This window comes from Spinacia oleracea, chromosome 6, assembly GCF_020520425.1.
Source record: "Spinacia oleracea cultivar Varoflay chromosome 6, BTI_SOV_V1, whole genome shotgun sequence".
Classification (NCBI taxonomy): domain Eukaryota; kingdom Viridiplantae; phylum Streptophyta; class Magnoliopsida; order Caryophyllales; family Amaranthaceae; genus Spinacia; species Spinacia oleracea.
In genome coordinates, this window is record NC_079492.1 from 104506898 (window position 1) to 104578986 (window position 72089).

The following is a 72089-nucleotide window of genomic DNA, read 5'->3' on the forward strand; positions in this document are numbered from 1 at the left end:
AGTGCCCAGTATTAGCTCACGCGGCGGTCCTTACTAGTTCAATGCGACAAAGAAAGGGACATGCATTAGACTACATTACTAATGGATTGATTTTAATGCACAAGTAATTAACTAACAACGTCAAAATAATGATTTAGATTAATTTAATGAGCTTACCAGAAACAGATTTTTCCAGAATTATCTTATTAGGCGTGATTAATATAACATATTTATATGAACATATTTATAGGGTGATGAAAGTGATAAAAAAAATATTATGCACGTTACAATATAGCTTACTCTATATTGCATTTTTCAGGAAAACTTACCACTCGCCTTAGCAGAGCCTCCTTTAGCTTTAGAACAACCTTTGTACTTACTTTTAGATCCTTATTCCTGGTACGATTCCTCCAAAATTTCCCCTTATGTTCTTCAGTTTAGGTTAAATTGTTGGCTATAACTTCGGCAATAATTGGGATGGTTTGAGTGCTTATACGGACAAACTTCTTCTTAACAAGAGTTAATACGACAGAACTACTACAAATATGAGACGGGACTTGAACATAGATTTAGAATACTAGAGAGGGAAGAGAGAATTTAGAATATCAGAAGAGTAAGACTGAATTAATCATAATTTGGGGTGCAGCAGGGCTGTATTTATAGTGTAAATTGGGGGAATTTGGGAAGAATTAGGATTACTAACTTAGATAGAATTGGTTGAATCGTATTGGAAACCGACATAAACTATAAAAGATCCGCTAAAATTGTGCTCGTAAACATATTTGATAAGGAACGAAACTGCGCAAGCGCTAGAAAAAACTAGCGCAGGCATAACTAGCTGTAACGCCCCGACCTCTAATTCAATTATTAAAGCATAATTAGCAGCAGAATTAACCTAATTCGGTCGGGTCATTACACGCCGTAACTCCCTCTTGGGAATTACAAGGCAACCATCAATCATAAGCTATCAAATCCCAAAACTTAATATAATAATCCTTTATATTACCAAAATAAAAGTACATAACTTACTAAAAGTTCTTAGTTAAACTATTATAACTTTAAGCATAAACTAGGTGAATATTATAATGGTGAAATTCCTCGCCACTAATCGTTTCCATCGTTCCCCGCAGTACCTAAAACAGAAAACAAAACGGTGAGCCGAAGACTCAGTAACGACTATCCTAGCAGCGTAAATTCATGTCAATTCATTTTATTTAATAACACAGGGAGAATAGAATATAGTAAAACATTTTATAAAGTCCTTTATTTAATTCATTTATAGATTTAGGGTGCACATGCTAGCCGTGGCAAGTATGACATGGTGGAACGTCTTCCACGATGGACCGCTGTCCATAGACATGGGGCCTTGGCCCGAGAATAAACATGAGAGCCTTGGCTCAATGGGCGGATGCCCCATGGGTACATGCATGACCGAGAATCGTAACCTGTGAACATATACTGCCAAACGGACTAGGTATTTCACTTTCATTTATCATGTTTCGTTTAATTTTACATTTTAGCCTTTTTACTTTAATTGAAATAACATAATTTCTTTAGATCATGAGATCCTGATAAAACATCATTTAGATCCTGAGATCAAAACTATATTAATTCTTTCATGGCATCGCATAAACATCATTTCATTCATGGTTTCCTATAAAGATCGTTTTATAAGAATTTTAATCAATCATATTATAATAAATAATTCAATAAAATCATATTTCATTTCCCGCAATTCATAAAACATGTCAAAACATTCAGTTCATAAATCAATCATAACGTTGTAATTTCATAAACGTCTTTATAAGGGAATTGCGGGTACTACCTATAGCCGTTACCTCAGTTTTGCGATCTTGCTAAGGATTTTCCTTGGTTCGTTCGTCCTGAGCTCCGAGTCCAATTTCTTTCAAAATAGTAAATCATTAAATTAGTATTAAATCGGTACATAATTTTAAAATTAATATTTTATAAATTATAAATTTTATATATATGAAGTTTAATAAAATATAATTTCGAATTTTAAAGAAAATATTTTAATTAATCGAATTTTTAATCAAAATACATATATATATATATATTTTATAACTCGATTTTTCATGTAGATAATATATAAATTTCATTTTGATACTAAAATCTTATTCTTGTAAAATTGATAATAAAACCTAAAAAATAATACACAATTCTATTAGTAAATATGCATTTTGTAAAAATTATTAAATCATAAGTATTGATAAATTAGAATCTGAAAATTGAAAATCAGGCTCAACTCACCCAATAAGCCCAAATTGTAAAATGGTCCAATTACTTTGTGGGTTTTAAGGAAAGTAAATCAAAACCAAAAATTAGTTTTGGTTTTCTGGGAGCAGGGCACGAACGAAACAGGGGAGGGGGAGAAGGGACGCACGAGGAGGAGGAAAGGGAGGAGGGAGGAGGGAAAGGTGGCGGCTGGGCTCGGTGGTTGGCGACGGGGAAACCCCGGCGCGGCTGGGCGGTGCCAGCTGCGGCTCGCGGATAAGAGGAAGAAAAAGAGGAGTGTGCGAACGGGGAGAGGGAAGCAGGGGAGTTTTGAGAACGGTGTTTCGATCGGTGGTCGTGTAGCTCACCGGGAAGTGTGGGGGAAATGGGTTGACCAGGCGAGGGGAGTGGGCTGGTGTGGTGGCTGCGACGCTGGTGGCGCGCCGAAGGAGGGGAAAGAGGAAGCAGGGGAGAGGGCAGGGGGTGCGTGTGGTGGAAGGGAGAGGGTGAGGGAGGTGTGGTGGTCGAAGGTGGTTATCGATGGTGGTCACGGTGGTGGTTCGAATCAGAAAAGAGGAGGGGAGTGGAATTGGAGGTTTTTTTTTATTTTGGTTTTTGGTTGAGGAAATTAATCTCTGATTGTTGAATTTGTAAAGGGAAGGAGTAAGAATCCAATTTGAACTTGGCAATGAATGTGTATCAGATTGAGGGAAAATGAGAAGGAAGGAAGAAAATGGTTTCTTCCTCTGGTTCACGTGAATAGCAGGAAAAAGGAGAAAACAAATGGAATTTTATTCTTGAGGGCACTATGGTCATTTCACAAGATTAGGCCAAAATTCTGAAATTTGTTGTTATTTTTGGAAACTACTAAAAATAGAAATGTTTAGTTAAAATAATTCTTAATAAAAATATCGTTAACGAAAAATAAATAAATTTTCGTTTATAAATTTATCGTTTAAAATAAATCGTAAAAACGTTTAAATTAACGGAATTCGATTATTTGTAATTATTTAAAACGAAATCAAGTTAATAAATATTTTTGATTTTTAATAAATCAAGTTTAAAATTTCGGGGTATTACATCCTTACCCCCTTAGAAAAAGTTTCGTCCTCGAAACTGGAGCTCAGTCGAACTAGCCATCCATAGAAATCATACAATTCACATTTAACCATTCTATTCGTTACACAAACATGATAAAATAACATTACAAAATAATCATTTAAATAACATATTAAAATTCATACATCTTATCGTTTCTAAACGAATAACTGGGGGTATTTCGATCTCATTTGCGCTTCGACTTCCCAGGTGGCTTCAGACGTCAAGTGATTGGCCCACAAGACTTTAACCATTGGAATTACTTTGTTTCTAAGGCGTTTCTCTCTTCGTTCAAGAATTTCGATTGGTTTCTCCTCGTAAGTCAGATCGTTTCGCAACATCAAGGGTTCGTGAACAATTACATGGCTAGGATCAGGAACATATTTCCTTAACATGGATACGTGGAACACATTATGCACCTTTTCCAAGTCGGTCGGTAAGGCAAGTCGGTATGCTACTTCTCCTATTCTTTCTAATATCTCATATGGCCCGATGTATCTTGGGCTCAACTTTCCAGCCTGATCAAACCTCATTATTCCTTTTGTGGGTGAAATTTTCAAGAACACGTGATCACCAACTTCAAATTCTAACGGTCTTCTTCGTTGGTCTGCATAACTCTTTTGCCTACTTTGCGCTGCTTTCATTCTTGATTGGATTAAACGAATCTTGTCGGTAGTTTCTTGAATCAATTCTGGTCCTATAACACGTGCTTCATCGATATCACTCCAACATAATGGTGTTCGACATTTTCTTCCATAAAGAGCTTCGTACGGTGCCATACCAATGGTGGCCTGATAACTGTTATTGTACGAAAATTCAACCATAGGTAGAAACTTCTCCCAGGTTCCTTGAAAATCCAAAATACATGCTCTCAACATATCCTCGACAATTTGATTGGTACGTTCCGTTTGTCCATCAGTCGTTGGGTGAAATGCAGTACTGAAGTTAAGTTTCGTTCCAAGAGCTTTCTGCAATTCTTTCCAATAGGTTGATTGATACCTCGTATCACGATCAGAAACAATCGAACTAGGTACTCCATGCAATCTCACAATAGTATTCACATATAGTTCCGCAAGTTGATCCAAACTTGAATTGTTCTTCATTGCTAAGAAATGCGCTGACTTTGTTAATCGATCAACAATGACCCAAATAGCATTCATCCCCTTGGTTGACCTTGGCAACCCTACGATAAAATCCATTGAAACTGAGTCCCATTTCCACTCCGGCACATCCAGAGGTTGCAGCAACCCTGCTGGTCTTTGATGCTCTATCTTAATTCTTTGACACGTCAAACATTTAGCCACATATTCTGCCACTTCTTGCTTCATGTTGCTCCACCAATACACTTGTCTCAAATCCTTATACATCTTATTTCCTCCAGGGTGGATCGAGTATGGCGAACTGTGAGCTTCCTCTAAGATTCTCTTTTTCAACTTTTCGTCGTTTGGTACGCATAATCTCCCTTGAAATCTCAACGTGCCATCTTCTTGCACTACAAAACCAGGTGACTTCCCATTTTGCACTTCGTTTCTTATTCTTTCTAATTGCAAGTCCTGACATTGTGCTTCCTTAATCTCATCAATCAAAGTTGGCTTCATTACCAACATATACAAACATGCACTTCCTTTCTTAATGAACTCAATTTCCATCTTTTGCAGATCATCTTGGTTGGCTCGAGAAAAAGTTAGGATTGAGCTTAGGTGAGATTTTCGACTTAATGCATCGGCAACCACGTTAGCCTTTCCGGGATGGTATTGAATATCAAGATCATAATCTTTAAGGAGTTCTAACCACCTACGTTGTCTCATGTTGAGTTCTTTTTGGGTGAAAATATACTTAAGGCTTTTATGGTCAGTGAAAATTTGACATGAAACTCCATACAAATAATGTCTCCAAATCTTAAGGGCGAAAACAACAGCTGCAAGTTCAAGGTCATGGGTAGGGTAGTTCTGTTCATGGACTTTGAGTTGGCGTGAAGCATAAGCTATGACTTTTCCATTTTGCATTAAGACACATCCTAACCCATTCTTAGAAGCATCACTATAAATCACAAATCCCTCAGTTCCAGATGGAAGGGTAAGAACAGGGGCAGTGGTAAGTCGTTTCTTAAGTTCTTGAAATGCACGTTCACAATCATCATTCCACACAAATTTGGTATTCTTCCTAACTAGTCGGGTTATGGGTAAGGCAACCTTAGAAAAGTCTTGAACGAACCTTGTATAATATCCAGCTAAACCCATAAAACTCCTTACTTCAGGGACATTAGTTGGTCTAGGCCATTCCACAATTGCTTTTATTTTCTTAGGGTCAACAGATATACCTTTCTCAGAGATAATATGACCTAAAAATGAGATTTCCTTAAGCAGAACTCACACTTTGACAACTTGGCATACAATTGATTTTCAATTAATGTTTCTAACACTTTTCTCAAATGAACCTCATGTTCCTCATTGCTCTCAGAATATACCAAAATATCATCAATAAAAACAACCACAAACTTATCAAGGTATGGTTTAAAAATACGGTTCATTAAATCCATAAATACAGCTGGTGCATTGGTCAACCCAAAAGGCATGACAACAAACTCATAGTGACCATATCTAGTTCTAAAGGCTGTCTTTGGAATATCCTCAGGTTTAATTCAGAGTTGATGGTACCCAGACCTCAAATCAATTTTAGAAAATACTTTTGCACCTCGAAGCTAGTCAAACAAATCATCGATACGTGGTAAGGGATACTTATTCTTAATGGTGATCTTGTTTAACTCTCTATAGTCTATGCATAACCTCATAGTTCCATCCTTTTTCTTCACAAATAAAACAGGGGCTCCCCAAGGCGAAACACTAGGTCGAATATATCCTTTTTCAAGTAACTCATCTAATTGTTTCTTTAATTCTTGTAACTCGGCTGGTGCCATTCTATATGGTGCCTTAGAGATGGGGGTGGATCCTGGAATTAACTCAATGCTAAAGTCTAATTCTCTTGGTGGGGGCATACTAGGTATTTCTTCTGGAAAAACATGTGGGTACTCACAAACAACGGGTATGTCGGTAATGGAAGATCCAGGGGTATTTAGGTCAATAATACTACAAAGATAACCAGAAAAACTACTCTCAATCGTTTTACGGGCTCTCAAAGCATGGACAATCTGGATTGTTGGTTTTCTTACTAACTTATGGAATGAAATTCTATCTCCATTTGGCGTTCTAAGGGTCACACTCTGGCTTGAACAATTAAGGTTAGCTTCATACTTAGTCAACCAATTCATTCCCAAGATTACATCAAATTCAGATAGGTCAAAAGCTATTAAGTCTGCTAGAAACTCAACTTCCTCTATTACAATAGGACAATCCTTATACATGGTTCTACATTTCACGATTTCTCCGCTAGGAAGGGAAACATTCATAGCATGAAAGTCACCACATGGTTTCAAATTTAAACATTTAGCAAACAATGGCGAAATAAAAGAATGTGAAGCACCGGAATCGAAAAGAACATGGGCAGGTGAAGAATGGATAGAAAAGGTACCAGTGATAACATTATCATCCTCATCTGCTTCATCTTGTCTCATCACAAACACTCTCCCAGTTGGCGGGGGTCGTGGTGGATTGCGGTTCGAACCTCCTGCATTGTTGTTCCGACCACGATCGTTGTTAGTTGGAACTGGTCCTCTCATGGTTGGCGTCACTTGATTTGAGAAATCTTTGACGTAATGATCATGGCTTCCACATCGATAGCAAGCATTCTTGCCAACACGACATTCACTCTCAACATGACTCCTTTTTCCACATTTGGCACACCCTTGCGACCGATTGTTCTTTCCTTGGATTCCTTGTCCCCTATTATTTCCTTGACTACCATCATTTCTCCTTTGATTTCCTTGGTATCCTTGGTTAGGCTTCTTTGCTCCTCCTGGACCTTGGTTATCGTTTCTCCTCTTATACCCAACATTCTTCGCTTCCCGAAGTAGTACCACTCGCTCTACATTAGCTGCAATATCAACCATATCTTGATAGGAAGTAAACCTTTGAGTGGACAACCTATCTTGGTACTTAAGGTGTAGACCTCGCTCGAAACGGTTCATCCTGGACTGCTCTGTCGACACCAGGTCTGGTGCGAACCTTGACAACTCCATGAACTTATTTGCGTATTCTAGAACACTCATTGTTCCTTGCTGCAAGTGCAGAAATTCATCTTCCTTTTGCTTCCTTAATGATGGTGGATAAAACTTATCTCTCATTAACTTCTGGAGTTGGTTCCAACCAAATCCCGGCATATTCTTTCGTTCCTTGTTTACTTTCCACCATAATCCTGCTTGGCCCGTTAAATAGAACACGGCAAAGTCAACTCTCCATTTCTCCGGGCATTGCAGGGTTTCAAACAACTGATCGATACGACTTATCCAATCCTCGAATTCAACTGGATCGGGCTTGCCATCGTAGGATGGTGGGTTGAGCGATGAAAAGTTCTTGAACATCGTTGCGCTCTCATCCCCACTAACATCTTTCTTTTTCCGAGAATCATGGACTAATTCGGCCAACATTGCACTCACATTTTCCAATCGTTCCATCCTTTCCTCGTGGCCGTTAACATGGACATACTCTTCATGAGTGATGTCATTATCATCGTGAACATGTACTCGTTACGAGCTCCGTTGGTAACATCGTTGATAGCATCGATGGTCGACATTCTGCATATCTTATCAGGTTGAAGCGAAATAATAATATAAAATAAACCCTTTGATCCCGTTCCTACACTCACACTCATATTCATTTTAACTTAGCAAGATTTTAGAACATTCTTTTTAACTCATTCCTTAAAATTCTTTACTTAAAGCCTAATGAATTCTATTCGTGCGAAAACCCGTAAGGTTTAGCACTTATGGTCCAGAACCTTTGCTCTTGATACCAAACTGTAACGCCCCGACCTCTAATTCAATTATTAAAGCATAATTAGCAGCGGAATTAACCTAATTCGGTCGGGTCATTACACGCCGTAACTCCCTCTTGGGAATTACAAGGCAACCATCAATCATAAGCTATCAAATCCCAAAACTTAATATAATAATCCTTTATATTACCAAAATAAAAGTACATAACTTACTAAAAGTTCTTAGTTAAACTATTATAACTTTAAGCATAAACTAGGTGAATATTATAATGGTGAAATTCCTCGCCACTAATCGTTTCCATCGTTCCCCGCAGTACCTAAAACAGAAAACAAAACGGTGAGCCGAAGACTCAGTAACAACTATCCTAGCAGCGTAAATTCATGTCAATTCATTTTATTTAATAACACAGGGAGAATAGAATATAGTAAAACATTTTATAAAGTCCTTTATTTAATTCATTTATAGATTTAGGGTGCACATGCTAGCCGTGGAAGGTATGACATGGTGGAACGTCTTTCACGATGGACCGCTGTCCATAGACATGGGGCCTTGGCCCGAGAATAAACATGAGAGCCCTGGCTCAATGGGCGGATGCCCCATGGGTACATGCATGACCGAGAATCGTAACCTGTGAACATATACTGCCAAACGGACTAGGTATTTCACTTTCATTTATCATGTTTCGTTTAATTTTACATTTTAGCCTTTTTACTTTAATTGAAATAACATAATTTCTTTAGATCATGAGATCCTGATAAAACATCATTTAGATCCTGAGATCAAAACTATATTAATTCTTTCATGGCATCGCATAAACATCATTTCATTCATGGTTTTCTATAAAGATCGTTTTATAAGAATTTCAATCAATCATATTATAATAAATAATTCAATAAAATCATATTTCATTTCCCGCAATTCATAAAACATGTCAAAACATTCAGTTCATAAATCAATCATAACGTTGTAATTTCATAAACGTCTTTATAAGGGAATTGCGGGTACTAGCTATAGCCGTTACCTCAGTTTTGCGATCTTGCTAAGGATTTTCCTTGGTTCGTTCGTCCTGAGCTCCGAGTCCCATTTCTTTCAAAATAGTAAATCATTAAATTAGTATTAAATCGGTACATAATTTTAAAATCAATATTTTATAAATTATAAATTTTATATATATGAAGTTTAATAAAATATAATTTCGAATTTTAAAGAAAATATTTTAATTAATCGAAATTTTAACCAAAATACATATATATATATATATATATATATATATATATATATATATATATATATATATATATATATATATATATATATATATATATATATATATATATATATATATATATATATATATATATATATATTATAACTCGATTTTTCATGTAGATAATATATAAATTTCATTTTGATACTAAAATCTTATTCTCGTAAATTTGATAATAAAACCTGAAAAATAATACACAATTTTATTAGTAAATATGCATTTTATAAAAATTATTAAATCATAAGTATTGATAAATTAGAATCTGAAAATTGGAAATCAGGCTCAACTCACCCAATAAGCCCAAATTGTAAAATGGCCCAATTACTTTGTGGGTTTTAAGGAAAGTAAATCAAAACCAAAAATTAGTTTTGGTTTTCTGGGAGCAGGGCACGAACGAAACAGGGGAGGGGGAGAAGGGACGCACGAGGAGGAGGAAAGGGAGGAGGGAGGAGGGAAAGGTGGCGGCTGGGCTCGGTGGTTGGCGACGGGGAAACGCCGGCGCGGCTGGGCGGTGCCAGTTGCGGCTCGCGGATAAGAGGAAGAAAAAGAGGAGTGTGCGAACGGGGAGAGGGAAGCAAGGGAGTTTTGAGAAGGGTGTTTCGATCGGTGGTCGGGTAGCTCGCCGGAAAGTGTGGGGGAAATGGGTTGACCAGGCGAGGGGAGTGGGCTGGTGTGGTGGCTGCGACGCTGGTGGCGCGCCGAAGGAGGGGAAAGAGGAAGCAGGGGAGAGGGCAGGGGGTGCGTGTGGTGGAAGGGAGAGGGTGAGGGAGGTGTGGTGGTCGAAGGTGGTTATCGATGGTGGTCACGGTGGTGGTTCGAATCAGAGAAGAGGAGGGGAGTGGAATTAGAGGTTTTTTTTTTATTTTGGTTTTTGGTTGAGGAAATTGATCTCTGATTGTTGAATTTGTAAAGGGAAGGAGTAAGAATCCAATTTGAACTTGGCAATGAATGTGTATCAGATTGAGGGAAAAGGAGAAGGAAGGAAGAAAATGGTTTCTTCCTCTGGTTCACGTGAATAGCAGGAAAAAGGAGAAAACAAATGGAATTTTATTCTTGAGGGCACTATGGTCATTTCACAAGATTAGGCCAAAATTCTGAAATTTGTTGCTATTTTTGGAAACTACTAAAAATAGAAATGTTTAGTTAAAATAATTCTTAATAAAAATATCGTTAACGAAAAATAAATAAATTTTCGTTTATAAATTTATCGTTTAAAATAAATCGTAAAAACGTTTAAATTAACGGAATTCGATTATTCGTAATTATTTAAAACGAAATCAAGTTAATAAATATTTTTGATTTTTAATAAATCAAGTTTAAAATTTCGGGGTATTACACTAGCGCTAGAAATAAATGGCGCTGACGTGTCAGCGGTAGAAAGTTCCAGCGCCGACTGATATGTTACGCGGATTCCAGAAACTTAGACCTTTAATAGATCAAAATCCTTCATACTAACTCGTATTTTAGCAAAAAATATCTTATTGGAAAGCTACGAAATCCATCTTTCCAATGTCGTCGGTCTCGTACCAATGGGCTTCGTAAATCTCGTGGTATAGCCCAAAGAGTGGAGGCCGGTCCGTTTTTCCAAAGCCCAAGTAAAAACCATATAACTTATTCTTTTTAAATCGGATTTGGGCTTATGATAAGTCTATGGAAAGCTTATTCCAAGGCCTATACATCCATGTGATGTGCATGATCTAAATAATAATTAATAAGACCAACTTTGACTCTGTAAGGACGTATCATTTGCTAAATGAGCTAACGAGCGTATTCTATGCACTCGTAAGCATGTTTAAGTAACTTGCGTTAACATTTACATGTGTTGTGCCCAATAAATATGAGTTTGGGAAGTTTTATCATTCGAGCTACATTATTTTAGAGCTTGAAGGCAAACCGTATAATGTTATGGCACGTACATGTGTGCTGTAACGCGGACAACTATATTCAATCTTTCTATCGATGTGCAACCACGTATTAAGCCGTATCGGGATGCAAATGCGACTAAGTACGTGTCCAGTCTATTTTAGGATGCTTTCTATTTATAGAAGTTACTATATTCAACAGATTATGCACTGGATGGTCTCTTCAGTCATTCGATGGTCGTTCTTCAGCTAATCAGAGTGCATTGTTAACGAGTGGGTTATGGTTTCATCATTGAACCTCCCGATACGGGACAAGGGGTTAAATGTAGGCGTCTACAGTTAGCCCCCACTTTAATTGAATCTGATTAAGACGATGATCAATGTATGGTAGACGAAGTGCGTCTGGGAATTTAGTTTGGAATGGACCAAATTTGTGCGAGGGTCTCACGAGCCCCCGAATGATAACATTTGGCTTAAGGATCATCACTAGGAATGTCAATAGTTTCCCTCACGAGTCATTGGGAATTTTTTGGCTTGAACTTAGCCTTCTCACTGAGTCATTGAAGGCGTTCAGATGAGAATAGATATTTTCGAAAACTGGGATAGAAATTTTGACTGAAGGAAACTACCAAAACTCCTAACTTAAACTTTGGTGAGAATCTTGACTGAAGGGAGAATTACCAAACTCCTAAACTTAAACTTGGGGAAGAGGGATGTATAACCTCTAAAACGAATATTTTTTTAACGAGGATCGAATAACCTCAATACGGATATTTTTTTAATGAGGATCGAATAACCTCAAAACAAATATGTTTTTTAACGAGGATGGAATAACCGCAAAACGTATAGTTTTTTTTAACGAGGACCGAATAACCTCAAAACGAATAATGTTTTTAACGAGGATAGAATAACCTCAAAACGAATATTTTTTCCAAAAAATATTTCCAATCGACGACTTTTAGAAATAAAAAGATTACTTTTGATTTTTTTTTTTTTTTAGCAAAATAAACAAGAAAATAATATTTTCTGAAAAAAGGTTACCCTCCCTCTAGGTTGGGATAGATGGGTTACTTTGGCTACTTTTTCTGAAAAGCCATTACCTGCCCGTTATGGTGACGCTGATGGGTAACTGGATTTTTTATATTTTAACATTAAAGAAATTATAGAAAGGTATTTTATTATTTGAAAATCCATAACCTTAATGGATCATGGTCTTTTTTCCCTAAAGGTTGTTGCTTGTAAGTGGGCCAACGAAATAAATTATTATTTTTTGATATAAAAAATAATTTTGAGAAGACGTTACTTTTTTCCTGGGGGAAAGGGAATTGAGTAAGAATTAACGGTTATTTGCATAATACGAAGGGTGAGGTGGCCCGACGGTTTTGTCAGCGAGCCTGACAGCGCTAGAAAAGTGTAACGCTAACTACGCTAGCGCTAGAAAGAACTAGCGTTGGGCAAGCAGGCGCTTGACTTTTTTGGCGCCTGTTGTCTATGTATTTGAATTCTTGGCGGATATGTTCGCCATTTCTGCTGCAGTTTTCTTTCGAGTTTCTTCATTTTCTCTCGACTCTTGTTGCTTGTTTTTGCTCGAATTTTGCCAATTTCTTAACCAAATTCGTCCACAAGTCATCCTAGATCACTATCATGTAAGTAATTTTGGATTTTGGTTGAGTTTTGGTTTCATTTTGAGTAAAATTCGTATGGAAGTTTATGCTCAAATTGATTTAGGGATTTTTGATTTTGTCCCAATTTCTTGCAATTGATGGCTTACATGTGATGTTTGTAACATGTAAAAGTGTTCTAGCATGTTAATTTTTGCATGTATGTTAATTTTAAGCTTACTCAAAATTAGCCCCCAAGTGTGCCTACGAATTGGTGTTGAGATGCAATGTAGGTGATCTTGGCTTGATGTTTGCGGTATACATGGTCTATGAGTGATAGAAAATGCATGAATTTTTGCTTTTGAGCTTTTTTGCTCAATTTTGCATGTACGGGCTTACTACCAATTTGAACTTAGTAGCATGTTCATACTTAAGGAACAAAATTGTTTGACTACACCAAGTAAGACAGACTTGTTATGAATTTGAATGCTTGGAACTTAGAAATAGAATGTGTTATTTTCTAGATTAAGGTATGATACCTTATAATTTTTGTGTTTTGCTTTTTCTACCTTTTTTTCGACGTTCTTGCTTATTTTGTTCAACATTGCATATATGAAGAGTGTTTGTAAGGTGCAGCGTCACGAGGGGTATGCCTCAGGGGCACTTGGGGTTTGCGGAAAAGGACTTGCCGCAGGTCCCCCATTTTTGTAGAAAGAACCTGGGGTTTCAACCCCCGAGCATTTACTTTTGCTTTTCTTCTTCTGGCGTTAGAGATTTTCTTAATTCTTTTCATATTCCTTTGAAGCAATAGTCGAAATATAGGAACATATATATGCAGAGTGATTGTCATGCATGTTCGTTGCAGTAGGATGATCGAAGTTTTCCTGAACGAGTGTTTTATTGCCCTGTTAGTTTGGAGCAACTTTCAAGTTCTAAGAATTGAACCTTGCTCAGAATGGATATGGGGTTTAGCAAATTACGGTTTGTTTTAAACACTAGGATTTGCTCCCTATGACATATGTATAGCATTAGCATCGAGAATTTGCAATAAAATCGACAATTGGAGCAGTTTTGAAGTGCTTTTCTCAAGCCCCCAAGCATAGCTACGGGATTGGGTTTCTACTACAATGTTTGCCATGTATTTTGTATATTCATGATGTCTAGGACGAACATAAGTCATCTGGCTACGAATAGTTCATGAATAGTTTGAAGCATACTTGTTTAGTGCAAGGTATGTTTGAGTAGTAATTGCTACTTGTCGTTTTTTTTTTTGCGTTATAGGTGTCGTATTAGGTGACAATGATATGGTCAAGGTGATCAACAAGTTGATGTATTCCTTAACCAAGCCTCGGATGATTCTAGTTGGTCAGAGTGAGGCTCTCCAGCTAGCACTCAAAGAAATAGGCATAAGACAAAAGTATGCACATTTCATGTTCAGGGCCAGTAATGTCCTTTTTGCAGATTTAGCAGATGTAAGTTTGTATACAGATATCAGTTAAAACTTGCAGATTTAGTTCCAAAATACTCGCAATGGAAACGTCTGGTATGTCCAATCAGTTGTTAAGGAGAAGAATGGTCGTTTTGGCTAAGCAAGCCCCCGGTATAAAGCATAGAAAAACTTTTTCCTCGTTTGAATTAGACATGGGAAGGTGCATCCAACTTGATTTCTTAACAAGGAAATGAAAAAACTAACTAAGATAGAGGACATATACAACTATGTTTTTGAAAATATTTTTGAAAAGGGAAAGGGAGAAGTAGGAACCTTATTTAGAAGTGCATTCGAGAATATTTGAGGAGGTCGCTTGACAATGAGGTTACATGGTTCGATAATGTCTAAGTTAAAATCGTCTCTTTTTTTTTTATTACGACACTTGGGTTGTTGGCTGTAGTACTTTTTGCAGATTTCTTATAAGAAGTATTGTTTGCTCGATTTAGGATGAAGTTTAGATGTTCAAAGTTCAAGAAGGTGAAAGACATTTTTGCATGAAGAGTTGTCAAGGGACGCTAAGGATAAGGATAGTAATTACGTGTGCCCTTTGTTGTTTATAAAGAATGCTTTATTGTATCACTTAGTTTTTTTAGCAATGTTTAAGAAGACGTTTTACTTTTTAGTAAATGCGTATTTTATTTAAGGAAATTATTTATGTATCCGAATGGCGGGAAACAAGTTACTTAACCAAGTTATTTTATTCGAGTTTTTGTGTTCCGTCAGGTGTGAATAAAATGAATCCAAGATCCTTAAATCATTGAAGAATTAAACACATTATGTATTTTGACTCAATTCTAAAATATTTTAGGTAAGCAAATCCTTTCCTAATAGTCTAGAAACTACTCTTGGTTGATAGGTCCGTCTAACACTAGTAGAAAAAACCCCTGTTGCAGCCCCCTTGTTGCAGCGTACATGTATAAATACGCTTCAACAACCAGTCGGTCAACGCGGGTCAAACCCTTTAAAGGGTTATCGCAGCGTACATTTTAGTTGTTCGCAGCAAATGTGTTTGTTGCAGCGTACAAAATAAAAGCCCGCAGCAACAACCCGACTTTGTTGCAGCGTACATGTTATTGCCCGCTGCAACAAGTCCGCGTTTCAAAAAAATTTACTTTCCTATGCAACAAACCGCGCTCAAACGAGCGGGCTCAAACGTACGTTGTTCTTTCTCTGCTCCAAGATTTTTCCCTTAAACAAATATCCAAACAAACCGTCGAACTCAGCCGTCGAACTCAGCCCTGCGTCGCCGTCGAACTCAGCCCTACGTCGCCGTCGAACCCAAGCGTTGCTCAGCCCTGCGTCGCTGTCTTCGCCGGTGTGTGGTGTTCTAGCCTCATCTCCCCCATCCCGTTCAATTCTCGCGCGGCCTGTCACTGAAAGGTTATATTCTTGGTCGGCCGGGGGTTCAGCATTTCCCCGTCGCGTCGTGGTTCCGGTGGTTGCTCGGCGTCGTGGTTCCGGTGGTTTTGCTATGGTGTGTTCAATTTTTATTTTCGTTTTTTATTTTCGTTTTCAGATTAGGGTTCAATTTTAGTTTTTGATTTTCGTTTTGATTATTGTTTTTGATTTTCGTTTTTGATTTTCGTTTTGATTTTCGTTTTGATTTTCGTTTTTGATTTTTGTTTTGATTTTCGTTTTGATTTTCGTTTTGATTTTCGTTTAAGGGAAAAAGCTCTGAGCTTCTTAGTGTAATCCTTTTCTCTATCCTTCAATTTAATTACCATTATGTTTTATTATTAGGTTTAATTTAGGGTATTCCTAATATGATCGATTTCTGCTTCTATTTTTATAAATTTGCTTCAATTCATCATGTTGAATCGCATGTTTGACGCTCTAATTAAGCTAAAATCCATCTTGCTAATAATTTATGGTCTGTAAATATGACTATATTGGTTATTTGGGGATTACCCTTGAACATTTGTTTGCAATAGATGTTAGATGACCCTTTTTCTTGTTTTTTTTTTTTGGGATTAACCTAGAATTTTGTTTGTTTTGTCATAAACTATGCTCATTATGCAACATTAATCTGGAGACAAATGGGTTTTGTGAATACCAATTAGCTCACATTAGCTTTCGTTGTGTTTTCAATTGCATTCCGTTACTCTGTAGATTAATTGGTGTCAAGCTTCAAGCTTATGAAGTGATTTTTTAGCAGAAAACCTAAGGAATGTCATTGTGTAATTTTACGGTGTTGGTTGGTTGATTTCTTGTGGGTTTTTTGTACTTGTTCTACAATTGATTTGACGTTTTTAGGTTCCAAAGGCTCAGGTTTTTGAGAGGTTTGAGCTTGGGAATGGATATTTGGAGAATAATTTATGAGAGATTAAGAAAACAACAATCACCCTTCTAGCACGGTTCTGTGGTGAATAATAGGGTGAAAGGAGGCAGGTGCCATGTGTTATTTTATTCTTCTAGCCTTTGTTTTCAGGAAATAAACCACCAGGAGTTCAGGTCTAATCTCAGGCCTTAAGGAACATTTTGATATGTCGGTGATCAATGTATTTTACTCCGTACTTGTTACCTTTTTGTAATGTTCTTCGTAGGATATCTGTGTTTTTCTGTAATGTTCTTCGTGATAGCAGTTGTTCTCATAGAGTGATAAATACTGATAAAGATGCGAGTGTCCAGTTTCTTGCTTTATTCAGCATATCAGCTTCCTCTCCAACTTTTTTTCTTGTTCATACAAAAAGGGATAGCAGAAGTGAAATTGTATATGCATGCTCATTTGGCTGGTTTCTTGAATCAACACATTGCTGTATGTTGATGCAGGTCCAAGACGAGCTTGTTTCTTCCATTAAAGATGCAGCGGAAGGACTTTTTCACCTAAAACGTGCCCGGCTGTTACGTGAAGTTGATTCAGCTGTGCAGGACTCTATATATTCCCATAAAGACGCTGCGGTCGAGCTTATAAATCCAGCAAAGTTGGGTGGTTCCCAACTTCCGTGCGAAGACTTAGAGGTAGAACCATTAGATTCTACTAATGTTGAGGCAGAAATATTGGGAGACCCAAGTTATTTTATTGGATCAAAATGTAGATTCCGCCACACCGATGGGCGTTGGTATAATGGTCAAATTGTTCAGTTGGATGGTTCTTCTTCCGCCAGAGTTTCTTTCCTCAATCCAACGTCAGAGAAGATGATGGTGAGTTCCTTGTAATCTAAAGCTGGCCCCTGTTGTTATACTCCCCACCACCACAACATTATAGTTACTCAATACTTTGTAGGTCTGTATTTGTTGTTTTGTACTTGCTTGTCTTATTATAGCTATATATAGGTAATGGCAGAGTATTTAAATAAGATGCCTTGTAGGAGGTGCTGTCATTCTTTGGCAAGATGGTTTTTATCTGTTTGTTCTTCCTCGAAGTGGAAGGAAACCCTATCTGTGGTTTGAAACTTAAAGTAGTATTATTGTTCTGCTTTAGCAAAATGTAGACCCCTGAGTTCAAGCTAGTGGGGATAGGGCAGAAGCAATGTCATTATCATTCGAGTGACAGATCGAAGGAGACTGATCATAAGGTTAGAAGTTGTTCACTCTTCTCTTTTCATGCTATTTGACATCTTGTAGCTTCATTTTTGTAACATCTTTAAAGATTTATTATTATAGACTCTACGAAGGCTTGCTCAGAACTGTGAGGCAGCAAGGAAAAGCCGGTTGAGGAAAAAAGTAAGACATCTAATTTTGTTTCTTGCATGTACTTTGGTGTTGGTTAATTATTTAATTTGTTTTCTCATTTAATTAATTAATGGAATTAGCTGAAGAAGGATTCCATGTGGGGAAAAAATAAGTCATAAAGCTAATATGAAAATCGGCTAAGTTTCTACTTGTTTTTATTTTTTGGTCTTTAACATGCTCTTGTATTATCTTTCTTTTTCTTTCCCTCCCTTTTTCTTTTTTGGAAATAGGCATAGGTTGTTCTTGGATTTGGGTGGAAATAGGCATATGATTAGTTGTAACTTTCCAAGACTCAATCCAATCTATTTATGTACATTTGAGACTTGTTTGGCTATATAGGTCATATTTAGGCTAAAATGACATTTTCGCTCCCAACTTTGAACTAATGAACCTAAGAACTCATTTCAAACTTACTACATGATTTATATGATTAGCTTTAACTTTCCAAGACTCAATCCAATCTATTTATGCACATTTGAGACTTGTTTGGCCATTATAGGTCATAATTAGGCTAAAATGACATTTTTCGCTCCCAACTTTGAACTAACGAACCTAATGACTCATTTTATTCTTATTACATGATTAATATGCATAATATTAACTTTATAAAACTCATTCTAATCTATGTATGCACATTTGAGACTTTGGTCGTTATAGGTCATAGTTAGGCTAAAATAAGTCATTTTCGCTCCCAATTCATAACTAGATAACCTAAGGATTCATTTCAAACTTATTACATGATTAATATGATTAGTTTTAAATTTCCAACACTCGTTCCAATCTATCTCTGCACATTCGAGACTTCTTTTTCCGTTATAGGTCATATATAGGCTAAAATGTCACTAACGAACCTAAGGACTCATTTTAAACTTACTAAATGTTTTATATGCTTAGTTTTGACTTTCTAGAACTCATTCCAATCCATTTACGCATATTTAAGGCTCATTGTGTCGTTATAGGTCATATTTAGGCTAAAGTGCCATTTTCGCTCCCAACTTTGAACTTAAGAACCTAATGACTCATTTTAAACTTATTATATGATTAATATGTTTAGTTTTAAGTTTCTAAGACTTATTCTAATCTGTTTATGCACATTTAATGCTTGTTTGATAGTTATAGGTCATATTTAGGCTAAAATGAGGCATTTTCGCTCCTAACTTTAAAATAAAGAACCTAAGCACTCATTTTAAACTTAATACATGTTTAATATGCATAATTTTAACTTTATAAGACTCGTTCCAATCTATTTATGCACCTTTAAGGCTCATTAGGTCGTTGTAGGTCATATTTAGGCTAAAATGACATTTTCGCTCCCAACTTTGAACTTAAGAACCTAATGACTCATTTTAAACTTATTATATGATTAATATGCTTAGTTTTAAGTTTCTAAGACTTATTCTAATTTGTTTATGCACATTTAATGCTTGTTTGATAGTTATAGGTCATATTTAGGCTAAAATGAGGCATTTTCGCTCCTAACTTTGAACTAAAGAACCTAAGGACTCATTTTAAACTTATTACATGATTAATATGCTTAGTTTTAAGTTTCTAAGACTTATTCTAATCTATTTATGCACATTTAATGTTTGTTTTATCGTTATAGGTCATATTTAGGCTAAAATGAGGCATTTGCGCTCCTAACTTTGAACTAAAGAACCTAAGGACTCATTTTAAACTTATTACATGATTAATATGCTTAGTTTTAAGTTTCTAAGACTTATTCTAACTACTTATACACATTTAAGGCTTGTTTGGTCGTTATCGGACATATTTAGGCTAAAATAACATTTTCGCTCCAAACTTTGAACTAAAGAACCTAAGGACTCATTTTAAACTTACTAAATGTTTTATATTCTTAGTTTTGACTTTCTAGAACTCATTCCAATCCATTTATGCATATTTAAGGCTCATTGTGTAGTTATAGGTCATATTTAGGCTAAAGTGCCATTTTCGCTCCCAACTTTGAACTTAAGAACCTAATGACTCATTTTAAACTTATTATATGATTAATATGCTTAGTTTTAAGTTTCTAAGACTTATTCTAATCTGTTTATGCACATTTAATGCTTGTTTGATAGTTATAGGTCATATTTAGGCTAAAATGAGGCATTTTCGCTCCTAACTTTAAAATAAAGAACCTAAGCACTCATTTTAAACTTAATACATGTTTAATATGCATAATTATAACTTTATAAGACTCGTTCCAATCTATTTATGCACCTTTAAGGCTCATTAGGTCGTTGTAGGTCATATTTAGGCTAAAATGACATTTTCGCTCCCAACTATGAACCAAAGAACCTAAGGACTCATTTTAAACTTACTAAATGTTTTATATGCTTATTTTTAACTTTCTAGTACTCATTCCAATCCATTTATGCACATTTAAGGCTCATTGTGTCGTTATAGGTCATATTTAGGCTAAAATGACATTTTCGCTACAAATTTGAACTTAAGAACCTAATGACTCATTTTAAACTTATTATATGATAAATATGCTTAGTTTTAAGTTTCTAAGACTTATTCTAATCTGTTTATGCACATTTAATGCTTGTTTGATAGTTATAGGTCATATTTAGGCTAAAATGAGGCATTTTCGCTCCTAACTTTAAAATAAAGAACCTAAGCACTCATTTTAAACTTAATACATGTTTAATATGCATAATTATAACTTTATAAGACTCGTTCCAATCTATTTATGCACCTTTAAGGCTCATTAGGTCGTTGTAGGTCATATTTAGGCTAAAATGACATTTTCGCTCCCAACTATGAACCAAAGAACCTAAGGACTCATTTTAAACTTACTAAATGTTTTATATGCTTAACTTTCTAGTACTCATTCCAATCCATTTATGCACATTTAAGGCTCATTGTGTCGTTATAGGTCATATTTAGGCTAAAATGACATTTTCGCTACAAATTTGAACTTAAGAACCTAATGACTCATTTTAAACTTATTATATGATAAATATGCTTAGTTTTAAGTTTCTAAGACTTATTCTAATCTGTTTATGCACATTTAATGCTTGTTTGATAGTTATAGGTCATATTTAGGCTAAAATGAGGCATTTTCGCTCCTAACTTTAAAATAAAGAACCTAAGCACTCATTTTAAACTTAATACATGTTTAATATGCATAATTATAACTTTATAAGACTCGTTCCAATCTATTTATGCACCTTTAAGGCTCATTAGGTCGTTGTAGGTCATATTTAGGCTAAAATGACATTTTCGCTCCCAACTATGAACCAAAGAACCTAAGGACTCATTTTAAACTTACTAAATGTTTTATATGCTTATTTTTAACTTTCTAGTACTCATTCCAATCCATTTATGCACATTTAAGGCTCATTGTGTCGTTATAGGTCATATTTAGGCTAAAATGACATTTTCGCTACAAATTTGAACTTAAGAACCTAATGACTCATTTTAAACTTATTATATGATAAATATGCTTAGTTTTAAGTTTCTAAGACTTATTCTAATCTGTTTATGCACATTTAATGCTTGTTTGATAGTTATAGGTCATATTTAGGCTAAAATGAGGCATTTTCGCTCATAACTTTAAAATAAAGAACATAAGCACTCATTTTTAACTTAATACATGTTTAATATGCATAATTATAACTTTATAAGACTCGTTCCAATCTATTTATGCACCTTTAAGGCTCATTAGGTCGTTGTAGGTCATATTTAGGCTAAAATGACATTTTCGCTCCCAACTATGAACCAAAGAACCTAAGGACTCATTTTAAACTTACTAAATGTTTTATATGCTTATTTTTAACTTTCTAGTACTCATTCCAATCCATTTATGCACATTTAAGGCTCATTGTGTCGTTATAGGTCATATTTAGGCTAAAATGACATTTTCGCTCCCAACTTTGAACTTAAGAACCTAATGACTCATTTTAAACTTATTATATGATAAATATGCTTAGTTTAAGTTTCTAAGACTTATTCTAATATGTTTATGCACATTTAATGCTTGTTTGATAGTTATAGGTCATATTTAGGCTAAAATGAGGCATTTTCGCTCCTAACTTTAAAATAAAGAACCTAAGCACGCATTTTAAACTTAATACATGTTTAATATGCATAATTTTAACTTTATAAGACTCGTTCCATTCCATTTATGCATATTTAAGGCTCATTGTGTCGTTTTAGGTCATATTTAGGCTAAAATGACATTTTCGCTCCCAACTTTGAACTTAAGAACCTAAGGACTCATTTTTAAATTATTATATGATTAATAAGCTTAGTTTTGAGTTTCTAGCACTTATTCTAATCTACTTATACCCATTTAATGCTTGTTTGATCGTTATAGGTCATATCTAGGCTAAAATAAGGCATTTTCGCTCCCAACTTTAAAATAAAGAACCTAAGGACTCATTTAAAACTTATTACATGTTTAATATGCATAATTTTAACGATCTAAGACTCGTTCCAATCTATTTATGCACCTATAGACTCATTGGGTCGTTATAGGTCATATTTAGGCTAAAATGACATTTTCGCTCCCAACTTTGAACTAAAGAACCTAAGGACTCATTTTAGACTATTAGGACATTGTCATTAGTTTCTTGAATGTTAAAATGTGATATTTAATTTGTATTTAATCTAATGTTTAATTTAAATTTCTGTTTTTGTAAAGGTCTACACTCCGAGGATTGCGCCTTATGCGAGGAATTTGATGTGGTTCGTGAGCAATGGGCTAAGTTTTTTACCAACAAGTATTTATTATTGGCTTTAGCGCGCTTGATCGAGTTGGTTTAGTTGTTATAGAATAAATTTTATATTAAAATGTATGTTTATGTTGAAATTGGAACATATATTTAAATGTAATATGTGCACTTTGGTTTTGGGATATATAGTATACAAAACTCCAGTTGTTGTTTTTATATTTGTTATACAGGTTGCGTTATTCTATTATTGTTTTGACAGGTTTCTATATTTAGTGCAAGGCACTCTAGGTATCCCTAAACAAAATTAGAATTTTCCCGCCAAAAGTGCTTTTTTGCAGCGTACATATATGTTGTACGCTGCAACAAGGGAAAAAAATTTCGCAAAAATTCAGACTTGTTGCAGCGTACAAATAAATGTACGCTGCAAAAAATTGAGTAATTCAGACTTGTTGCAGCGTACAAATAAATGTACGCTGCAAAAAGTTGGGTCTGTTGCAGCGGGCTTTTATATGTACGCTGCAACAAGTCCAAAATTTTGCCAATTTTTTGGCACTTGTTGCAGCGTACATCTAAAAGCCCGCTGCAACAAATCACTTTTTGCAGCGAACATGTACGCTGCAACAAGTTCAGACTTGTTGCAGGCCCCCCAGTTGCAGCATACGATGTACGCTGCAACAGGGGTCTAAAAGCCCGCTGCAATAAGGGTTTTTTCTACTAGTGTAAGAACTTATTAGGTAAACCTATCCCATTTGCCACGACATAAAAGGACTCCTTACTTATATCGTTGAGTTTTACCAAAACTAACATGTACTCACAATTATTTGTGTACCTTACCCCTTTACAATCAATAAGTAACACCTCGCTATGGCGGAAAACTATTACTCCCTCCGTATTTTTTTAAGAGATACACTTGCCTTTTCCGGCCGTATTTTTTTAAGAGATACACTTGCCATTTTTGATAACTTATCAACCCCACCACCTAATTAAAGAATATATCTACTACACTTTATGACCCACCATCCAATTAAAAAATAATTTTACAACTACACCCACCCCACTCCCACCTCCACTTGTTCAAAAGGACATGGTCCCCAATGTACTTATTTATTAAAATATCTACCCCAACCCCACTTCTTTTATTTTTCTTAAGACCCGTGCCCAATCAAGTATATCTCTTAAAAAAATACGGAGGGAGTACTAGATTGATGTAAAGGTTATCCAAGTAAGCGTTATTTTGGCATGACACCTTTTAACTCAATTTTTAAAGCTTGGAACTTAGGGCTCTTTCTATGTTGGCTAGATTTTAAGTGAAATAAAATCCTAAATCATGCAACATAATCAAGCCACAATCTCATGCATTATTAAGACATATTTAAAGCAATAAATAACTTAAAACATGCATAAGATTTAAATGTGATCTAGTATGGCCCGACTTCATCTTGAAGATTCAGCTTCAACTTCAAACTCCGTCTTGAAAATGGATTGGAAACTCCGTCTTGAATTTCACCATGGAAGGCGTCATTTTCTTCAAATAGGATATGCTATAATTAAAACTAATTACAACTATTCGATGGTACGCAGACCATATTTAAATAAAAACTTTGGTGCATAAGACCAATTTTACATTCAAATTAATGGTACGCAGATCATATTTACTATCCTATTTGGGTCATACTAGTCACTTTCCATAACCTGCAAAACAGTACATTTACAATATACCATTCATCCATTCATTTATCAAAGAATGACCCACATAGAAAGTTAGTAGAAAAAATCATGCATCACATAAACATTTGCATCAACTAATCAAAGGTTTCAAAAATCTACAAATTATTCAACCTTATTAGTTCTAATCGAGTTGTTTTAACCTTAAAGGAATAAAGACCTAATCAGGAGTGTAATGACTAAAAGCTCCCACCAAAACCAAGAATTTACGTGCTTTAGAAATTTTAAACATAAAGCTCACATAAAATAATTTTAAATCCCTTTATTTTATTTTCAGTTGATTAAAATTAATTAATTAAATTTTACCAAGGTTTTAATTTTATTAAAATAAGTAGTATAAAACAAATTATAATAATTAAATTAATCAAAATTAAATTCCAAGAAAAAACTAAATTACGAAATTAAATTTAATTAAAATCGTTTTCAACCGAAAATTAAAAACAAAACGAAACAAGTTAATCGGCCAAGGCAAGGCACATGGGCGCAAGGCCCATGCCTCGCCGAGGCTTGCAGCGACGCAAGGGTTGACCGCACACATGGCCGAGTCCATCGCACAGCCAAGCCCTCGCCAGCGCCCATTGGCTTGACGCCATCGCTGGCTGTTGCTGCGTGCTTGCTTGCTTTGCGCGCATGGCACAAGGGCATCCAACGATGCCTTGTCGCCATCGCAGCTGGGCACAACGCGGGCTGGCAGACGTGCACGGCTCGGAACCCATGGCACGCTGCCTCGACGCCAACCCTGTTGGGCGTGTGCAGCGTTGCCCCTTCACCTTGCTCGATCATTCTGCACAGCACACACTGCACAGGGGTTGTCCCCGCGCGCGTGGCTCGTGCATTGCTCGCTGCTTTGTAACGCATAGGCGACGAGCCCCCTTGCTCGTCGTCGCATGCTCGCACAATGCAACACCCCTTAAGGGTAACACTTAGCTTCCATTTCTTCGTTCGTGCAAGTTTGTGAACGATTTATAAAATCAAAACTTTTATATTTAAATTTAACGACAAATTAATAATTCATATTAATTTCACTAAATTTAGGCAAAAAAATCGAAAATTTATTATTCAAATTAATCTTCGATTACATATTTTCTTAGGGATTAAAATCTAGGTCATAAAATTTTAAAATATTTCAATCTTAACAAATTTTATGGTGATTTTTAATCATAGGATCCTAATTAAATTATCAATTAATTATGAAAATCAAAACAAATCTAAATTATTTGAAATTCAACAAATTAATTATAATTACAAATTAGGTTGTAAATTAACAAGATTAGACCTTAAAATTGTTAAACATATACAGTAGGTCAATCATAGATTCAAGATTTACATACAAGATTCGCAAATATTTAATTTAACATCATAAAAATTACAAATTTTGCATTCTGAAAACTAAAACCTCTGAAAAGTCATAATTAGGCTTCGAATTTGGGAATTCTGGGTTAGGCATCAAATCTTTGATTTTTGTCACAATTTTAAAACGTCGTTTACATGCGAAATTCACTATAAAAAATAAGATTTCGACCATTGACAAAACTACTGAAAATTCCTGCGAACATATAATCAAATAATTGCACGAATTTGCAATCAATTACATCCATGCACGAAATTAATCACCCCTTTAATTCATTGCAAATTTATAAAATTTAATCCATGTTAACTATAATTGATTATGGAATTAATTAGAGGCTCGTGATACCACTGTTAGGTTATGAATAATACAATAATATAATTCATGCGGAAAAACCATAAAGCCAGAATCCAAATTAATTTCCACATAGTCAATTAGCATAATGTAGGTTACATACAATGTGATGCGTGCCTTCCCTAGCTGCTCCCGAACCGAACAAGAACAAGTCTTTAGAGCCCCAAACGTTGCCCCTCCGTAGAAAGTCCACAACACGTTCAGATCCGCCTTAGGTTTAACCAACTAGGATTTTACTTAAGGTTTTATGTATTCGGGTTAGGCTATATTATGTTCTCCCTTGAACACAAAGTAAGTAAAGAATATGATTTTCAATGTGTATAATTATGAGTGTAATAGCCCGCCCATAATAAACTGCTTGCTTATCACACTTAGCCTATATTTAATCAGCTAAACTCAAACCAGCAGCTCAAGGCCTCAATATAACCTGTTTAACAAAAAGAAGAATACAAACAAACAAAAATTCCAAAATGAGTGGAAACTCTCAATAACTACCATGGTAAATTATTAAGGTTTAAAATATACCATTCTACCATAATTTGATTATATATATCAAAATAATTTTGCTAGTTCCTTTAGTGAAATATGAACCAAAATGTTTAAAGCTTCTACGTTCAAGAGAAATAAATAAAGAAAAATAATATAAATTTTTTTGAATAATAAAATATTTAATCTTAAACCTATACTTGAATGGGTTTCAAAAATTTCAACTCATTGTAATAATTTGCGTTAATCTTCAAGCAAGTTTAATTGGTAATAATAAACTTAAATCCAATCGTTAATAAAATCTTAAATTGTAGAATCGAATTCGTTTCAAAATAATTTTTTTTAAGAGTGAGAATAAGACAATACTTATACTTTACAGCAAACCCAGAGCTGCTTAAAATCTGGGCTATTACAATGAGGGCCTACCCTCATATTTATAATGTAGGAAATAAGGAATTTGAGTCTTACTAGGAAAAGAATTACCAACCCTACTAGGATTGAAATTCTTATCCAATTAGAATTGTACTATTAATTAAACTCTTAATCAAATAATTCTAGTAGGACTAGGAATACTTAATCCCAAAGTTACTTGGCAACTAAGTAATCGGACTTTTCTTGGAGCCCAAGACGAAGCAACCAACGCAGCCACAATGAGCCACGCTGGTGGCGCGTGCCTGCCTAGGCCCAACCGCAGCTGGCCAAAGGCCCAGCACGCTGCAACCTTGCTTTGGCGGGCTTACTGCTTGCTTGGCGGGCTGCATAGCTGCTGCTACCTTGCTTGCTTGGTGCGGCCCACTTGTGCTTCCATGCCCATCGACTGGGCGCTGGCGCTGGGCTTCGTGCTCAGCGCTATGCGCTCGGCCTTTGCTTGTCGAGCGATTGGCCGACTCGCTTGCCGGCTTGTCGCCCGTCGAGCTTCCGATTCGTTTTTCGATTCCGAAATTCATTTTCGTTTCGAACAAATATTTACGTTTCCGTTAATATTTCCGATTGCGGAAATAATTTCCTTTTCCGACAATATTTCCAATTCCGGTAATATTTCCGTTTCCAGCAATATTTCCGATTCCGGCAATATTTATATTTCCGGTAATATTTCCGATACGAACCATGTTCTCGTTTCCGGCAACATCTATGACTTGGATAATATTTATATTTCCGTTATGAACCATATTTCCTTTTCCGGCAATATCATCATTTCCGGATTATTCTTTATTTTGCCTTTTGACGATTTCAGCTTCCACTGGATCCGAGATCCGTCGTTTCCGAATGATCATAAATGGAGTACTTAATGAATAATATGTTCACTTAAATACTTGATCCGTTCACGTTATTCTATTTGTGTGACTCTACGGGTTCAGTCAAGAGTAAGTTGTGGGTTAATATTATTAATTCCACTTGAACTGAAGCGGCCTCTAACTAGGCATTCAGTTCACTTGATCTCACTGATTTATTAACTTGTTAATTAATACTGAACCGCATTTGTTAGACTTAGCATTAAATGCATACTTGGACCAAGGACATTATTTTCTTCGTTATATACTACGATCGTAGCTATTGGGAACATAAGTTTTTATTTGATTCGATTATAATGTATTTTTTTTGATTCAAATCTTTATGTAAATGTCGTATAACTTTATATCAATGAAAAATTATTTTTTACCACCTATAAAAATCGAAAAATTATTTTTTACCGCCTAAAAACTTAAATTTATATTTTACCACCTACAAAAAAAATTAAAACTTGCTTTTTACCACATGAAAACGAAAAAAAAAGATAAAACATTTATGTGTGGCTACCTAGTTCAATTTTCATCCAATGTTTTACACTCCCTTTATGATTTTCTTTAACTCTTTCACTCGTCTCTCTTTATTTTCATTAAATTTTGTTAATTTTATGAATTAATGTTGGCGAAAAATTATGTGAATTCATGGAAGATAAGAAAGAGGGAGAAGAGAAGAGATTTAAATACATACAATCGTGGAAGAAGAGAACATATCAGAAAATTTACCGTTATTGTGGTCTCCCACATAACATTTTCATCTGTTTTTCCAATTTTCAGTTCGTAAAAACAATTTTTAAAATTAGTTTAGATATTAAAATACAAGTTTTAATTTTTTAGGTGATAAAAAATAATTTTCCGATTTTCTTAGGTGGTGAAAAATAATTTATGTTATGAATTAATTTGAATATAAAAAAATTATTTATAGAATTGATATATTACGAAGTATTTCTATATTAGAACTCCACAGAACTCCACAGAACTCCACTTTCTTCTTCCCCTTAAACCCTTTTTAGTTTTTACAAAAAACCTCATTTCTTCTTCTTCTCCTTCTTTCTTTCTCTCTCCTCTCCTTATCCCAAATGGCGTCCATCACCCTCCCCGGCGCCATCCGCATCTCCCCATACCCCTCCAACGCCACCTCCTCCTCCCGCCGCCCATTAATCCACCTCCCTAAATCCAATCCTACCACCCACCCAAAAGCCAATCCCACCACCCACCCAAAAGCCAATCACATCCAATCTTCTCTCTCCTCTAACAACACCCCTAATCCTCCTCCCAATTCATCTCACCAATCCAAATCCACACCCAACAGCAACCCCCTTCACTCTCTCATCTCCCACCCTATCCCCAAAACCCTCATTATCTGCTCCCCCGTCGGCCTCCTGCTCTTCTTCCTATCCCCAATAGGCGGAGGCGGTGGCGGTAACAATTTTTTCAACGGAGGTGGTGGCGGAGGCGGAGACGGTTCTTGGTGGTCACGTTTTATCTCTCCGCTCGCATTTGCGAAAGATGAGGAATCTGAGGGGTGGGATTCACACGGTCTTCCTGCTAACATTGTGGTTCAGCTTAACAAACTCAGTGGGTTTAAGAAATATAAGGTTTCCGATATCCTGTTCTTCGATCAACGACGCCGTTCGACTGTCGGTACCGAAGATTCTTTCTTTGAGATGGTTTCTCTGAGACCTGGAGGTGTTTATACCAAGGCTCAGCTTCAGAAAGAGCTTGAAACCCTAGCTACTTGTGGAATGTTCGAGAGGGTTGATTTGGAGGGTAAAACTAATCCTGATGGTTCAGTTAAGGTTACAATATCTTTCCTTGAAAGCACCTGGCAATCTGCTGAGAAATTCAGGTTTTTTTTACCCCTAATTGTTTGCGTTTTCTCTGAATTAATATTATTATAAAGTTTGATTTTTGTGATTTTATTGCACTATAATTAGAATGTGTATGCTCAATTGCTCAAAGCTCAGTGCTGTAATATATTCATGTATATTAGATGTCATGATCAATCTCAATTTCGGTTTACTGTATTTCAAAAGGATTTTTTTTGATGATGTTATGGAATTATCAAAATGTATAAGATCATTCACATTCACATTCACATTTCATATGGAACTAGTTAGTGGCATGGGACTGCCCACAGTGTTCGATATAGTTTGAGTTTCTTTTGCTCATTTTAAATTCACTTATAAATTTCTTTATATATGCAGTTTGAGTAGTATGCAGTATAAGAATAAAGTTGGTTAACCAAAAATTGGTAAACTAAATTTTTGAGTAATTTACATCAGTTGTTTAAAACTTCATTTTATGTACTACTTTATTTTAAGTTACAATTGTATATTGAGTTACAAAGTCGAAATACATTTTAGAGGAAAAAACACATTTGATTAGGTTAAAGGAAAGACATTTTTTTCTGTCCTTTTCTCGGTTAGTTTAATAGTTTTATGTTTACTTAATGAAGAAAAAAATTTGTTATCATAAATTGTTACTTAAATAGATAAAATTTGTTATCATAAATTGTTACTTAAATAGATAAAACTGGGCACTAAATTTCATAAAAATTTGAGCACTACATTTTATACATACATAAGAATGGATTTTCTCTTTTTAAATTGTTTTAGAGTCCTAAGTTGTATTGTTGGAGTAATGGATAAAACTTTGCAGTAACATAAGAGAAGTAAGGGGTTCAAGGATGAATAACAACATTTTTTGTTTGTGAGGACACAATAAACAATAAAGTGTGTGTGACATGATGTCATGTCGATTGGTAAGTCATCGCGACACATGGAGAGACAGCATGGATTGTCTTGGATTTTTAATAATATATATAGATTATCAAAATGTATATGATTATTCACATTCATATGGAATTATCAAAATGTATATGATCATTTACATTCGTATGGAATTATTGATAGCTCACTGGTGATAACACTTAGACAAATTTTGGTATCTTTAAAACTTTTTCATTGAATTATAATTATGAATTTTCAGGAATTAGCAAATAAGAATGGAAAAACGAAATTGGTATTGATTATTTTACAAATTTGGTTTTAGGTGTATCAATGTGGGGTTGATGCCACAAACGAAGCCGGTTGAGATGGATCCTGATATGACTGATAAGGAGAAGCTTGATTTTTTTCAGAGCCAGGAGAAGGATTATAGAAGGAGGATCGACCGCTCTCGTCCATGCTTGTTGCCAGCCCCAGTCTACCGAGAGGTGATGAAGATGTTGGGTGATCAGGGGAAGGTGACTGCTAGGTCATTGCAGAAAATTAGAGATACGGTTCAGAAATGGTACCACGATGAGGGGTATGCATGCGCACAAGTGGTGAACTTCGGGAATTTGAATACCAAGGAAGTTGTGTGTGAGGTGGTGGAAGGGGATATTACCCAACTGTTGATTCAGTTTCAGGATAAGCTTGGAAATGTGATTGAAGGGAATACTCAGTTTCCTGTTGTCTGGAGGGAGTTGCCTAAGCAGGTAATCATTATCATTGAAGTCAAGTATGGTAGAGCACTAGAGACAAAGTCAATTTGATGTAATTTGAGACTGGTAACGGTAACTACTCTGTGTTATTCTTGTAGTTAGAACTTAGGATTCACTTCATAAATTTTTAATGTTATAGGAAGGTTGGAACCTATACTTGGCTGTTGGTAAACAATTAAAGGAAATTCTTATATAGTGGTTACAGGATTTTTAGCCACTAGGTTTCACAAGTATAAGTTTACTGGGAAATTTAGGATCAACTAAAAGGTTAAGCACACTTTTTTTTTTGGAAGAACCAGGTTTCAAAGTTTATGAATTATTTGATGCATGGCTATCCCATGATTATGTTCTGATAATATGGTCATCATTGTGATGCTGTCTGCTTTATTTTTCTTGTATTAACTCTCAAGTTGCTGCGAAATCCAATAATACATGACAACTGACAAATAAAGTGGTCATAGCTATTGATTGAGCTTCAGAGTATTGCTGTGTTTTACTAAAGCCTAAATTAGAGTTTTTGGTGTCTAATTTTACAGCTTAGAGTAGGCCATGTCTTTAACATAGAAGCGGGAAAGCAAGCGTTGAGAAATATAAACTCTCTGGGTTTATTTTCAAACATTGAAGTGAATCCGCGTCCTGATGAAAAGAGTGAAGGAGGGATAGTTGTTGAGATTAAGCTTAAAGAACTTGATCAGAAGTCTGCTGAAGTGAGTACTGAGTGGAGTATTGTTCCTGGACGTCAAGGGCATCCAACACTTGTAAGTTTCATTGTCTTTTCCTACTAACACTTGTTATCAATTTTGTATTAAGTTTTGATTGGAATCTTTTCCCTCCTTCCTCCTCAGGCTTCTATCCAGCCAGGTGGAACTGTATCCTTTGAACACCGAAACATCAACGGTCTCAATAGGTCATTCCTTGGCTCAGTGACCACTAGCAACTTCTTCAATCCGCAGGTAATGTTACCTTTTATTTCAGGTCTTCAAGGATTTTTTTTTAACTGCACCAAGTCCTTTTCTAAAAAATTTCACCATAATAAGCGACTCTGTCTTCTCCCTCAGAGCATGACTATTCCATTTGGCATTTATGCTTTTTATGAAACTCCCTTGTGACCTTCCTCTCTGGTCCTTGACCTTTCATCTCCCTTGGTTGATACTCAGATTAGTTACGGTCTGTGTGCAGGGATTGTTTTATTCACAACTTGTCCTATTTTAAGAAATCAGTATTCCTCTTGAGGAGAGAAAATGTGTAGTCGAATCGTTTTGTGCTTCATTTTGTGGGGATTTTGTTCTTCAGGTTCTAACTAGCACATTTTCAGGATGATCTTTCTTTCAAGTTCGAATATGTGCATCCATATATAGATGGTGTATATAGTCCTAAAAACCGCACTTTCAAAACAAGCTGCTTCAATAGCAGAAAGCTGAGTCCTGTGTTTACTGGAGGCCCAGGACTGGATGAAGTTCCTCCTATCTGGGTTGATAGGTCAGGTGTGAAAGCAAATATTACTGAGGTTGGTACATCCATTCTTCTGAAGTTGACTTTGTAGCCTTGTTCCAATTTATTTCTCCCACTCATACTTATTGCAAAATGATGTTATTTTTGCAGAATCTTACCCGCCAGAGCAAGCTTACTTATGGGCTTGTGTGTGAAGAGATAACAACACGAGATGAAAGCAGCCATATCGCCATAGCTGGTCAAAGGGTGTTGCCCAATGGTGGAATTAGTGCTGATGGACCCCCGACAACTTTAAGCGATACTGGTATTGACCGAGTGGCATTCCTACAAGCAAATATTACCCGAGATAATACTAAGTTCGTAAATGGAGCTATAGTTGGTGATAGAAATGTGTTTCAGGTAACTCTTTTTCTTGAATTTCATTTTTCTTATGGACAAAAGAAACAGAAGATAATTCTCTTGTTCCAAAGTGGTTTAGCATAGTTTTTTTTCGTCTTCTCTTCTGCACATTGTTGATTTCACTAATCATCTATGCATAAGGATCCTAATATTGAATTCCAGTTTGAGTTAGCTCAAGTTTATTATCTTACCATTTCGAGTTTTCAGGTTTTTGTTGTTTCAAGTATACAAGTCTAGCATGCCTCTAGGTAGTTGGATTCCAATGATTGGCACTTATTTAATCTCCCGCTCTCTTCCCAAAATGGAAAGTATTTTTACGTATACTGGTCAACATATTTGCAATATGATTATATGACAACCAAAAGCTGCAAAATGATCTCAGGAAACCTTTGTGTGTGGAAGGTGGTCAAAATTGAAAACTACTTATGGTAGGAGATGAATCCTTGATGTTTGGGCATATGTTATCTCTGTTTGATATGTCAACAGAAATAGACAACTACTTGATGCTTAGTTTGAATTTTCTGAGTTCCCTGTCCGAGGAGACTGGTCAACTTGGTCCTTTTATCATTTTACTTTTCCCAAGTGGCTTTCAGCTGTTTCCGTAACATATTGTCACTTTGCCATGAAGTCCCTTTGTCTTATGTCCTCTTGTCACATACTCCCATGAAGGTAGTAAAAATTTCTGTTCTGATGTGTCACATTGAGGTCTTGGATATCTGAATAGTAAAATGGTATACAAAGCAATAAATGCATGTTTCCGAATTTCTCTTTGTGTCCCCAAAGTGCTTCAAAGTATACGGGTCAGAAAAAGTAGTATGCTTACATAATAATCACAAATAACAGTCTAACATCGGGAAAATTTGCAGCTTCAGTTTATTTGGCTTCATTAGATGTCCCGTGAATACTTCGTTGTCCGTTATGGATAAACTAGTCATCGAATGCCTTTTAAGATTTCTGATGGACATAGTTTCTTTGTAGCTAGCAGGTTGCATATGTTTGAGTCTTCTTACCGAGCTGTTGTTTGGACCAGTACCGAGCTGTTGTTTGGACCAGTACATATGTTGGGGGGGGGGGGGTCAAGGCTCTACTATGCTGTAAGATGTGATTACATTTCAAAACCTTAAAATTGGCTGGCTTCTTTTAACCGACATGATCATTTTACCTTGCTTATGTTGTTTAGTCTTCACTAGTGCATTTTTCCTGACTTGTATGAATCTGAATATGCAAGTGAGTAGTTAACTTGGGTTGATAAGGATTTGAGTTGATTCCTGTCATGTGATTACAGGTGGACCAAGGGTTGGGCATAGGCAGTAAAAACCCAGTCTTCAACCGTCATCAGCTGACAATAACCAGGTTCCTTCAGTTGAAGGATGTAGAAGAAGGTGCTGGGAAGCCACCACCGCCTGTTCTTGTCCTCCATGGTCACTATGGTGGCTGTGTGGGAGATCTTCCAAGTTATGATGCTTTTACCCTTGGGGGACCCTATTCTGTGAGGGGTTACAACATGGGGGAACTTGGTGCAGCTAGAAGCATTCTTGAGGTTAGTTCTAATTAGCAATTGTTCTCTTTAGTTCTTCACAGTTTCATTTATAGAGAGTACTCAGCACGATGTAAATAAACCTTCGTGACATGAAAAGCGCAGATGATTCTTTATTGTTGAGTGTACTAGCTAGCTTAGGGTAGTGATGCAAGATAAAAGTATGTATAAGTTATTCTTCTGTTCTTGTTGTCTTTGTCTGTAGGTTGCTGCTGAATTGCGGATACCTATCAAAAACACGCATGCATATGTTTTTGCAGAACACGGGAATGATCTCGGAAGTTCCAAAGACGTCAAGGGTAATCCTACTGAAGTTTATAGGAGAATGGGTCAAGGGTCATCTTATGGAGCTGGCGTTAAGCTAGGTCTTGTTCGAGCTGAGTATGCTGTTGATCATAATTCTGGCACTGGATCAATATTCTTCCGGTTCGGGGAAAGATTTTGATTGATTTCAGTTTTTATCTGTTTACGGTGATGCGGTTAGTTTGCTGCTTTTAATTTAGCTATTGATAGAGAGTGGTGTAGAATGGAGAGGCCAAATTAGGTTTTTGAAGGTGAATGGCGGATTCTTAGGAATAATTGTTCGTTGTCTTCTTGTTGGTAGTAATTCAGAAAAGGAGAACTGGTGTTTTTACTCTATTAATTCAATTGAAAAGTGTCATTTTTATCCCTACATTTGAGATTTTGAGGTAAGAAAGAAAAACATCAAATTTTAGGTACAACTGAGATTAATTTTTTTTTTTGTGGCAAGCAAGTAAGGATAATAATCAACAAACAGTTTTACAACTTATCAAGGGAAACCCCACAGAGGCTTAACACACTAAGCCACAACAGCCACAGCTAGGGATTATAAAGAGAAAAACCAATCTCTATCAAGGGTGCTGACTTTCCTGCTGATGAGATTCTGGATTCTGCATTTGACATCAGCTTTTATTCCCTGAACCACCTGAGCAATAGTAGGAACACTGTTGTTCCAAACACTAGAGGTCCTGGATTTCCATATGTGGTAAACCACACCAGCTACCACAGTGTATGCCACTTTCCTTCTAAAAGCACCCTTTGAACGAACATCTTTGAACTTTCCTTAAGAGAGCTATAGGCCTACCAGTTCTGTAATGGATGCCGTTGCCAACCCAATTTTGAGTCTCTTTACAGCATTCAGAGCTAAAATAACAGTCATAGAGGAGATGATCTATAACTGAGAGATGATCTATAACTGAGATTATTTTTGTTTCCTGTTGGGTTGAAAAGCAATAAACGAGTTGTTATGGCATATGAATTGAACAAATAAACGTTTAAACAAATAAGTCATATGAATTGGCATGTCCCATTAATAATAATATTCATCTCAAATCATATTCATCTGAAAAATAAACGTATTCGTTTGGAGCTTAGGCTCTCTGATGTAGGGCATATTCAGGGATTTACTTGCTCAGTCAGGCCTCCGGCAACTTGTAATATCCTTCTTCCGCTTACGACAGTGTAGCATGGATAAAGTGTCGGACAAGCCAGACGAAATTCCGACCTTTCCAGTTGAAACTATCATGATGTGGTTTAATAATTCTAAACAACAAAAGAACATATAGTCTTCAACACTATAGACCCAATTCCTTCTTCAATTGAGAAAGAGCAGCTTCGATGTCGTCAATACTCTCTTCAATGCTGCTTTTTCCACCATTTCCATTGTCAACATTATTTCCTCTTTTAGCACTAGAGCTTCCAAAAGAACCTTCTCTAGGTGTCTCACCATTGACATCTTCATCAGTGATGTTAAGTTCTTTCTCCAAAAATTCAACAAATTCTTCACCTATTTCCTGTGTGAGATAATGGTAGATCATGTTTTGATCATGTTTAGCTCTTTAAGCTGCTAAAATGCAACCTCCAAAATCTTAAGCTAAAATGAAAAACATGCAGGCTCACCCCTAACTCTTCCCACAAGCTCTTTGGCTTTCCTTGTGACGAGGCATTTGCTTCCCAGTTTTGAAATTCTTCCTGTAGATCTCTAAAGAAATCACCTGCAACATCCAAAAACCAGACTTCAGCAGCAATAAAGGGGAAAAAGATGGTTTTATTGAACAATACCATGCGCCAGAAGAAACAACTCCTATCATCAAGCAAGAGAAAACATCTCCTGCTAGCTAAGGTACACATAATTATCACCGAGGCCTTGAATATGTCATAGAAGATAAAAACAATTCTACCTACTGAAATTTGGACATCCCTCAAAAATTCACCTGCAATAGCAATGGGTTCGGCATAAGAATATAATCCTATGACAATGTTAGACACAGCACAGATCATTAAAGGTTGTGGTTTTTACTTCACAAATATTGGGGCATAAAACCAACTGAATATATAGATACGGATGATGGGGTATCACTACCATAATTCTGCAAACGAGCATGCACCTCAAGGCATCAGAAATATACTTCTCTCCACAGCTTATTGCAGCTGTTTATATGTTCAGGTTTTCACTGGATATTGTACTTTGTATATGCTTTAGTCGAATACATTTTAGAAGAAACCCCATCACACCCAATAATTACGTCCACATACACTAGATGAAAATCAATTGGCACAAATCCCGATCTTGGATGCTACAAGGGTTTAAATGACTAGAAACTAATCTCACTAAATGGTTTTCCATCACAATAAAAGAAACAATCACCTTAGTATGCATTCTTGATCACCTAACATGAAATCAACAATAAATCAGTTATCACAGGCTATGGAGATGTACCGAAACCATAGAATTCTTCCTCTTCTTGGGTGCTCTGACGCCTTCCAGAAGATGAATATGAAAAATCAGATTTGTAATTTCCAGCATCATATCTACCTCGAGAATCAGAGTTGATCAATGTATTATATGCATGCTTTATTCTCAAAAATTTCTCTTGAGCATTTGCCTGTACACAGAGAGATAAACTTAGCTCTACAGTATAAGGCCAGGTTCACAACTAGGATTCCATGCTTGAAGGAATAAAAAGCAAAAGCACAGCCTTGCAATCAACTATGAAAACCAAAATAAATAAATAAAAAGGAGCAACTGCAGCAAACTCACATGCCTATGTATCTTAGCCATCCTTCCTTCCTACCTAACACAGCATCAATATGCATTGGGAACTTAAGCAAGAACATAGTCTACGCCTATCAGCAGTGATTAAAGATGAAGCAAGCCTAATCTTAAATCACTGAAGTCCATAGCAAAGGGGCAATTAGAATGTTAAAAATGTAGCAGCTTGTTGATCCTAAAGTTTTGATGATGACAAAGCAAACTCCTGACAATTGGTTAAGTTATGTTGCATAATAGGTTCCGAGATCCTTAGAGGGATAATGCTAAGTTAAGGAGATCCTGAGTTGGATAAACTAAGCAACGTGGAATATAAGCAAGTAATTGATCCATGTCAGACACTACATTGAAGAAATAATCATTATGCAAGGCGAGATCCTTAGGCGAGTTCCTAAGGCGAGATCCTCATATATTATGTGGATCCTCGGCGTTCCAGAGAAGGAACAAATTGGGAAGACTTCGAGTGAAGCTTCTAAAGGTGCAACATGAAGACTACAACATATGAGTTTATGTTTAGGATTTATGTAAGTATTTAATATTGTTTATACGTAATTTGGAACGAAAGGAACCTAAGTATTTTGGTACGTTTTAAATTGAAATATATTAACTGTAATTATAAAAGAGTTTTAAGTTGGAAAATCTTTGTTAATAAATAAAATGAATTTAATTAATAAATGTAAACATAGGATTCTGTTTTCATTCTCCTTGTTTCTCAAGCAAAAGATTTTCCATGATCCTTAAAACTCTCCCACGTATTTCTGTTTAAACGTGCAAGTAGTGTTTTGATTTGGTCTCCCTGTTTCTCTCCAACTATGCCCATGTTACTGAGCAGTAACAGTTAGTGGGTAGTTGAGGAGAACATGGGTACCCAATCTTAGGTAAAACTCTCCTATAAAAGGAGAAGAGTTTTAGCTTTTCAAAACACAACTGATTTCTACAAAATCTATCTTAAAGAGCTTAAACGTTTTAAAAGAATCAGTTGGCAAAATAGAGTGTTCCTTGAGTTCCTTATTATTATAAGCTTTATTACGTACTAGAGTTTTATATCAAATTGTATTTTGGGTTTAAGGGTTGAGTGATCCTTAATTGACTTAGAGTTAAGTCAAAGAGAAACAGAGCGACTTAGAGTTAAGTCAAAGAGAAAAGGAGCGACTTAGAGTTAAGTCAGAGAGAGAAAGAGGAGCACAGTAATCAAAGGGGATTGCTGTGGGAAACTCGTGTTCGAGAGGAACTCGAGTTAGAGAGTGTATTTGTAATAGAGTTATTACATTAATACAAAAGAGTAGTGAGGTTCTTCTTGATTAGGGTCAAGAAGGTTCCTCCATTTTATATCTTTCTTCGCTCATTATTCTCAGTTTCTTTATTGTTTAAATTCCGCAAGAAACTTACCCAAGTTCCCAAGAAACAATTCACCCCCCCTCTTGTCAAGTGTTCCTACTGAACTATCACAGCTGAATCATGAACGAAATCATGGATGAAACGTAGAAAGATACAAAGTGATTGGCACATCTTTCTTACTGTATACAGCCATTAACTTTCTGATACATAAAACAGAAGCTTTCAATCACAAGTATTCACTGACGACTACATGCCTTATTCCGACTCCTGAACATCACAGGAATAAACAAAAAGCTAACTGTATTTATTCTTAAGGAGAAAAATGGTATTCAAGCATCAGTTAAAACCTCATTAATCATTAAATCCTTAATTCATTGTTGCAGGAACACTTTGTTTTAAAACAATCCATACACTCATCACAATTCAACAGCTCCCCCCACCAATTCAACAGTATTCCAGACCATGCCTAATTCTACCACCAACATAAGTCATCAACCACATGTATAGATGACAGTCCAACTTAAAAAGTTCGAGAGTATCCATTGTACACCCGTGCGTGTCTAGCTATAGGTACCCCAAGGCTACTTTGCTGTTCACTAGAAAAATAACAGCCCGGATAATAAAATCCTGTTTTTAATTTTTACAGTATCACTAATTAATCATCAATTACAAACTAAAACAGGCAAATCACATCATTAAGTCAAGGATAAATAAGGCAAAATCAAAAGAAACCAACAATTTAGAAATTGGAGATAAATAACCTCTTTATTAACGTCTGGGTGATATTTGAGAGCAAGTTTTCGATAAGCCCTTTTGATTTCACTCGGTGTAGCAGAAGATGAAATCCCCAAAACTTGATATGGGGTTTCTCTCACACTGGCTATAATTTGAACACCACCCACTTTACATCTCTGCCTCTTCCTCAAATTTCTGCAATTTCCCAGCACCATAAGATCAATTACATGGCCTCCGTAGCAGCATCTAAGTATTGGAACAGAAGTAGGAGAGAGAAATTGAGTTTGAAGGTGGAGAGTAAAAGGATAAAGGTATGTTCTTGGGAGATGATGATTATTATGATGAGAAAGAATTAGGATTTGATTAGTTGTTTTGAATTGTGATGAAGGGAGGGTGAATCCATGACGCATTTCAAATGAGTTATTTGAGTTCAAAATCTTTCATTTAACAGAAATTTTGGCACAATGGTGAAGGTAGTTTGGTTCAATCTGGTAAGACAAGGCTACAAGGTTATGGAAGAGAAGGAGAAGTGGTGCAGGCCTGGAGGGAGTCCCAGGATTAACAATGACCACATGTCCACATGTATTAATGTATTATGCATTTATACGGTGTCATTCTGTATCGCTATTCGACGTCCTCGTACGTTAAAAATGCCCGTAAAATCTAACGTGAAATTAAGACTTTACCCTTATAAACAGTCATCACACCTCTTTACTTTTCACCTCAAGTTTTCGCCTCATGTTTTCATTCTCAAATTTTCGGTAGCCCACTCAAAATTTCCGGCAAGTTCACTCTAACTTTTCAGTAAGTTTCCGGCAACACAATTTGTAGTGCCGTATTGCACCATCACTAACGCAGCCCCTGTTGACCACCATCACCTGCCGCCCCCCGCTCCACCATCACAGCACCACCATAGCAGCCCTGCGCACCACCGCACCTCCGTCACCATCATGGACGACGACGTTCCTTCAACGTCATGGTCGTCGACCATGAAGCACGTTTCGTCGACGGAGGTTCTGATTTGTTTTTTTAGTATGGTGCCGCCTAAAGATGGCATGTCCGGGCCGCCATCTGCGTGAGGCCCCCAAAAAAATTAATTTTGCAAGATTTGAAAAATAAAATTTCCAGCCATGTAAAAACGAATGAATAGAAAATAAAATTTTCGTTTAAAATTCGGATATTTAAAATGTATTGCAAGATTTTCTTTTTTTTGAATAATTATTGAATTTTTTATAATTAAAATAAAATAACTAATATAAATAAAAAATTTAGAATATAACAAAAAATCATTACAAAAAATAACTTTCTTAATTTACAAAATATAACAAAAAATCAGAAAATCAATAAAATATTATTTCCATAATTTTTCATAATATTACATAAATAATATTTTTAATTAAATTAATATTTTCAAAAACTTTTTCTTAACACAAATAATTATTTTTAAAATCAATTTACGATCTAAAAATCACCAATTTAGGGAAAAATAAAACTAGGGTTTATACTTAATATTTATAGCCGGAAATTTTACCATAATTTTAAAATATACCCAAGAACAGTAGGGCAAAATCTCAATTAATTCCGAGTAGTTTAGGTCGAGAAATTAATTGAAAAACTATCCAAAATTGTTAAATTAATTCATTAATTAACAAAAACGCCCAATAACTCGAACTTCGGGGCCTGTTTGGCGATTCTGTTCTCATGGTTTGAACTTAAAACGCCGTTTTCAATAAGATTAGGGTCAGAAAAATCAAATTTCCAACATTTTGCGAATTTAGAACATATTCTACGATCTATCCAATAATCCATAAATATTTCGTAAATTCATGAAAACATTCAGAAAAAATTCGACAACATCACAAACATATTAACATGCCAAAAAGTACTTTAAAATACATGTTGCTCATGAAACCACTGTAGGAGAATACAGTTAAATACATATTAACGCAGCAGAATAATCCCCAAAGCCATGAACCATGTATAAAGTACAGATTAAGCAGACTTTCATTTGTAGCGTGTTTTCCCTAGTTCAACAAATCAGGAACACGAACAAGAACCCCAAATGTCGTTCCTCTACTTGGTTCACCGACACGTTCAGATCCGTCTTGAGATTCATAGCTTAGACGTCACTCAAAATATTTTTAGCTTTTAGGGAAGAACAGTTTGAACGGAGGCAAAAAGAGAATAGGGTTTCTCTTTTAGGTTAAAACTGATGTACATAAATTAGTTGTGTGTGTATGTAAAAACATAAGGAGAGGTGAGGTGTTATAGCCCTAAAGGTTATAACATGACCGGTCAAGGCACAAGGCCTCAACCGGCCAGCTTCACGCACAAAGCCCACGAAGCAGCGCGCACAAGGCAACGCAGCCATGGGCCTTGGGCCTCGCTGTTGCTTGCCGCCAGTGGTGTTGTCCGCGCGCGCCCAGCCGCAGCCTTGTGGGCCTTGCTCTCGCGCTGGCGAGCTGTTGGCTCGTTGGGGCTTGCGCGCTTGGCTCGATGGGCCAGCAGTCTTGCCTTGCTCGCATCCGCGATCAATGCCTTACGGCTATAGTTTATCGTATAGTACTTGACGAATCACCATCGTAAGATACGATTATTCGTTTCCCTTAGCTTACGAATATTCGCGATACGATATATGATTCCGATCCAACGTCATATCGTATATTTATGTTTTTTTCCGAACTAATTCCCGAAAAGCTATTAAATGAATTTCCGATTCATTTAATCCGATGATCTGTTACATGCCAATGTGTGACCTTATAGGTTCAGTCAAGAGTAAGTTGTGAGCCTAATGTAGATTAGAACCCACTGATCCAAAGCATTGCTCCAGCTAGCTGTTCCGATCACTTGATCTCACTAAATTAATTGTTTGAAATTAATCTGAACCTTGGTATTAGACTAATTCACCTTGGGTGAATGACATATTTCCTTCATTGACTCCGATCATTTATCAATGTTTCTTATTTCCTAAGAAATAATAAATATTTTCAAAGTTACTTCAAAAATAAATACTTCAAAATTTCTGTTTTCCAAAAAACGAGAGCAAACCTTTAAAACCAAAAGATTTTCGTTTCAAAAAAACAAAAGTTAAAACTAATAAAAAAATTCCTTTCCAAAATACGGGAGCCAAAAGTTTTCCGCCTTCTTTTTCAAAAGGCGAGAGCCCCAAAAATTTATGTTTTCATAAAAATGATAGCCAAAATTTCCTCATTCTTTTTCAAAAGGCGAGAGCCAAAAATTTCCATTTTCCAAAAAACGAAAGCCAAAAGTGTTCCGCCTTTGGTTTCAAAAGGCGAGAGCCGAGTTTTCCGCCTTCTTTCCGAAAAGGCGAGAGCCGAATTTTTCCGCTTTCTTCCTCAAAAAGAAGGACCGCCGAATTCTCAATCTATCTAAGCCTGAAAATAAACCAATTGAATGGTATGCTGTAAGATGTTGGTCTCGTGTCAAGAATAGCTAGCCAATTACCTTGTAGGTCACCTTACTATGTGTTTGTGTGATTGATGTGACTTGTTATCGTATGATTCTGGCTTGAGATTCATTAGTAGTTTAGTTGTAACTCACACATGCCGCGTATGACAGAGGCCATTCTCTTAGGAAGCCTTCAGACGAATTTAGAAACATCAGTTCCTGCCTTTCATACCCATGTTGTAGCCTTGTCCGTTTATTCTTTTAACTCCACAAAATTGAGCCCTACTAGCCCGTTGGTTACTTGTCCCGAGTCTAGCTTGGGGGAGCTTCGGTGTTCGTAATGGTTTCATTGATGTTGATTGATTGGCACACTAAGCCAATAGTTCGTGGTTCGAGGCTATGGTTGGATATGTGGTCTGGAGATGGTGCATATTATTGTTGGTACCCAAGCTTGTAACAGTTAGCATTAGATTTATTTATATAATTTCGTTTTCATTATTTTGTTTCATTTCAAAAAAAAGAAAAAAAAAAAAAAAAGAGAAAATCAAAGAAAAATCAAAAAAATATATGTTTTTCGTTTTTGTATATAGTTTGAAGGCAGGGAAAGGGGATTGAAGAAAGATCATTTGACATTATATTATGTTCTTCCCCTTGGTTATAATATAGTTGATTGTTCAGATTTCATGGTTCGATGGAGTTGGATTTTCGGCATTATCACGCTGACGCATATAGTTCACCTTTGCTCCCCAAGTTGGACCTTACTCTCACTTTTTCCCAAATTATATCCTACCCTTCTTTTTTACCTAGCCCCATTACAAGCTTATTATAAATACCTCTTGATCGGCATGTTTGTTTTGTGATTGAGCGAAAATTGTTTCTTGCTATTGTCATCTTACCCCATGTTGCATCATATATTTATATTCTACAAGGTATGCGGCGACGACTAGCTTGATTGAGAACAGTTTGTGGCTAAGCTTGGTTGTTTCAATTGTGGATCATGATGCTTCGTGGTTCTATTTGTATCCGAGCTAAATTTCTGTCTCAATAACTTTGTTTGATTGTTTGCCCGAGAGTTGAGTAGGTTTGTTCAGGTTCATTGAAAGTAATGTGTGTCTCATTTCTCTGTCTTCGGTCTAGTGTTGCTTGGGGACAAGCAACAGTCTCGCTTGGGGGAATTTGATGAATCATATTTATATAGGGTATTTTAGGCTCATTTAGGTGGCATTTCTAGGCATTTATCTCATACTAGTTGCATTTAAAGTCATAATTGCATAAGTCGTCGTTATTGTACTCTATTACGCTCCATTTGTGTTTTCTTTGATATTTCAGGTGATTTTACAATCATTTGGATGTTTTCGGAGATTTGGAGGTGGGTCGAATGATCACCGGATGGTTTGAATCGGACACGAAGTGTTTGATCGGAGAATGGAGCTTTCCGGGGATGATTATGTCAGTCCGGATGATTAGCTCGATGTATCGCTTGTTCATAGGTTCGCAAGATCTCTCATTGGCTCGCAAGATCCCTCGTTGGCTCACAAGATCCCTCGTTGGCTCGCTACATCTCTCGTCGTGCCTCGCCGCTTTATGGCAGCCTTCTATGCTTCTCACTAGGCCAGCGAGGGATGGCTCGCTAGCTCCCTCGTTGCCTCGCCCTTTCTTTGTCATGCTATACACTTCACCAGGCCAGCGAGGGATGGTGCGCGAGATCCCTCGCTGCCTCGTTGCTTCGTTGCTCTGCCTTGCAGCACTTCACTTGGCCAGCGAGGGATGGCTCGCTAGCTCTCTCGCTGCCTCGCCTCGCCTTGCTTGCACTGCTACACTTGGTTGGGCCAGCGAGGGATGGTGCGCGAGATCCCTCGCTGCCCATGCCACGCCAATTCTTGCGTGCGTGCTCTTGGATGGCCCGGTCGTGCTCGGATTTCATTGCCACGTCATCGTCCATCGACCAATCATTGACGACTTTTATTTTTTATTTTGTAATTTATTTATTTATTTTATTTTAGAAAATAGGGAGCATATAAATACTCAAGAGAATTATTTTATCTCTCTCATGTTATATTTTCCTTAGAATTCTTTTAAATGCTTATTACTACTTTTCTCTCTTCCGTTGTTGAATGCTATTTTTCTGATTTCTTTCATTCATCAATCTAAGGTAATTTCATAATTTCTCTTGCTTTAATTCATTCTTATTATTTCCGTTCCTTAGATTAATTTGTCCTTTGATTATGAAATTCATTATTATTATTTATTTCATGTTTGTTAATTTAGTCATGAGCGAGTAGTCGTATTCTAGGGCTAAGTAAGGAAGCCATGTTTATACCATGATTACTAAGGTTTGTTAATTTATAAATTATTGCTTGAGTATTGCAATTGATTTTTTTTAATTGTTGATTCATGTTATTGGCCATTTTCATGGATTAAATATCTAGCTAATAGGAATTAGAATCGAAAGATCGTATTTTTAGAGGCTTAGTGCAATTGGCAATTCTGATTATGTTAGTGATCGTACTGCATATGTTGGATTGAAAGTGTTAAGACCCGACCGTAGGATCAACATGTACTTCAATTACTCGGCTTAGTTTATTCATTGTCGATTTAATTTGTGTTCTTGGATTGGTATAAGCATGGTAAACCGAACAGACGCCCTAGACCTTTAATTCAACGATAAATTCTCATTTACATTATTGCTTTAGCTTTATTAGTTAATAATATTCAAAATCAACTTTCATTTACTGAAATAGTTTATTTAATTGGGCAAAAACTAATAGAACTTGTCTCCCTGTGGGATCGACCCGTATTTGCTAAGTATCTGCTAACAACAGACACCGTGCACTTGCGGTATCACTTTTTAATTCATCAAGTTTTTGGCGCCGTTGCCGGGAAGACGGCTAGATTCTATTAGTTTTAGTTTGATTATTTGAACTGTTTCCATTGTCTCAATGGAACTCTCAGTTCCAATTGAGGCAAATCTCACTGCGTTTTCTTTCGTTGTTGTTTATGCCCAGGTCTGCTAGAACGGGTACCTTGGTTCCTCCCGATCCCGATCTTGGAAAGACCCTTCGTCAACTAAAAAAGCAACAGAAGAAGAAGAAGAAGCAATCATGGTCCCAAGACTCACAGACTCCACCGAGTCACACGATGTCTAAATCCCTGAAATCATATGGGGTGCCTTCCTCGAATAGTGTTCCGACTGGGCTCACAATGCCAACCATTGATGCAGTCAACTTTGAGATCAAGCCCGCTCTAATCTCCATGGTCTCACAAAATCAATATGGTGGCTATCCATCCGAGGAACCCACCAACCATTTGCAGAGGTTCAACCAACTGTGTGGTACTGTCAAGCATCAAGGGGTAACTCAAGACCAATTGAAAGTTATGTTGTTTGGCTTTAGCCTTCGTGATAAGGCTCAAACGTGGTTGAATGATGTCAAGGAGACAGAGTGGAGTGCTATTTCACAAGCTTTTCTAGAAGAATTCTTTCCACCCACCAAGACTGCTGAAATAAGGCATAAGCTGACTACATTCACTCAAGAACTTGGTGAATCACTTCGAGAAGCCTGGGATAGATTCAAGGCTTTGCAGCGGTCGTGTCCGCATCACAACATTGAAAAATGGTTCTTGGTTCAGATTTTCTACCATGTTTTGCAAGATGAAACAAAGAACACGGTTGATTTTGCTGCTGGAGGTGTTTTTCTTGACAAAGAAGTGGATGCAGGTTATGATTTTCTTGCCAAATTAGTTGCCAACCATTACAGCACCACCAGAACCACATCTAAGAAGGGCAAAATGGATGTCGATGCTTATGCTCTATTGTCCTCACAAGTGGCATCCTTCAACCTGAAGATATATTCTTTGAAGGCTCCTCAGTCTGGTACTCCCCCAGTGAGTATCAATTCTATGTCCAGTGTAGCTCCAGTGACAACTTCTTACTGCGAAGTATGTGGAATTCAAGGTCACTTTGGTCATGAGTGCTCTTATAGTTCGCAGGATACCACACAAATGGAGCAAGTGAATGCTTTTCAAAAGAGGCAGCCTAATGGCCCATATTCCAATTCATATAATCCGGGTTGGAGGAATCATCCAAATTTCTCATATGGGGGCAACAATGTTCAGAATCCTCAACCCCATCAACAATGGTCACAACCACAGTTCCATCCACCTCAATCACATGTTGTTAGGCCTCCATTTCAACAAGGAGCCTCACATAATGCTCCCCCGGGGTTTATTAGGCCCCCGCATCAAGGATATCAACAACCCCCTCAGAGCAGGGCTACTCCAGAGCCTAACATGGGTGATCTGTATAAGCTCATTGCAAATATACAAAAGGCCGCAGAGATAGCTCAAAAGAATCATGATGAGAGCATCAAAGAGTTGAAGAATCAGAATAGAATGTTGGAGAATCAAGTTGCTCAACTTGCTGACACTCTATCTCAAAGGCAACCGGGTACACTACCAGGGCAACCTACTCCGTCCCAAAATAGAGAGTTCCAATGCTATCACTCTTAGAAGTGGCACTAAATATGATGGACCCCCGATGCCCACTGATGATGCAACTCTTGCTAAGGAGAACACAGAGGGACCAGAGAAAGCAATTGATGTAGAGCCTCAAGTCTCGGAAGTTGATAATGCTGATGATGTTGGCGCAAATAAGGGGAAGGAGAAGATTTCTGATTCTCTCCCTATTGTGCCTAAGTTGTCTTTCCCTCACCGGATGCAGAAAACTAAGGTTGATCAACAATTTGGTAAGTTCTTGGCAATGGTCAAGAATCTTGAGGTAACAGTCCCTTTTACTGAGTTAATATCTCAAGTTCTTGTGTATGCAAATTTTTTGAAAGAGATGATCACTAAGAAAAGGGATTATGGTGGTGTGGAGAGAGTAGCTCTAACTGAAGAGTGCAGTGCCATATTGCAAAATAAGTCTCGACCCAAACTTAAGGATCCGGGTAGTTTTTCCATCCCCTGTCATGTAGGTGCATTGTTCATTGATAAAGCATTAAGTGATTTAGGTGCAAGTGTGTCTTCCATGCCCCTTTCTGTCTGTAATAGGTTGAATTTGGGAAAACTAAAATGCACACAAATCACTTTGCAAATGGCAGATCGTTCTATAAATTATCCTTTAGGTATTTTGGAGGATGTTCCTGTCCGGGTGGGGAAATTCTACATTCCTGTTGATTTTGTGGTGCTAGATATGGAGGATAGTCAAATCCCCATAATTTTGGGTAGGCCATTTTTATGTACTGCAGGTGCTGTTATTGATGTCAATTCTGGGTCTCTTACCTTGAGTGTTGGTGATGATACTGTTACTTTTAATCTAACCAATGATGTGAAGTCTCCTATGCTTGAGAATACTTGTTGCAGGATTGATATTGTAGAAGGGATTTCTCTAGACAACATCCCTAGAATGTTGTATGATGATCTATTGCTGGCGACTCTCACCTTGGAGGCCTAGAAAGGAGAAGGAGATTGTGAGATTGATTCCTTGATCTCGGATTTAGATGGAATTGAAGCTGAGAAGGTCGATGGTTTGGAGGTATTAGAAACTGTTTGCTCTATTTCCGAGCCACGGGTAACAAAGGTAGAACTAAAACCATTACCATCTCACCTTAAATATGCATTTCTTGGTGATAATGAAGATTTTCCTGTGATCCTTAATGCTGCACTCGACGATAGCCAGCTTTCTAAGCTTCTGACCATTCTCCGTATGCACAAAAAGGTAATCGGGTATAGCATTGACGATCTCAAGGGCATTAGTCCTGACTTTTGTATGCATAGAATTAATTTGGAAGCAGATCACCACCCTCGCATCCAGCCACAACGTCGTTTGAATCTTAATATGCAAGATGTGGTGAGAAAAGAGGTAGTGAAACTACTTGACGCGGGCATCATCTATCCCATTTCAGATTCTAAATGGGTGAGCAGGGTGCAAGTCGTTCCCAAGAAGGGGGGGGGACAACGGTTGTTAAGAATGATAAGGATGAGCTTATCCCCACTCGTGTTGTTACAGGTTGGCGTATGTGTATAGATTATCGAATGTTGAATATGGTCACCTTGAAGGATAACTTTCCCCTCCCCTTTATTGATCAGATGCTAGAAAGATTAGCAAAACACAAATTTTTCTGTTATTTGGATGGATATTCAGGTTTCTTTCAGATTCCCATTCACCCAGACGACCAGGAGAAGACGACGTTCACTTGTCCTTATGGAACTTTTGCATACCGCAGAATGCCGTTTGGTTTGTGCAACTTCATCGAGGATATCATGGAGGTATTTATGGATGATTTTAGTGTTTATGGTTCTGACTTTGATGTATGTTTGCATAATCTTTCTAAAGTGCTTAAATGTTGTTCTGAAGTGAATTTGGTATTGAACTGGGGAAAGTGCCACTTTATGGTCAATGAAGGAGTGGTACTTGGTCATCTTATTTCTGAGTGTGGCATCCAAGTTGACCGAGCAAAAATTGAGGTGATTGAGAAACTTCCCCCTCCCGTGAATGTCAAGGGAGTGAGGAGTTTTCTCGGTCATGCGGGTTTTTATCGCCTTTTCATAAAAGATTTTTCTAAAATTGCGAAACCCCCTACTCAATTATTGCTCAAGGATTCCACATTTGAGTTCACTGATGCTTGTTTGGAGTCTTTTGACAGGATTAAGAAAGCATTGATAACTGCTCCAATCATTCAGCCTCCGGATTGGGATTTGCATTCGAAATTATGTGCGATGCGAGTGATTATGCTGTTGGAGCAGTGCTTGGCCAAAGAAAGAACAAGGTGTTGCATGCCATCTATTATGCAAGCAAAACCTTGGATGGAGCTCAGATGAATTATGCTACTACTGAGAAAGAGCTCCTTGCGGTTGTTTATGCTCTTGACAAATTTCCGACGTATCTTGTTGGTTCGAAAGTCATTGTACACACTGATCATGCCGCCTAGAAGTATTTGTTGGCCAAGAAAGAGGCCAAACCTGAAGGAAATAATGCCCTTGGTCCAAGTATGCATTCTATGTTAAGTCTAATAAGTGCGGTTCAGTATTAATTAACAAGTTAATAATTCAGTGAGATCAAGTGAGCTGAATGCCTAGCTAGAGGCCGCTTCAGTTCAAGTGGAATTAATGATATTAATCCACAACTTACTCTTGACTGAACCCGTAGGGTCACACAAACAGTACGTAAACGGATCAAGTATTTAATGACATTAAATACTCCATCTATGGATATTCGGAATCGACGGATCTTGGTTTCAGTGGGAGCTGAGATCGTCACAGGCAAGAAATGAATGCTCCGGAAACGATGATATTGCCGGAAACGGAAATATGGATCGTATCGGAAATATAAATATTATCCAAGTCGTAGATGTTGCCGGAAACGGAAACATGGTACGTATCGGAAAATATTATCGGAAATGGAAATATTGCCGGAATCGGAAATATTGCCGGAAACGGATATATTGTCAGAATCGGAAATATTATCGGAATCGGAAAATAATTCCGGAAACGGAAATATTAAATATTTGTTTGAAACGGAGATTAATTCCGGAATCGGAAATATTAAATATTGTTCGTATCGGAAATGAATTCCGGAATCGGGAAATTAATGGGAAAGCGTATCGTACGAATTAGCATCGGACGAGGCCTGCCAGACGAAGGCCCAGCACGAAGCCGGGCCATCGCCCAGCAAGCCAGCGCGCCACAACGCACCAGCCAAGGCTGCGCCAGGCCCACCGCAAGGCAGGCCCAGCGCGCGCCAACGCTGCGGCAGCGTGTGGGCCTCGCAGCAATGGGCTGCGAGCTCGCGGGCTGCGCGCGCGCGCATGGCGCCCCTCGTGGGCTGCTGTGCGTGCGTGTGTGTTGGTGTGCTATACGAATCCTAAAGCTATCAGGTTTCGACTAATGATTAAATTCCTAAACCTAAAAGGATGAATTAATTAAATAAGAATTCTATTAGGATTCTAATTTAATTAATTCGTATCCTAATAGGATTACGATTCCCTTTCCATGCCTCTATAAATAAAGGCCTGGGGTCATTATTTTGTATAGAGATTTCAAGTATTCAAAGTGATTTTTGAGAGCAAAAATTCAGTCATACAATTGCCTATATGTGCCGAAAATTCTAAGTACCTTAAGGGCGATCCTAGTTGGTCAAGCTTAAGGCGGATCCGGACGTGCTGTGGACTATCTACGGAGGGACGACACTTGGAGTCCTAAAGACTTGTTCTTGTTCGGTTCGGGCGCAGCTAGGGAAGACACGCAACAAAGTGTATGCATCTAAACTATGCTAAATGATTATGTGTAAATAATATGCTTTCCTGGCTTTATGGTTTTTTCCGCATGATTTATGAATTGTCATATGTATCATAACCTAACAGTGGTATAACGAGCCTCTTATTATTTTCATAATCTAAATTGCATGAACATGGTTAAATATTACAAATTTGCAAGAATTAAAAGGGGTGATTAATTTTCGTAATTGTTAATTAATTGCAAATTGCGTTTATTTAATTATACGTACGCAGTTTTTCGGCAGTTTCTTCGTTACTCATCCAAATCGAGTGATTTTTGTGTCAATTCCGCATGTAAAACGCATTCTAAAATTTTGACAAAAACAGTATTTTTTGGCCGAATCCAGAATTCTCAAATTCGAAGCCTAACTATGACTTTTCGGAGGTTTTAGTTTTTCGAATGCAAAATTTCGTAAATTTAAGATGTTAAAATTAAATATTTGCGATTCTTGTTGATAAATCTTGAATTTTTTATTGACCTACTGTGTATGTTTAACAAGTTTGAATGCCTAGCCTTGTTAATTATGCAATCTAATTTGTAATTATGATTAGTTTGTTGAAAATTGGAATAATTTAGAATTAATTTGATTTTCATAATTAGTTATAATTTAATTAGACACCTATGATTAAAAACCACCATAAAAATTGTAAATTTATGTTAAATTTTAAATTTTTATGACCTAGACTTGAATCCATGTTAATCGGAAATCAATTAAATAATAAATTTTCGATTTTTTGCCCTAAAATTATGAAATTAATATTATTTATTAATTTGTCATTAATTTTGAATATAAATTTTAAATTTTATGCGTTTCGCTCATATAACTTGCACGCACAAAGCAATGGACGCTACGTGTTACCCTTAAGGGGTGTTGTATAGTGCGGGCATGTGACGACGAGCAAGGGAGCTCGTCGCCCATGCGGTACGAATGCAATGAGCAAGGCCATGGTGCACGAGCACAAGGCAACAGCCCTGCCTTGTGTCGTGGGCTGTGTGCGATGGGCGAATGGGCGAGGGCGAGAGCAAGGCACGAGCAGTCGCGTGTGGGCAGCAAGCGAGCTGCGCCACAGCGCGCACTGCCTCGCGCAAGCGTGCGGAGCCTCGCGCGCAGCGAGCGCAAGCTCGCGTGCCACGAGTGCTACGCCCAGCATCGGTCGCTCGCGCGCAACGAGCGCTATTGTGCGTGCGACAAGCGCTGCGCCCAGCGATGGCGTGCAGCGTGCTTGTTGCGACGTGCGACGAGCGCTGCGCCCAGCGATGGCAAGCAGCTTGCTTGTTGCGACGTGCGACGAGCGCTGCGCCCAGCGATGGGCTGCGGCAGCATGCTTGTTGCGTCGAGCGCTAGCGCGCGCAGCGAGCAACAGCTCGCGTGATGCCTTGCGATGGTGAGCAGCAGCGATGCGACGCAGCGCATGGGCTGCACGCACATGGCCAGCGATGGCTGTGTGCGTGTGGCCCATGGGCGTGCAATGCGTGGGATTGTTGCGTTGCGATTAGATCGTTTTGAAATTTTAATTTGAAATTTTCAGTTTACGTAATTTTAATTAATTTTAAAATTAATGATTTAAATTATTTTCTTGGATTTTAATTTTGAATATTGTAATTATAATAAATTTTATTTATTCTAATTATTTTACTAAAATTAAAATCATGAATTAATTTAAATACGACTGAAATTAAATTAAACTTTTTGGATTCAATTATAAATTTATATGAGCTTTAAATTTTAATTAAATTTGTATGTTTCCGGTTAGACTAGAAATACATTTTTATGTTTAAAATTAGTAAAGCATATGAATTTATTGGTTTAAGTGGGAGCCCTTTTAGTCATAAACTCTTGATTAGGTCTACAAATCCTTAAGGTTAAAACAACTTGATTAGAATTAATAAGGACTGAATAATTTGTAGATTATTGGTGCCCTTGATTAATTGCTGCAAATGTTTATGTGATGCATAATGTGTTTTACTAACCAGCTATGTGGGCCATTCATGATAATGAATGGGTGAATGGTATATATTGTATATGTACTGTTTTGCAGGTTATGAAGTGACTAGTATGGCCCAAATAGGATAGAAAATATGGTCTGCGTACCATTAATTTGAATGTAATTGGTCTAAAGTACCAAAGTTGTTTTTCAATTCAAATATGGTCCGCGTACCATCAAATAGTTGTAATTAGTTTTAATTATAGCTTATCCTATTTGAAGAAAATGGTGCCTCCCACGGAGATTTTCAAGACGGACTTTGAAGTTAAAGCTTCAAGATGAAGTCGGGTCATACTAGATCACATTTATCTTATGCATGTTTTAAGTTATTTATTGCTTTTAAATATGTCTTAAAATGCATGAGATCAAAAGCTTGATTATGTTGCATGATTAAGGATTTTAGTTCACTTAAAATCTAACCAACATAGTAAAAGCCTTAAGTTCCAAACTTAAAAATTGAGTTAAAAGGTGCCATGCCAAAATATACACTTGCTTGGATATCCTTTACATCAATCTAGTAATAGTTTTCGCTCAGCGAGGTGTTACTTATTGGTCCTAAAGGGGCAAGGTACACAAATAATTGTGAGTACATGTTAGTTTTGGTGAAACTCAACGATATAAGTAAGGAGTCCTTTTATGTCGTGGCAAAATCGATAGGTTTACCTAATAAGTTCTTAGACGTACCTATCAACCAAGAATAGTTTCTAGACTATTAGCAAAAGGCTTTTGCTTACCTAAGATGTTTTAGGATTAAGTCGACAAACTGTGCTTAGTTCTTCAATGATTTTAGGATCTTGGAATCATTTTATTCACACCTGCCGGAACACATAATTCGAATAAAATGCTAATGACTTGTTTAAATTGCATGATTGCTTTCATTTTCAAGTTATTATTCATGATAAATGTTTAGACTTTGCATGCTTCAATGAATGTTTTAATTATTGTTTATAATTAAATATCTTACACTGCAATAAATCCTTTTAGAAAGGTAACAGTAAATTTCCTCGATTGGTAGTGAATCCAAGAACGATTCACGGAAATGAGAGAAAGTGAGCAATTTAAAATGTACGTTTCTTATAGCGACTTTTATGGTTGTTTTCGAACATCAAAGTCGAATGGCAAACCAATTGGTGCTTGTGAATTCAAAATACACTGTAGTTTTGAGATCATAAAGCATTGAGTTTAATACGCTCAAGCTTTACCAATGGTTAACAACCTAATATCTTTGTCCATTTAATTCTCGAATGAGTCTAGTCCCTAGACATTCGAATAGATCGATGCTTAGAGAACTTTAGAAGCTTCTGGAAAGATCATCTAGTTGAAACTTAATATTCAACATAAATTAAATGGTAAAAACCTTGTTGGGGTGACATTGGACATGTCTAACAAAGTATAAAAGTCAACACTAAAGAATTCAATTCTTAAGACTATAAGAAAGGGTACAAGAAATAGGAAAACAAGGAACAAATGAAAGGAGTTTACGATTCCGTTTCTACCTATAAGTTTAAAGAAAAGTGACCTAGCAATCAAACTTCCTTGGTATCATATACCGCTTGAGGTTCTTACTTCGGTAATAACTCAAACAATGGAAGCTAGGCTACACTAATGACCTACAAGTGGGAAATGAAGCATGGCAATGCTACATTAGTTGTAGGGTCATCTAGTTTGTTTTAAGTCCTTTCAAGGCTGGAACTAAATGGCTATTTTGTTCCATAATCAGCATACCTAAATTTCTGCTTCAAACACAGAAAGACTCACATTCAGAAGAACAAAAACAATGTTTGTTTGTTTGTTTATTTGAATGAAATGGTCATTTACGGGATGAGTCAATATGCTTGATTAAAACAAACAACTCTTTAACAATAAAAACTTTACTAGGTTCAAATCAACCCCTTGATTTGAGTTCCACTAATCTTTGGCACTGTTGCTTAGACCATATCAACAAGTTAACATTCAAAAGCTTTATTTTGATAGACTTTTGAAAGTTGATTGATTTCTAGATCAATTTAAGACAACAAGTCTTACTTGTTGAAAGTAACAAAAGATATGAACTATTGTTAGAACACCTAGACAATAGAGTTCAAAGCTAAAGAAAGATTTTATGACTTTATGGATTTGAGTGAATATAGGTTTATTTACTCAAATGTGATATAAGTTGAATCTGTTTGGCTAGTTCAAAGATTCAGAAGTATAAAATCCACTTGGCAAGAAATCATAAAGATCTAGGTTAGATCATGTTGATGATTACTTAAGACAAGAATGATCATCAATGATTGTGTGAAATAAAATTCACAATCTAGCTCCATAAGATATGGCATATCTAAGTTGGAATGATCGAAGTCGATTAGTACTAGATTCGATCAATGATGAATCATAAAGACTTTTCCTATAATTTCTAAAACAAAATGCTCAACTACCACCAAACTAAACCAAATTCGTCAAAGCTATTGAAAAGTAATTTCAGAATAACTTTTCATAAAATATATCTAGAGAGTTGCAAAACTCAGTGGGAGCTTAGTGTTTGTCATTCGACAAACTAAGGCCCAAATATAGATATATGTTTCATTGTGATTTATTCAAATGAGACACAAGGGTATTGTTTCTACCACGAATTTTTGAGAACATAATGTTTGTTTGCTCGAAATAATGTCCTTTTGGAGATTCGTTTCCAAAATGACAAGTGGGAGAAAATAGACCTCGAAAGTTTTCGAGGCGAACAACAAACATAAACGGACATTCAGGAGGCTTTTCGAAGTGCTTCAGAAAATCCGAACTTATTCTTTAAGGACTTTAGAAGTGGCTTTAAAGAATAGACATCTCTTAGAAGACTTTACAAGTGCTTCAAGGAGAACAGAATATTCAAAGGACTTTCAAGTGGCTATTGATATTCTATTGTTTGATGTTCTATACCCAAGTAGGCATAGAGTTCAAATCACTGAAACTATGAGATTCTTCTATTAGATAGTGAAGAAACATGGATTTCAGGTCACTGAAGCTATGCAATTCTTCTATTAGATAGTGAAGAAACCTACAACTTGCAGTCAAACTATTATCATGTAGATTAATGAGTTTGTGACTTGTAAGAAAGCTATGACGAAACTCAGATTCCCTAAAATGGTTAGAGGCCATATATAGACTCAAATGTTTTAAATGGTTAGAGGCCATAAAACATACTCAATGTTTTGATGACAAAATTGAAATTTTGTTGATTTGCAAGAATAGTTTCACACCTATTGGTTGCAAAGTTTGTTTTAAGGATAAAAACCATCAAACATGAAATTGTGTTCACACACAAAGCTAGATTAGTTGCTAAAGGTTACAAGCAAATTCACGATGTGGATTGTGTTGAAACCTCATGCAAAATCGTAATGCTTAAGTCTATAATTCAAGCAATGATTGCATATTGGTACATATGGCAATTGGATGACAAAACATCTTCCTCGGTCAAATGTTGGAAGAAAACTATGTACATGGCATGTCATAGGATTTGTGGATCCAAATAAATGCTTGAAAAGGAAAGCTAGCTCATGAAATCTAAGTACAGATTTAAGCAAGCAATTGGGAATTGGAAGTGTATTTTAGTGAAGCTAATAAGTATTTTAGTTTCATAAAATGTACATAATTCTTATAGATATATAAGAAGTTTAGTGGGAGTACGTGAAACTTAATTGGTCCTATGTATATCACACATATATCTCTCTATTGTGAAATAACATTCAAATGCTATTAACTTAGGTTTGAAATTATTCATCAATGATGGACCAAGGCGAAACTTAGTACATACTGGGTATTGAGATCTATTTACAAAGATCTTATATTAATGTTTTGGATTAAGTAATGGCATTTACTAAATCAAACACGAAAGACTCCATTGGAGATATTCGACCCATATGAATAAATCTAAGTAAAGGATGTTTGAACTATGTATAAGCATTTACTAAGTTAAACATCAAAGAATCTGAGTAAGATTCTTAACCTATATTATATGTCAAAGAATTTAGCTGGATTTAGTATCTACCGAAACTAGATGAGCTAAAGTTACATGAATAGAATTCAATTGGGAATTATTCTGCAAAAGAATTTATCATGTATGATATAATATGAGGATCGCCAAAAACGTATCGTATGGCTTTAGGCATAACGAACATATACCAATCTCTATTGATCTAAGTGAAGATCAACTAGATTGAGATCAAGAATACTTATGGTACTTAAAAAGGTACATAGGAATAGTTCTTGATTCAAGGAAATAAAGATGTGCTAAATATTGATGCTACACGCATAAACACTGGCAAAGGATCAAGCAAGACCCTTTGGAGTTAACCATTGACAAGGACGAGCTAAAGAGCATCGTGTTTTGAAATGGCAACATGGATTGAAGACCATGAGTTGTTGCGTGGGAAATTAAAATAATAATTTCTATGTTCTAAGATATAGTTGGAGAGTCTTCCACATATCTGTGAACTGCTTGGATAAGTAGATCCAAACAAAGCATCACTAGCAACCTATACAGTTGAAGTAAAAGTACTTATTGCCTAAGAAGCAATAAAATAGAGTTGTTTATATTAAAGAGTTCTTCATTGAACTTGGGAAGATCACATGTCTGTTGACTTAAAGGTTCTTCATTGCAAAATGCGTAGTACCACTAATGTAGCAAGAAAGACTAGAACACAAAATAAACATACTCAAAAGATCTTATCATCATATCTCGAAGAACATTCGATAAAAAGGATATTAAGATTGGCAAAGCATGATAACTAAACCTATGCAACAAGTGAGAAGCAACACTCATGTTGTAGCACTGGAAATCAAGCATAGCTTTGAAATTCCATGAACTGTTTTAAAGATGGGTTTGAGGCCCATGGTAGTAAAACATTGGGTTGAACATTTATCATATATAAAATGTATTTTCATATTCCATTTAATCTTGGTTTAGTATTAAATGATGAGTCCCTTCAAATTTGACGAAATATTCAAGATAGACTGTCAGGACCAGTCCTGTGACTAAGAAATGTCTATCAAGTGAACTTGAATGTCAAAGGTTGAAAATGGTCCCTAGTCGGAGTTTTCTATAAAATTGGACGCATAGAAAACGTTAGACGATTAGAATGCAAGATGACTAGTAGTTCTGTTTCTTGAACTATGTGGACATGGCAATGTCATAATCATTTGCATAGATACTTACTTTGGGAAGACTAGTATCGGACAAGACCTATGAAACTTTACTGTAAGAGATGAAAATCTGTCATAAGTAAATTTCATTAAATTATTAGACACTAAATCCTCAATACCTGAGTGATTTGAGATTACTTGTTTGAGAACTGGTTGCTTTGACGTTGACCAACCGTCGCACCGTAAAAGGAGGCTATAAAGGAAACGCTCAGGTAATCACCTATCAAACGAAGTCTAATCTCAAGATCGCAAGATTGGGATTGTCCTCCCATAAATCGGGATGAGATGCTTAAAAGTTGTACAAGGCCACTCGGAGAGCTAGAAACTGTGAAATGCATGGCCGTGCTCGGATGAATCATAGGCTATGATTATCTGTTTATTTGATCAGTTGAACTCTGAAACCGAGGAACACCTCTGGACATAATAAGGATGACAACTCTTACCTTATGTTCAAGAGCAAGCATCGAGCGACAAAGGAATTAGGAAATGCACACTTGTCCCTAAGGACAAGTGGGAGACTGAAGGAAATAATGCCCTTGGTCCAAGTATGCATTCTATGTTAAGTCTAATAAATGCGGTTCAGTATTAATTAAAAAGTTAATAATTCAGTGAGATCAAGTGAGCTGAATGCCTAGCTAGAGGCCGCTTCAGTTCAAGTGGAATTAATGATATTAATCCACAGCTTACTCTTGACTGAACCCGTAGGGTCACACAAATAGTACGTAAACGGATCAAGTATTTAATGGCATTAGATACTCCATCTATGGATATTCGGAATCGACGGATCTTGGATTCAGTGGGAGCTGAGATCGTCACAGGCAAGAAATGAATACTCCGGAAACGATGATATTGCCGGAAACGGAAATATGGATCGTATCGGAAATATAAATATTATCCAAGTCGTAGATGTTGCCGGAAACGGAAACATGGTACGTATCGGAAAATATTATCGGAAATGGAAATATTGCCGGAATCGGAAATATTGTCGGAAACGGAAACATTGTCAGAATCGGAAATATTATCGGAATCGGAAAATAATTCCGGAAACGGAAATATTAAATATTTGTTCGAAACGGAAATTAATTCCGGAATCGGAAATATTAAATATTGTTCGTATCGGAAATGAATTCTGGAATCGGGAAATTAATCGGAAAGCGTATCGTACGAATTAGCATCGGACGAGGCCTGCCAGACGAAGGCCTAGCACGAAGCCGGGCCATCGCCCAGCAAGCCAGCGCGCCACAACGCACAAGCCAAGGCTGCGCCAGGCCCACCGCAAGGCAGGCCCAGCGCGCGCCAACGCTGCGGCAGCGTGTGGGCCTCGCAGCAATGGGCTGCGAGCTCGCAGGCTGCGCGCGCGCGCATGGCGCCCCTCGTGGGCTGCTGTGCGTGCGTGTGTGTTGGTGTGCTATACGAATCCTAAAGCTATCAGGTTTCGACTAATGATTAAATTCCTAAACCTAAAAGGATGAATTAATTAAATAAGAATTCTATTAGGATTCTAATTTAATTAATTCGTATCCTAATAGGATTACGATTCCCTTTCCATGCCTCTATAAATAAAGGCCTGGGGTCATTATTTTGTATAGAGATTTCAAGTATTCAAAGTGATTTTTGAGAGCAAAAATTCAGTCATACAATTGCCTATATGTGCCGAAAATTCTAAGTACCTTAAGGGCGATCCTAGTTGGTCAAGCTTAAGGCGGATCCGGACGTGCTGTGGACTATCTACGGAGGGACGACACTTGGAGTCCTAAAGACTTGTTCTTGTTCGGTTCGGGCGCAGCTAGGGAAGGCACGCAACAAAGTGTATGCATCTAAACTATGCTAAATGATTATGTGTAAATAATATGCTTTCCTGGCTTTATGGTTTTTTCCGCATGATTTATGAATTGTCATATGGATCATAGCCTAACAAAACCGAGACTTATTCGATGGATTCTTCTTCTACAGGAGTTTGATTTGGAGATTCGAGATAAGAAGGGTGTTGAGAATGTTGTCGCAGATCATCTCTCTCGGTTGAAATTTTAATCTAGCACAGACGGGCCTATCAATGATTCGTTTCCTGACGATCATCTATTCTCTGTGTCTTCTCAATCCCCATGGTATGCGGACTTTGAAAACTATTGTGTTGGTGGCTCCCATCTTCCGGAGTTGACATATCAACAACGTAAGAGATTCTACCATGATGCTAAGCGGTACTTTTGGGATGATCCACATTTGTATCGGAAGTGTGCTGATGGTATGTTTCGTAGGAGTGTAGCGGACTGGGATACCCAAGGGGTTCTTAAGCATTGGCACAGTTTACCTTCTAGTGGTCATCTTGGTGCTATTCCGACCGCCCATCAAACTCTTCAAAGTGGTTTCTATTGGCCTTCTATATTCAAGGATGCTCATTTCTTTTGCAATGCATGTGACGAATGTCAACGAACGGGCAACATTTCGAAAAGGTAAGAGCTGCCACAGACTGGAATTCTTGAGGTTGAACCTTTTGATGTATGAGGCATCGATTTTATGGGACCGTTCCCTTCTTCATGTGGGAATCGGTACATCAATTGGTTGCAGTTGATTATGTTACAAAGTGGGTGGAAGCTATTGCATCGCCAACCAATGACTCTAACGTCGTTAAGAAGCTTTTCAAGAAAATCATCTTTGTCCCAAGGGTCGTGTTTAGTGATGGGGGTTCCCATTTTCATCAACGGACTTTTAAGGCTCTTCTGAAGAAGCACGAAGTTACTCAAAAGGTTGGCATGGCATATCATCCTCAAACGAGTGGCCAAGTTGAAGTTTCTAATCGAAAGATCAAGAGAATTCTTAAAAAGGTAGTCAATAAGTCTCAAAAAGATTGGATGACACATTGTGGGCGTTGTGCACGGCCTACAAGACTCCGTTAGGGACAACTCTGTATCGGTTGGTGTATGGCAAAGCTTGTCATTTACCGGTTGAAATGGAATATCTCTCTAATTGGGTTGTAAAAGAGATTAATATGGATCTAGAGGCGGCCGGTGAAACGAGACTTCTTCAATTGAATGAGCTAGATGAACTTCGGTTTGAAGCTTACGAGAATCATAGACTCTACAAGGAGCAAACGAAGAAGTTTCATGATAAGATGATCCAAAAACGAGAGTTCAACATCGGTGATAAGGTCTTGCTTTACAATTTACGAGTACGACTTTTTCCAGGAAAGCTTAAGTCTAGATGGTCCGGACCTTTTACTATCACCGAAGTCAAGGAACATGGAGCTATTGAGGTTGCTAGTGAAAATGGCACCAAATTCAAAGTGAACGGTCAACGTTTGAAGCTGTACGCTGAAGGAGAGTTTATTGGAAAATTGGAGACGATCTATCTCTCCGATCCACCCATCGATGCTTGCTTTTTGAATTTTGGAGTCAATCTAATGACTTAAAATGAGCGTTAGCTTATCGGGAGGCAACCCGATTTCTAACTCTCCCGCATTTCAATTTTTTTTTTAATTATTTTTTACTTTTTTATTTGGTTAATTTATTTATTTAATTTTTTTAAAAAAAGGATATAAACAACAAAAGAACAAAAATATTTTATTTTCAAGTTCACTTGAATTCATATTTTTATTTATTTTTTCGTATTTTTATTTTATTTTTAGATTAGTTTTTCGTTCATCGTATTTATTCATTTATTTTTGCGTGTTTTAATTTTTACTAACGATTCTAATTTTGAGTTTAGTTGTGTTTGAATTTTTTTTTAGGATGTGTAGGTGCACGATCAAGCTATTCCGAGAATTTTGATGCATCGACAAGCCTTAGCAGCTCCTCGTGTGACCGCATTTCCCAGCGCCTACCCAGCGTGCGCGCTGGCCTATATCCAACTCCAATTGAGAGCCATTGTCTTGCCCGCTGGCAATCCAGCGTGAGCGCTGGACTTGTCACGCACCAGCTCTCCCATTGCGCGCATCAATCTCCAGCGAGAGAGCACTCGTCACCAGCGAGCGATGTCTCGCGTCCTGCCAGCCCGCGCACCAGCTCTCCTATTGATAAGATTTGCCCGCTGCTCTTCGTTGTGTCGACCCCAGTCCCAGCGCTGCTCATTCCGTACGTCCAATAAATCCCATCGATCGAGCACTCGGCGCAGCGAGCGAGCACTCGACACCAGCGAGCGAGCACTCGACGCAGCGAGCGAGCACTCGATGCAGCGAGCGAGCACTCGATACCCTCGCTGCCCATGCCTGCCATCCCGCCTTTATTGCCCAACGCCCAATGCCAGTGCACTCGATGCTCGCAGCCCCCAGCGAGCGCTGGCTCGACGCCAGCAAGAGATCTCGCACAGCTACTGCCCACATGCCAGCCCAACCCCACCTCCTTTCACTCTCTTGCCTCAAGCAAACACCCCACCCCTCTCTCACCCTCACTCACCAACACTCTCCATCACCATCACTCACCATCACCTAACACCTACCAACTACCACCACCACGACCCACACCGCCGGCGACCACCTCCATTGCCGGCGCCGCCTCAACCCAGCCAACCACCCTTTAATTCCCCACCTTTTCCCACTTTAAAATCATAAACCCTAGACTTAATCAATTAGGGACTTTTTGTTTCTCATGGTTGGAGTTCGAATTGGTTGAATTGTGAACTTCATAAGGGTCAAAGGAGGAGATTTACATCAATATTCATGCTCTATTCATCACCAAGTTGGTAGTAAGATTCGAGTTACTCCCTCTCTTTTACTCTTAGACATTATTCAAGAATTTCTATGCTTATGGTTGAATTAAATTACATGAATTACTTGACTGTCAATTGAAATTGATTGAGGAGCATATTACTTCATTGTGGATTGTGGATTTCATTTATTTAACTATTGCTTGGAGTATTGGAGTTTTGATTTACTTGGATTATTGGCATTGTTGATTGCGGTGACACTTATCACAGATTTCAAACACCATGACACCACCAAGACGCTCAAATCCTAAGCGTAATGCTACTAAACCAACTGCACCCAAACCTGCCACATTCAAAAAGCCACCCACCCCAAAACCTCCACCACCCAAAGTCACCCCACCACCCTTACAAGCCCCCACACCCATAATACCACCACCACCACATCCAAATCCTGAGCTTTGCCAACAAACTTTGCTAGCCTCTTTGCACAAAAGACCAGTTCGTTCTACACTTTTTTACTCCATAGATGCGGCTACCAAGTTGGAACTTCATTCTAGCATTGTAGCTCTTCTTTCAAATCATCTTGGGACAAACTTCTTGGTATTACTGAGCTTACTTTTGCAGATTGGACTTATGAATTCTTAGCTTCCTTTGAGCTTAAAGGGAAGCCCTTAAAGCTGTATTTTAAACTTGGTGGTGTAGCTCGTGAGTTGACTGTCGATAAGGTAAATGATATATTTGGATGGGAGAAAGGATGCACAATTTATTCATACAGGTTCAACACCTTCTTGGATGACAAGATAACTGAGGATGATAAGCCTTGTGATCTCTCTCACTTTTGGTTTCAAATAACTGGAAAAAAGGATTGGAATCCCGGCCATAGCAAGTGTGGCTCGATCATCAATCCATCCCTCAGATTGCTCCATCGGGTGATTAAGAGTGTCTTCTACCCTAAAAAGGAGATGAATCAAGTCATCACATCTGACCTTAGACACTTATTGGCTTTCACTATTGAACGGCACCCGGATCTTGCTATGATTGATTATGGTTCTTTCTTGATCTCTGCCTTTCATACTGCTCGTAACAGAGATGTTGGAGATATTCATTGTGGCGGTTTTATCACTTGCATTGCCACGCATTTTGGGTTGTCAACTGAGGGCAAGAAGCCGGTTTCATCAAAAAATTATTTGCTTGAGATTAAGGCATTGGGTCGTTTTGGTTGGCTCAAAGAGACAGGAGATCGTTATGTTTGGAACGTGAAACGAGGGGGACACCGTCTGGCCGACTCCCCTTATGCCTATCTCCCGTGCTCTCGTGTAGATCTCACTACCTCGGGATGTTTGACATTCTCACCTGACTTTCGAGGATCGGGGAGCCGAGTGACAGACTCCGCGCGTCCACCCCCCGGACACTCAGTGAGTACTCCTGCATCTCACGTTGCTGCTTCCCCCGAGGGTCCAGCAACACCTACTCCTGTTACCGACCCTGTACCACTTGAGCACCAGTTGGGAGCCCTTGTTTCGCTTTGTGAAACTTTTTATACTGCTGTCTTCGAGCGTCTCTCTGCTCTTGACGACCAAGTTGCCTCTTTGCGTCAGGATGTTTCCACCATTCTTGCACGGCTTCCAGTTCCTGCCCTGACTCTTGCTGAGTGAGTCGTTCCTTTTCTCTTTCCCTTGCATTACTATGTATTGTAGCAGTGGGGTCACTGCATCATTCTAGCTTGGGGGAGGGATATCCTATCCTTTATTGCTTTCTTAGTGTACTTTTTATCGCTTTCATAGGTGTTGTACGCTTTGTACCATCCATTAAGGGTGGGAGTTTACGTGCAACGAAAAAAATGTACTACTTTCCTAGTATTATTGATTAATTTAGTTGTTTTTCTTTACTTACATTCATATTTCTTTATACCCTGCATAGTGAATTTGACTCTCAAACCATGTTTGGACTTTATTTGACTCTCTGGAGCTTCTCTTGAACTTGGCTATGATTCTGAAATTCAGTCGGTTGTGCTATACATTGATAACTGTTTGGCATTGTGTGAACCAATTGAATGGTATGCGGTAAGATGTTGGTCTCGTGTCAAGAATAGCTAGCCAATTACCTTATAGGTCACCTTACTATGTGTTTGTGTGATTGATGTGACTTGTTATCGTATGATTCTGGCTTGAGATTCATTAGTAGTTTAGTTGTAACTCACGCATGCCGCGTATGACAGAGGTCATTCTCTTAGGAAGCCTTCAGACGAATTTAGAAACATCAGCTCCTGCCTTTCATACCCATGTTGTATCCTTGTCCGTTTATTCTTTTAACTCCACAAAATTGAGCCCCACTAGCCCCGTTGGTTACTTGTCCCAAGTCTAGCTTGGGGGAGCTTCGGTGTTCGTAATGGTTTCATTGATGTTGATTGATTGGCACACTAAGCCAATAGTTCGTGGTTCGAGGCTATGGTTGGATATGTGGTCTGGAGATGGTGCATATTATTGTTGGCACCCAAGCTTGTAACAGTTAGCATTAGATTTATTTATGTAATTTCGTTTTCATTATTTTGTTTCATTTCAAAAAAAAAAAAAAAAAAAAGAAGAGAAAATCAAAGAAAAATCAAAAAAATATATGCTTTTCGTTTTTGTATATAGTTTGAAGGCAAGGAAAGGGGATTGAAGAAAGATCATTTGACATTATATTATGTTCTTCCCCTTGGTTATAATTTAGTTGATTGTTTAGATTTCATGGTTCAATGGAGTTGGATTTTCGGCATTATCACGCCGACGCATATAGTTCACCTTTGCTCCCCAAGTTGGACCTTACTCTCACTTTTTCCCAAATTATATCCTACCCTTCCTTTTTAACTAGCCCCATTACAAGCTTATTATAAAGACCTCTTGATCGGCATGTTTGTTTTGTGATTGAGCAAAAATTGTTTCTTGCTATTGTCATCTTAGCCCATGTTGCATCATATATTTATATTCTACAAGGTATTCGGCGACGACTAGCTTGATTGAGAACAATTTGTGGCTAAGCTTTGTTGTTTTAATTGTGGATCATGAAGCTTCTTGGTTCTATTTGTATCCGAGCTAAATTTCTGTCTCAATAACTTTGTTTAATTGTTTGCCCGAGAGTTGAGTAGGTCTGTTGATGAGTCATATTTGTATAGGGTATTTTAGGCGCATTTAGGTTGCATTATTAGGCATTTATATCATTTTAGTTGCATTTAGGATCACATTTGCATAAGTTATCGTTGTCGTACTCTATTACGCCCCGTTTGTGTTTTCTTAATGTTTCAGGTGATTTTACGGTCATTTGGATGCTTTCGGAGTGTTATGAGTTGATTTGGATGATGAACGGATGGAATGTTGACTCGAGGATCATTGCATGTATCTAGGGATAATTTTGAGTCAACAACGAAGCTAAACGCTACTTTTCTAAGCATCAAAACAGACAAGCGTTCACTCTTTTGATGATATCTCAAGTTCTACATATCAGAACGAGACGATTTTTATTGGGCTAGAAAGTAGGCTTCAAGAGCTTTCCAACGACAGGTCACACGTCCTTATAGGCATTGTAGAACAAGAGTTATGACATAAACAAGATGGCTCGACTATCCGATTCTCCCACGGCCCACAACGCAGGCCCAACTTTCTCCTTGGGCGCGAAAACCAGTGACCAACCAGCGGGGCCGCTGGTTTCTCCGCCCAAATTGACTTCCGCGCGGTTCGTTGCATCGCTTCTCGTGACCGTTCAGTTAAATGATAACTTATGCAATTATTATTATTTCCTATTTTGTTTAGAATTTAGGAAGCATATATATAAATACTTCAAGGGAATTAATTTATTTTCCCTTATGCTTTTATTTTCCTAATGTTTTAATTCCCTTAGAATTGCTATTCTTCCTTGTCACGTCATCTAGTTTTCTTTCTTTTCCATTGTTGAACTGTAGCTTTTCATTAATTCAATTCATCAATCTAAGGTATTTTTCATTATTTTTTTTGCTTTAATTCTTTCTTATTATTTTCGTTTCTTAGATTAATTCGTCCTTTGATTATGAATCTCGTTTTTATTATTTATTTCTTGCTTGTTAATTCAATTATGAGCGAGTAGTCATTTTCTAGGGCTAAGTAAGGGAAAAGCCATGTTTATACCATGATTGTTATGCATTAAAATTTGCAAATTTCTAGATTATGCTTGAGTAATTCCAATTGATTTGTTTTAATTGTTGATTCATGTTATTGGCCATTTTCATGGATTGAATATCTAGCTAATAGGAATTAGAATCGAAAGATTGTATTTTTAGAGGCTTAGTGCACTTGGCAATTCTGATTTTGTTAGCGATCGTACTGCATATGTTGAATTGAAAGTGTTAAGACCCGACCGTAGGATTATCATGTACTTTAAATACTCGGCTTAGTTTATTCATTTCCGAATTAATTTGTGTTCTTGGATTGGTATAAGCATGGTGAACCGAACGGACGCCCTAGACCTTTAATTCATCGATAAATTCTCATTTACATTATTGCTTTAGTTTCTTTAGTTTATAAATCAAATTCAACTTTCGTTATTTGAAATAGTTCGTATAATTGGACAAAAACTAATAGAACTTGTCTCTCTGTGGGATCGACCCGTAATTGCTAAGTATCTGCTAACAACAGACACCGTGCACTTGCGGTATCACTTTTTAACTCATCATCTGTTCAGGTTCATTGAAAGTCATGTGCGTCTCATTTCTCTGTCTTCGGTCTAGTATTGCTTGGGTACAAGCAACAGTCTAGCTTGGGGGAATTTGATGAATCATATTTATATAGGGTATTTTAGGCTCATTTTGGTTGCATTTCTAGGCATTTATCTCATATTAGTTGCATTTAAAGTCATAATTTCATAAGTCGCCGTTATCGTACTCTTTTACGCTCCGTTTGTGTTTTCTTTGATATTTCAGGTGATTTTACAATAATTTGGATGTTTCCGGATTTTTGGAGGTGGGTCGAATGATCACCGGATGGTTTGAGTCGGAGACGAAGTGTTTGATCGCAGAATTGAGCTTTCCGGGGATGATTATGTCAGTCCGGATGATTATATGTATCGCTTGTGCATAGGTTCGCAAGATCCCTCGTTGGCTCGCAAGATCCCTCGTTGGCTCACAAGATCCCTCGTTGGCTCGCTACATCTCTCGTGGTGCCTTGTCGCTTCATGGCAGCCTTCTATGTATCTCACTAGGCTAGCGAGGGATGGCTCGCTAGCTCCCTCGCCGCCTCGCCTTGCTTTGTCATGCTATACACTTCACCAGGCCAGCGAGGGATGGTGCGCAAGATCCCTCGCTGCCTCGTTGCTTCGTTGCTCTTCCTTGCAACACTTCACTTGGCCAGCGAGGGATGTCTCGCTAGCTCCCTCGCTGCCTCGCCTCACCTTGCTTGCACTGCTACACTTTGTTGGGCCAGCGAGGGATGGTGCGCGAGATCCCTCGCTGCCCATGCCATGCTAATTCTTGCGTGCGTGCTCTTGGATGGCCCGGTCGTGCTCGGATTTCATTGCCACATCATCGTCCATCGAGCAATCATTGACGACTTTTATTTTTATTTTCTAATTTATTTATTTATTTTATTTTAGAAAATAGGGAGCATATAAATACTCAAGAGAATTATTTTATCTCTCTCATGTTATATTTTCCTTAGAATTCTTTTAAACGCTTATTACTACTTTTCTCTCTTCCGTTGTTGAACGCTACTTTTCTGATTTCTTTCATTCATTAATCTAAGGTAATTTCATAATTTCTCTTGCTTTAATTCATTCTTATTATTTCCGTTCCGTAGATTAATTTGTCCTTTGATTATGAAATTCATTATTATTATTTATTTCATGTTTGTTAATTTAGTCATGAGCGAGTAGTCGTATTCTAGGGCTAAGTAAGGGAAGCCATGTTTATACCATGATTATTATGCATTAAGGTTTTTTAATTTATAAATTATTGCTTTAGTATTCCAATTGATTTGTTTTAATTGTTGATTCATGTTATTGGCCATTTTCATGGATTGAATATCTAGCTAATAGGAATTAGAATCGAAAGATCGTATTTTTAGAGGCTTAGTGCAATTGGCAATTCTGATTATGTTAGCGATCGTACTGCATATGTTGGATTGAAAGTGTTAAGAACCGACCTTAGGATTAACATGTACTTTAATTACTCGGCTTAGTTTATTCATTGTCGAATTGATTTGTGTTCTTGGATTGGTATAAGCATGGTGAACCGAACAGACGCCCTAGACCTTTAATTCATCGATAAATTCTCATTTACATTATTGCTTTAGCTTTATTAGTTAATAATATTCAAAATCAACTTTCGTTTACTGAAATAGTTTATTTAATTGGGCAAAAACTAATAGAACTTGTCTCCCTGTGGGATCGAACCGTATTTTCTAAGTATCTGCTAACAACAGACACCGTGCACTTGCGGTATCACTTTTTAATTCATCAAATACGGCATGAAATCGAATTAAACTTCGAAAAAAGTAAAACGCATGAAAACAGATTTGTGCGCAAGAAATCTCTTCATCGCAGCTAATCACTCGTGCCAACTCTCATGCGCAACAATATTCTCGCGCATCTGTTCCCATTCAACTCAAATACGAACTCTCATGCACATCTGGGGCCAGCACCTTGGCACGGGACATTTCTCACGCCCAAGTGTTGTGCGCGAAAGATTTATGGCGCTGAGATGCTTTTCAACGTACCACAAATACTAATAATGCCTATCTTCAACGTAACGTGACTTATTTCAAATAAATAGAGGCCTTGATCGGCCAAGTAAAAGGGCACAAAATCATAATCTCATACTATACCAAAGCTACAAGCCTAAGCCTAACTTCTCTATACGTTCTTACTATTGCCCCTTACACTCGGTATTCTACAGGTTCCGCCGTATTAACTCATGTTAAGCGAAACTCTGACGGTATAACCGCTCAAAATAAGCCTGGATCCTGCCCAAGAGTCTAGTCAAGTCGAGGAACGTTCGTTGAATAAAAAGAAATCTAGTAAAGCCAAGTGGTTAGTTTTATGAGAACCCCAATATAGCCAAAAATATATTGTAACGTGCCAATCTGGTTTATTGCTTTAATCGCCATTATAAATCTGTCAAACATAATCTGATTATTTATCACGCCTAATAAGATGTTCCTTGAACTATCCGGATTTATTGCTAGGCACCTTAAATCAATCTAAATCACCCTTTGATGATTGTTATTTAATATTTATGCATTGAAAGCAACTCAGATTAGTAATGTAGTCTAACGCATGTCTCATCTTCCTTACATTGAACTAGTAAGGACCGCTTCATGGGCTAATGCGTGGCACTCCCCATATTAGTAAATGTCCCCCGAACCCTCAATCTCTACTCCGCTGGATGTATGTTGAGCGATTCCCACACCAGGAATCACAAGGGAACCTAAGGTCGTTGTGGTCAAATACGTTGAGCCTGGGTCTCACAAGCTTGTACTCACGTATCACAACAACCGGGTTTTGTCAGTTTTGTAAAACTGAATGGGGACTCCATAAACTAGTAAAAGAGACAAATTGCCCACAGTTAATCCGATATTACTTAATAATTTTTGCCATACATCAAGATTTACAAATTATATATATGAAAAACACTTAAACTAACAACTAGCAACCGTTACTACCTATTCCCGCCCAATATCTATTTTCTTTACCTTATCTCAAATATTCTCAACTTACCATAAAGGGCCGGGCTAAAGTGATATATATATACATATATATATATATATATACATATATATATATATATATATATATATATATAGAGAGAGAGAGAGAGAGAGAGAGAGAGGAAGGCTCTCGTAAGAACACTTTCCTACGGTGAGAACACTTCTTTACGGTGAGAACACTTTCTATAATGGCATTTTCGTGATTTTTATAAACAAATAAACCAATATAATTGTTTTTTCACGTTTTTCTTTTCAATATTTCTGATTTTCACGTTCTCTCTCTTCAACTCCCCTCTCTCTTCAACTCCCCTCTCTCTCCTATTCGAACACCACCACCAATCGCCGCCGCCGCTAGCCACTGCCGCTACTTACCTCTCGCCGCCGATTGTGCTCTCCTCTTGCCGCCGCTTCTTCTCTCCTCTCGCCGCCGTTTCTTTCTCCTCTGGCCGCTGTTTCTTTCTCCTATCGCCGCCGCTTCTTCTCTCCTCTACGCCGCCGCTTCTTCTCTCCTTTACGCCTCCGCTTCTTCTCTCCTCTCGCTGCCACTTCTACTTTCCTCACGCCGCTCGCCGCAGCTCGCAGAAATTCGTCACCGGTCGCGGTGGTTGTGGTTCGCGAATCGGAGTTCGAACTCTCAGGTTTCTTTGATTCTTCGATTTAGGTTTCTTTGATTCTTCGATTCTTCGATTTCGATTTCGATTTTAAATCAATCAATTTCGTTTTTCTGAGATTCTAAATCAATTGCTTTCTTTGATTCTAATATCAGTCAATTTATCCGAATTCATGTTCTAAATTAATCCGAAATTTATCCAGTTTCATGTTCTAAATTGATTTCTTTGATTCTAATATCAGTCAATTGATTGTTAGGAGGTTTCAAAATCGAATTTTAATCGACATTCTCAATCGATTTTCGAAA

The 72089-nt window shown here is 37.3% G+C and overlaps 2 protein-coding genes, 1 long non-coding RNA gene and 1 other non-coding gene across 5 annotated transcripts; 2 read left to right on the forward strand and 2 right to left on the reverse strand.

Moving 5' to 3' along the window:
• Nucleotides 1-15376: 15376 nt before the first annotated feature.
• On the forward strand, nt 15377-22994 carry LOC130464232 (uncharacterized). Its single transcript, XR_008924603.1, has 5 exons — nt 15377-15896; nt 17192-17563; nt 17844-17937; nt 18026-18085; nt 22746-22994. It is a non-coding gene; the product is annotated as an uncharacterized lncRNA (long non-coding RNA).
• A 5934-nt stretch (nt 22995-28928) lies between these two features.
• On the forward strand, nt 28929-35520 carry LOC110787690 (protein TOC75-3, chloroplastic). Its single transcript, XM_021992331.2, has 8 exons — nt 28929-29821; nt 31027-31453; nt 31996-32217; nt 32305-32412; nt 32775-32966; nt 33062-33310; nt 34596-34850; nt 35053-35520. The coding sequence occupies exons 1-8, from the start codon at nt 29052-29054 to the stop codon at nt 35290-35292; spliced, it is 2463 nt and encodes an 820-aa protein (XP_021848023.1). The 5' UTR covers nt 28929-29051; the 3' UTR covers nt 35293-35520.
• Nucleotides 35521-36109: 589 nt separating this feature from the next.
• On the reverse strand, nt 36110-40557 carry LOC110787691 (uncharacterized). Of its 2 annotated transcripts, XM_021992332.2 has the most exons (5): nt 40017-40557; nt 37588-37753; nt 37049-37081; nt 36768-36862; nt 36110-36661 (listed from the first exon to the last, which is right to left on the reverse strand). In XM_021992332.2, exons 1-5 carry the CDS (start codon nt 40398-40400, stop codon nt 36443-36445), a joined length of 897 nt encoding a protein of 298 aa, XP_021848024.1. In that variant the 5' UTR covers nt 40401-40557; the 3' UTR covers nt 36110-36442. The 2 variants fall into 2 exon arrangements, with proteins under 2 accessions (XP_021848024.1, XP_021848025.1); XM_021992333.2 differs by lacking the exon at nt 37049-37081 and having other exon boundaries at nt 40017-40555.
• Nucleotides 40558-46897: 6340 nt separating this feature from the next.
• Nucleotides 46898-47003, reverse strand: LOC130464678 (small nucleolar RNA R71). Its single transcript, XR_008925040.1, has one exon. It is a non-coding gene; the product is annotated as a small nucleolar RNA R71 (small nucleolar RNA).
• Between the last annotated feature and the right edge of the window lie 25086 nt (nt 47004-72089).

What these genes read in the sequence shown, in the direction of transcription:
- LOC110787690 (XM_021992331.2), top strand. Translation starts at nt 29,052, where the DNA reads ATGGCGTCCATCACCCTCCCCGGCGCCATCCGCATCTCCCCATACCCC. An exon ending in GCAACTTCTTCAATCCGCAG is followed by an intron (nt 32,413 to 32,774) that starts GTAATGTTACCT and finishes GCACATTTTCAG; the next exon opens with GATGATCTTTCTTTCAAGTT. An exon ending in TGAAAGCAAATATTACTGAG is followed by an intron (nt 32,967 to 33,061) that starts GTTGGTACATCC and finishes TTATTTTTGCAG; the next exon opens with AATCTTACCCGCCAGAGCAA.
- LOC110787691 (XM_021992332.2), bottom strand. Translation starts at nt 40,400, where the DNA reads ATGCGTCATGGATTCACCCTCCCTTCATCACAATTCAAAACAACTAAT. An exon ending in ACCCAGACGTTAATAAAGAG is followed by an intron (nt 37,754 to 40,016) that starts GTTATTTATCTC and finishes CTCTGTGTACAG; the next exon opens with GCAAATGCTCAAGAGAAATT. An exon ending in GCTTGTGGGAAGAGTTAGGG is followed by an intron (nt 36,662 to 36,767) that starts GTGAGCCTGCAT and finishes TATCTCACACAG; the next exon opens with GAAATAGGTGAAGAATTTGT.